Source organism: Gavia stellata, chromosome 1, assembly GCF_030936135.1.
Source record: "Gavia stellata isolate bGavSte3 chromosome 1, bGavSte3.hap2, whole genome shotgun sequence".
NCBI lineage: Eukaryota > Metazoa > Chordata > Aves > Gaviiformes > Gaviidae > Gavia > Gavia stellata.
Window position 1 is genome coordinate 12,056,005 of NC_082594.1, and position 51,189 is coordinate 12,107,193.

The following is a 51,189-nucleotide window of genomic DNA, read 5'->3' on the forward strand; positions in this document are numbered from 1 at the left end:
TGCTGCAATACAACGCAAGTGTCACAGCTTGCAGTTGCATAGCAAGAATTCCAGAGTTGTAAATGTGCTTCATTTTCTAATTCTGCTTTCTTCTTCTTTAATAATCACACAGTCTTCCCTTGTCTTTGCACAGACAACCTGGGGTCCAGCACACAGAGAGTCTGCTGACGTAGGACCCAGTTTACCTGAATGGCGCCTGTTACCTGAATGGCACCTGATTGCCCATCTCCAGCAGGGTTGGGAGAAGTAAGGAACAAAAGACATCCCTGGGGTTTGCCAGTCTGAACTCTGAGCTGGACATCACATACCCTAGGGTTCCCCTGAATGAATTCCTCCTTAAAACAGAGGATAACTTTCAGAAAATCTTCCAGTTTCACTGTAGCATTTTCAGTGATGAAGAATCCACCTCAATCCTTGGCAAATTGTTCTAACGTTTAATGGACCTTACATTTAAAAAGCTGAGCCTCATTTGTATTCTGAATTTGTCTAGTTTTAACTTCCAGACACTGGATATTTTCATAAGCCCTGCCTGTGAGAGAAAAGAGACATTATCAAAGTAGCAGGTACATGCTCTGGGTGTGATTCATCTCATCTAAATTTCAACATTACAGTACATAGCATCACTTGGGGCTTCCTTTCAGGACAACACAGCCAATGTTTGGGTTTAGACTGTGGTCCACCTGATGTGTCTATAGACATCTGCGTTATATTGTCCATTAGCCCATACTGAAGTGAGTCTTGTTTGACCAGCTGAGCACACGATGTGGACTGCCCCTCATTACCTACCAATCACTGATAAGTGCAGTTCAATAGCATCATGCCAAGAATCAACCTCACTAAAGATTTAGATACTGGATGATAATTTCCTACTTGTAATTACATTTCAAGATCTGTCATTTAGCCAGTTGTTAATCCACCTAACGTACATGGCATTGATTTTGTATTGTTCTTGTTTCTTAATCAAATTTATGTCTGATACCATCTCAGATGCTCCACAGGAGATGAAGTCTAAAAATGTCAAGGAAAACAAACACAGTAGAAGCCTCAGGGTATGTCAGTGGACCCTGCCAGCCCAGGCGAGAGTAGAGTGCTAACCAGATGCTGGCGTTTGCTGCTTTAAGTCTGTTTACCACAAATATTTCATTCTTTCAGTTCAGTCCCAGGCCCCAGGCCACTGACTGTCCACTTTGCATGAACGTTAGTGCATTCCCTGGATCTTTTTTGGAGTGAACCAACTGGTTTCTTCGAAACCAAAACTCAGGTGCTATTCTGGAGACAGTTCACTCCAGAACACTCCAGAGGACTGGGATTGGACTCCTCTAACTTCTGCAGCCTTGATGCGTTCTTATCTCACCCATATTCACATAAATGATCTAGAACTTTCTGGCCTTTTTGTCCCAACTTTTGTTAGTTTTCGTAAACAATTGCATGCAGCCAGCTGAGCTGGACTTCTGTTATTGTGGACAATTTTGGGTCCAGACCACTGTATGGCAATAAAAAAGGCATAGTTTTATGATACCTTTAAAATGAAAACTTTCTAGGATTCAACTGCTTGTTATCACCAATGACTAAGGCGAGAACATATCCGAAAGGAGCCGCGGTCCAGCCCACCAAAGGGATGCTACTGCTGAAGGCATTTAGCCTCTAGATCATGGACAAGACTGTCATTGCATTCTTCCAGGGTCACAAAAATCATACAATGGGTGAGGTGGGAAGGCACCTCTGGAAATTGTTTAGCCCAACCTCCTGCTCAGAGTAGGGTCAGTGAAAGTCTGTTGTTCAGAACTGTGTCCAGTTGGCTTTGAATATCTGCAAGGATGGAGACTGCACAGCCTCTCTGGGTGACCTGTTCCAGTGCCTGTCCACACTTAAAGTGAAAAAGACTTTTCTTATGGGTTATCCTGTGTTTCAGTGTGTGCCCTTTGCCTCTTGTCCTCTCACTGGGCATCACTGAGAAGAGTCTGTCTCTCTCTTCCCCTGCCCCCTTCAGGTATTTATATACGTTGATAAGATCTGCCTGAGCCTTCTCTTCCCCAAGCTGAATAGTCCCAGCTCTCTCAGCCTCTTGTTTTATGACAGATGCTCTAAACCTTTAATCATCTCCGTAGTCCTTCACTGGACTGTCTCTCAGCAGGGCTAAGCAGAGGGGAAGGGTCACCTCCCTCAACCTGCTGGCAATGCTCTGCCTGATGCAGCCCAGGAGGCTGTTGGCGTTTTTTCTCACAAGGACACATTGCTGGCTCAGTCCCCAGCCTGTCCTGGTGCCTGGGGTTGTTCTTCCCCAGGTGCAGGACTCTGCACTTCACTTTGCTGAACTTCACGAGGTTCCTGTCAGCCCATTTCTCCAGCCTGCCCAGGTTCCTGTGGATGGCAGCACACCCATCTACTGTATCAGCCACTCCTCTTTGTTTTGTATTATCTGCAAACTCACTGAGTGCGCACGGTGTCCCAACACTGAAGCCGTTAATGAAGATGCTAAACAGTAGTGGCCCCAGCATGGAACCCTGGGGGACACCACTAGTGATTGGCATCCAGCTGGATCTTGTGCACAGTCCTCTGAGCCTGGCAGTTCAGCCGTTTTTCGGTCCACCTCACTGTCCGCTTATCTAACCTGTATTTCATCAGTTTGCCCATGAGGATTTTGTTAGAGGCAGTGTCAAAAGCCTTGCTAAAGTAAAGATAAATAACCTCCACTGGCACATGGTTGTGAATTAAACTGACCAGGGAAACTGCCCTCCAGCTATGAACAGAAGTTCCCAACTCATGCAAAATGCGTTCACCATGTATAACAGAGCATTCTTCCAAAGATCTCAAAATCCTTCTTGGAGTCAATTAAAATGCTGTCCCTCTTCAAGCACGAGTGAGTCAAATGAGTTGCCTAAGGTCGATTTGCAAAGTCTAACTTGTGCAGCAATACCTCCAGGGTCAGATCAGATAGCTGGTGGAGGGAAACTGAGAAGGGGAGGAGGAAAATGGACACCTCTGCCAAGGCAGATCCTATATTATTTCAAGAGACCTGCCAAAAAATTTAACCACCCCACCCCCACCCCCCCCCAACCAACCATTTGGCCATTTGGCCAAAGAACTGAAACAAAATACCCTCTGTTCTTGAGGTTGTTTAATGTTGAAGAAAGACATTTCCCAGCAGACTTAAGGAAAACTTTAGCTATACATCATTTGGGATGTTCATGCTTTTGTGTCTGATAATGGAAACCTTACTCCAGTTCACGTTATTCTCCTCCTTTTTATTATTCCAGAGAGCCAAATTCCAGTCACAAAGATGATCCTGGCCCCTACCTGGGGGACAGAGAAAGCCATGCAGCAGCATTCCCATCCCTGGGGATGATGGATTGCCTCGAAGTTTTAAGGATCAGCAAAGCAAGCTGGCTTTTTTTTTTTTCTTAATTTACAAATGTTCTGCTGTGGGGAATTAAAGCCTTTCAATTCTTCCCTTGCCATAGGAGCACAAAAGTCAGCGGTGGTCTAGAGCAGGAAAAGTTATTAGGAGACCAAGAAAGCTCTGCTAGCTGAGCTGATGTATTCTCCAGCAGAGGTTGTAATAAGTCTGAGAACTGCAAGGGAAGATTGGTGTGTGGCATGCAGGGTAAAGCCAGAGAGCATGGCATTTGTGTGGAAACAATGCGAGGATCATCCTGGCCCCACGCAGCTCATGGCTCACGTGGAAGTATTTCCCTGACAGTGCTAGAAATGTCTAGCAAACCTGCAAGAGTTTCTTTGCTTTCTTGCTGGATGCTAGCTGTTATTCCAGTGAGGACACATTTAGGAAATCCTAAAAATGAGCATAAGTGATAAGGTGAAGAGGTGCAGATTTCCCTTCAGAAGTGTTATGTTCCTATTTTTCTCATCTATGTAAACCAGATGTCCAAAGATGCCTGTTGAGGATCTGATGAGATGCTGAGAACTCACTGCAAACCAAATACTTCCCAAATCGCAGGGGTTTTTTTGTTTGTTTGTTTGTTTTTTTTCCAATTAGACATGACAGATAGGGTATTATTATCCCCAAAAATGCCAGAAACAGGTAGCAGCTGTCTAGGCTGAGAAAAGTTAATGAAAACCAGAACTGTACAGAGTCATTGGCACTGGCATGCTCTAAGGAGCAAAGGAGGTAAATCCACAAGTGGAGAGGTAAACCAGGGCCCTCCAGTGCCCAAGCGAATTTTTTATAAGGAGGGGGCACGGAAAAGAAAGGAATGCTGAACTGGAGGCAGTAACCTGTGAGAGGAATGATTTCATGGGAGCTGGGTCATTATCCCCCATGCTGGCAACACCTCAAGGACTTTGGGTGTGCTGGACTGGAACAACTAGGCATTTTGTCATTAAGTATAGGCTAGAATTGCTTTTATATTTATTTTACTTGCAGCTAATTGCTTTCAAAACTTTGTCTGACCTTGATGAATGTTTTCTTTTTAGGCTTGCTGGGGGATGTTCTGAGGAGGGAGTCATATAAGGATGGAAAGAGGCAAACATTCATGAGAGTTAAAGTAATTGTGTCTTTGCCATTTTTGTCTCTCCACGCAAAGCAGAGCGTGTTTTAGTGGTATGAAATTCAGAGAAGCTTTGTAAGGGCAATGTGTCTCTGCTGAGTATGCCAGATACCCCTTACAGCACTAAGATTTTCCTATTTGAAGCCACTGGGAGTTTTCTGTGGTGACGCTGGGTGGTGACATGATGGGGGTGGTGACATGATGGGGGTGGTGATGCTCTTCAGCAAGGTCCTACCCCAGAGCGCCGTCCTTCAACGCTGTCTTAGGAAGCTGTAGCTCTATTGCCAGCCAGGCCAAGCACATGAGCACGGAAAGGCTTTAACGTCAAACTTTGGGACTCTGCAGGGGAACAGAAAGAGAAGTTGGGCACAGCAGCGTAGAGAAAAGATATCTCCAGATGTAGTCATTTGCCTTTCAAAGCCGCTGGGTGGGATGGTCAGTGAGTGGGATGCTGACCTTGACATGAAGACGTTGGAGTTTCACTCTCATCTGGGCCATGCAGCTTGTCTGTGCCCTTGAGCAACTGCAGTATATCAGCTTTGGTCTGCTCCACACAGAAGACCATACAGGTCCCCAAACTAGGTCATCCCTAAATGTTTCAGGGGAGTATGCTTGAATCAGCATACAGCAACTGCGATTTAACAAGAGCCCATTTCTTCTGGCACTACAGTAATGATAGCTTTGGTGTCTCCCTTAGCTAAGCACGACCTCACATGCTCCCACTCAAATCACTGGGGTGTAGAAGACTTCAGTGGGTGACCACCTAGGGCCATAGTTAATAGTAATGCTTTTAATTTTCAAACCAGTTTTTTTCCCTTTTCTAGACAGATGTTATAATGAATATTTCATGACAGTCTCTAGATACAGGAAGGAATTTCTGGTCTTGGTTTAACAAAGCATGTCAACAGGACTGCCGTGCATGGGAAGTTAAGCATGCCCAGGTGTTATGCTAACACTAGGGCAAAGCATAAACTTGTGTGATATTTTTCTGATGAGGAGCAGAATCTCCACATTGCTGAGGATGGGTATTTTAAAGGAGATGGATGCTCCCCATGGGGAGCAGAGTCATCAAAGCCATATCTAGAGCTTAGGGCTGTCAGTCCTCCTCCCGAGCCACTGCATTTGCCTTGGTACAGTTCAGAGTGACGCGTGGCTCCTCGCTGAGCTTGCTACGGCCATGCATGCTGGCACCAGCAGAGTTTCTCACTTTCTGCATGCACAGCGGGGTGTTCAGCACGTGCTGGAAGCAATTCACCAAGCAGCATATTGTTTTCACCCTCGGCAGCTCAGTTGGTTGAGTCAGGGTTGCTCTGCTGTGGGGTATTTTGGATATGTCAGTAAATACCTTCCCTCCAACAGTGCCAGGTGTTTCCATGCTCAGCAGCTCCCACAGCCACTCTGTAAAGGTTTTGTGGCAAGGGGCTGTGCAGAGTGCAGTTCCTGCTGGCTGTTGTTGGATTGTGACTGATCCCTGGTGAACCACTGCACAGGTAACGAGGGAAGTATGAAGTGAAAGCCATCCATGAACCATCACTGCAGGATCCTTCTGAATCTTTATTTCAGCTCCACTCCTAACGACACATCCCACCGTGGGATGATCTTGGTCCACCAGACTTCAGGCTAGAGGCCAAATTCACTAGTTAGCTGGGTTGCTTTTCTTCTGACCCATTGAGATTTTATGCAAACAAGGTATCAGGTGCTTTTCTGTACAGACCTGGTGGCTTGAATCTTTTGGGATCTTGCCCTCAGGATTTTGTGTCCCTGCAGGTAGGTTCAGGATCAGTTTCCAGCACCTTTCTGTTATCACAGTCCTCTGAGTTCTCACACACCAGTTTGTGTATGTGTCTCACACCATCCCACCGCTGTGCTTGGGTAACACCTTCACACGAGTGGTTTAACCAGGTGTTTTAGAGAAGACTCATTCAAGAGTCTATATCTGGCACCTCCATTTTTCCAGCTGGCCGAGTTTTTGTAAATAGTGGCTACATAAAACTTTCTTATCCAGTAATTAAGGGCTGTTGCTTCATCTTGCTCATCTGCTTCTGCCCTACGAGGTCATATGAGAGCGGGTGTCCTCTCCTCAGCCACGTGGCCACAGAATGGCTGTGTGGCCTGAGACCGCGGCTGGCGAGAGGCATATGCAAAAGTTTTTCTGGTATCAAGGAAAGCTGTGTAAAGCATACAAAGAATGGTGCAGAACTGATACTACTGCTGGACTGCTGTGGTGGCTGCACTGCATTCAGTAATCTGTGTTTTTATAGGTTTGATGTGCTCCCCAGGGATGATTATGCTAACACTCTAGCTGTTGTAATGGGAACAGGTTTGCTCAGCTTTTTATTTTTTTAATCAAGAATACCCCATCTATTAAACATTAATTTATCTTCCTTGTGGTGAGAAAAGTATGTGACTTGAGAATGCCATAAATGTTGGAGCGCAATTTGTAGCCTTGCTTTTGGGTGGGGTAGCAGGGGCACCCCGGAGCAAACACTGCTGGGGCCCGAGGTGCCCCGTGGTCACCACCACAAAATTGTGCTCCATCACCACACGCCTTTAATCACTGCAAACTTCAAGCTCACACATTCTCCTTGGGTGAACAGAGTGCATCTTTATTACTCTGTGAGGACTTTAAATAATTCATTGCTGTAGAAAGCAAAGGGAAGAGCGATGCTGTTTGTGCCATGCTCTAATTGCTGAATGCACCGTGACCTTTCAAACGAGGCCCCACATTTAATCACGATTCTCTTCTAGTGCAACTGTCGGTGAACCCATCTGTTTCTCCATCTGCTGCAGGGGGATGAGGGTGCCAGTCCCCCCCATGATATTGCAAACATCCCACCTGCGCGGAAGGAGGTTTCTCTGAAACAAAACCGCAGCCATGTGCGAAACAGCAACGATTGTCCCCAAAGTGAGAAGCACGGTGAATGTTTTAAAGGGGAAGAGCTGACTGTAGGTCCCGTTCACCAGGGAGCAGGCTGGGTAGCAGATGATGGGGGGGATGCTCAGGGCAGACTCCCCAGCCAGCAGCCTCAGGAGGAGCCCAACCAAGAAGCCGGCAGCTGAGCCATAGGTGTTGGTGCTTGGAGAGAAGAGGGCGCAGCAGAGCTGGGGGAAGAGCAGAGCGTACACCAGCTCCCCGCTGAGGAACCAGAGGTCATAGACAGAGCTGGAGTAAAAAGCCAGACCGGCAGCCGCGGCCCCAAACACCAGCATGGAGATCCTCATGACCCATAAGACCTCCTCCTCCGTAGCCTGTAAGACAGGAGATTGTACCGTTACAATCAGCAGCTGAAGACAGACACCTCTAATTACAGACCACACAGACTGGATTTGAAACGGTCTTTAAATAAAAGCATCTATCCTCAGACCAAAACTACTGAACGCTGTAACCATGTACCTTTTTCCTCAGGATTTTCCTGTAAATATTGTGAGCAAACATGGAGCTGGCGGAGAGAAGAGCTGAGTCCGCAGAAGACATTGCCGCAGCAGCGATGGCTCCCAAACCAGCAGTGGAGATGTACGCCGGGCAGAGATAGTGTAGAACAAGTGGCAGTATCATTGCTGATTCCCCTCTCTCAAGTGGACTTGGAAGACCATAGCTTGTCTGGTTCCAGTCTTTAAAACAGAACAAGGAAAAGTCACAACAAATCCTTCACCGACATTTATGTTGTATTTGAAGCTGCCTTTCCACAGAGGCCAGTCACAGCAGGGCTAAGGACTGAGACCCACTCAGTATTTTAGGACTTGGATTCATTTTGTGGATTCTCTTGATCTCTTGTGCTTCCCCTTAGAGTGCTGCAGCTCTCACTAAATCAAAGATTTTCCTTTCCCCCACTAGCATCTATAGAAATAGCTGTGCTTTATGTGTTTCCAGGAATGGGGCACTTAAAGGTCAACCTTCTAGAGCTCGCCCATGAGGAGAAGGGAGTGTTGCTCTGATGCCCCTAGTGACAGATGAATTAATGAGTTTGGTGATCTGGCTGCTCTTTAACCCTTGCTATAAACCAACACAGGACTGATCTCCTGGGCTGGGGCTGTGCATTTCCAGGACTGAAATTCTTGACTCCTTTGAGCATGTTTTCTCCTGAATGTAATTAACAACCTGTAGTAATATTGGTGGATCTCACATGCATTAACAGAAGCAGGCATAAGATTTCTTGGAAAATAGGATTATACAGCGTTTTACAGGGTCTGCCTTCATCTTTCCTCACCACAAGGTCCATAAAAAGCCATTTCACCACAATGAAATAGCTTTAAACAGGTCTTGGGGCTGCTTAAATGTCTCTAGGCAGTCATACCTGAACCTCAGAGGGCTCCACGATTCTGATACAGGCTTCTAGCTTGGTGGCCAGGTCTCCCATTCAGGGCTTTTAGGTACACAGGACTAGGTAATTTGAAGTCTAAATCAGGACTTCTTTGGGCCCCATTTTAATCACCTTTGACAAAAACATGTTCATTATTCAGGGACAAATGATTTAGTTTTACCTGTTGATGCTGCAACTGCACCAATGAGCACAGAGGGGATGGCCATTAAAAAGCACCCAAGTCCAGAGAGGTAGGAGATGACCCTTGCCTGTCCTGGCGAGGCAGCGGAGAGCACTCTTTGGAAGTAAGTTTGCCACGGGATGCTGCCAAGCACCTGAAACATTCAGATGTTACCAGCGGTACCCACTAGGCTGCTGGCTGCTGTAGGACATCATCCATCCATTCAGATGGATGATAATCTTTACTCCTATAAACATCTCTCTTCAAATGCATTCATTTTGCCCAGCTTTAACTATTGAGGATGATATTTGTCATGGTTGAGGGTGTCCTTTTTCTTTGTTTTCATTGTGATGGATGTGAAATTTTGATCAAAACAGTTTAATGGCTTGGCAGACTGAGAAAGCTAAATAAAACAGGTTAAAAATAGGTTGCTTGGCACAGTAGAACAGGCACAGAGGAAGGAAAATAGGAGAGAAGTATTTCAGGAATGAAACTTTTGTAAAAATCTACCCAAACTTAGCTAGAGTATAATTCAAACTTAAAAATAAAATCACCATTTTCACTTTCTTAGCAGACAAATTTAATCAGATAAAATCTGAAGATTCTGTCCTCACCAAACAAGCTCAAGCTTCTGTGTGTCTCTATTACCAACCTAGCGAGAGCATAATGACCTCCTGTAGTCTTGGCTATATTGGTAGCTCAAAAGTTGAGTTGTGCAGTGGAGCCAATGACACCATGCTTGCTGATGACTTGCAGTTGTGTAATTTTGATTTTTTTTCAAATAGAGGGGATTTTACAAAATTATATTAAAAGCACAGTATTGAGGCTGCAAGGCCAACCTCTCAAAAGGTAGGAGATGCATCATTTAGTGCCAGGAGTGGAACTAGTTGCCTGGATGGTCTTACTCAAGAGGGACATTCCTTCATGTGGGTAAAGGATGGAGTGTCCCTACTGCTTCTTTCCTTCCCACAGCTGAGCCCTGGATCTCCCCAGTCCATTCAGTGTGCTGCAGAGTGGCTGAGAGAAGGTTTTACACATCATCCTGCCCCTGCCAACCATGCAATGTAGGGCTCCTGGCTGGAAGAACCCACAAGTTTTCCAGACAGAAAGGCACTGCACAATCCCTTCTCCCAACCACCTGACAAGAAATACTTCATACCAGGTAGAAGAAGTCATCCAGCCACCTTCCAAGATATGTTTTTTCTATCTTCCCAATCCAAGGGTCTTGGTAAGATTGATGAGTTGCAGTGTAATAAATACTTTCCGTTGCAGAGTTCACCAGGGCAAAGGGGATACAGACCCACTAGGATAGAAACGGAAATATTTAACCATTTCCCCAGGGTCCTTGTTCTTGGAGAATCTATTCAGATATTGAAATTAAGGTAGGCATAGAACTTGAAGTGAATGTGCTGGTTTTGGCTGGGATAGAGTTAATTTTCTTCATAGTAGCTAGTATGGGGCTGTGTTTTGGATTTGTGCTGGAAACAATGTTGATAAAGCAGGAATGTTTTAGTTACTGCTGAGCAGTGCTTACACAGAGTCAAGGTCTTTTCTGCTCCTCACACCACCCCACCAGCGAGTGGGCTGGGGGTGCACAAGGGGTTGGGAGGGGACACAGCCGGGACAGCTGACCCCAACTGACCAAAGGGATATTCCATACCATATAACATCATGCTCAGCATATAAAGCTGGGGGAAGGATGGGGGGGAGACGTTCGTAGTGATGGCATTTGTCTTCCTAAGTAACCATTACATGTGATGGAGCCCTGCTTTCCTGGAGATGGCTGAACACCTGCCTGCTGATGGAAGCACTGAATGAATTCCTTGTTTTGCTTTGCTCATGCACGCAGCTTTTGCTTTGCCTGCTAAACTGTCTTTATCTCAACCGCTGAGTTTTCTCACTTTTACCTGTCCCATTCTCTCCCCCATCCCACCGGGGTGGAGTGAGCGAGCGGCTGTGTGGTGCTTAGTTGCCAGCTGGGGTTAAACCACGACAGTCCTTTTTGGCATCCAACATAGGGCTTGAAGAGTTCAAGATAACGACAGATTTGATTGGAGTTTGCTAGACTGAATTTGTAGCTGTTATTGCTCTTCAGCTTTTAACTGACAGGCTCCTGTGCTTGCAATGGGCTTGCTTGCCTTACTGTATATTAGAGTCCAGTGCTCTTTAGTGGCTACTTTTTGCTTTTGCTGCTTGCTGTACTGATGTACTGCTCATCATCTTATTCTGCTGTGCCTGGGAACGTTTTGATAACAGCAGTGGCCATGCGCCTGGGCTGGCAGATGGACAGGGCATTGCTGCTGTTTCTGTGCTGCTGTACTGGACAGGCTGGAACTCCAGTGTGAACTCGAGGTCAAAGGGACCAGGGGTGGAGATTGTAATGGAAATGCCTTTAAATTGTTGTAACCCATGATTGGAGTTGCATGTTACGGGAATTACTATAGTAGGAACCACCTGAACCAATGGAGGATGAGCCCTACAAGAAACAGTGCAAGTGCAGCGGTGACCTGACCTGAGCTGGCTGTGGTGCCCAATAACTCCATGCAACACATCACCTCTCCTGTCCTGAGGTGACAACTGTAACAGATGGAGCCCAAAGTCATGGACTAAATGAATTCAGTGGACATTTTGTGGACATTTGTGGACATCTATGGACATTTTACAGACATTTCACAGGGGTGGTCCATAGACTAAGGGAATGATAGCTGCGTATTGTATCAAAGGATAGGAAGGGGGGTGGTCGTTTATGAGGATGTATTAGATAGTGTGGGACCTGAGCATGACATAAATGGTATGGAATAAGGAAGGGGTGAAGAATGTGCTGGTTTTGGCTGGGATAGAGTTAATTTTCTTCATAGCAGCCTGTATGAGGGTGTGTTTTGGATTTGTATTATCAACACTGTTTTCAGCACAAATCCAAATCCAATACCATTTATGTCATGCTCAGGACCCACACTATCTAATACATCCTCATTAACCACCAGCCCCCTTCCCAACCTTTGAATATGACACAAAGTGCTCGCCCCTGGCCCGCCCCGCTGGCTGGGGTTAAACCACGACAGTAACATAAGATTAAACCCAAACTAAGAGTCTTCCTTTCTCCCCTTTCCTTACTCTAAATCTACATGTTTCTGGTTCATGGCATTGTCAAGAACATGAGTCTGTAATTCAGGTCAGTTGGTGCCTTAAGTAGACAGATCTCTCTCCTTTCCAGCCAAGATTGTTCTGGACAGGTTCTGCAGACCTTACTTGTGAGCAGCCACGTTCACCAGCAAGGCCATTAGCTTGTGTGAGCAATGTCTGAAATGCATAAGGACTGTAAGATGTTTCAGGAGACCTGTTTTCCTGAAGAGGAACTGTAGGGCAAGGTGCAGTTATTTTTGGTCCAAGACATACCTAAAAGAAGAACAGGATTTTGTCCCTTAGTTAGGAAACTGGTAGCAAAGAAATACACAGGACTTGCCAGGCTGAGGGTGATGAAAACCAGCTGGATGACATCTGTGTATGCAACAGAGTAAAGGCCTCCCAGTAGAGTGTAGAGTATGACAGTGCACGCTGAGACGATGATAGCCAAAGAGCCTCCAATATCCAAGATGACCCTCATTGTTGCTCCTGCAGACAAGGACAGTGGTCAAGTATTTTAAGACAGATTTTATACATGCAGAATACAGAATAAATAAGGATACCTTACTCCCTTGATGCCAGCACACCACGCTGTATGAGAAACGCATGGTCTACAGAAAGTGGGCAGAGAGAGGACTCAGGAGAGCCCATGTTCCCTTTCTGCTCTTGCTGCTACCTTGCTGCGTGGCCTTTGCCAAGACACTTTGCCTCTTTACATCTGCTCTTCCACAGGCAAGATGAAGGTACTAAATCATATTGCCAGACCTCTCTATTATAATATCATGAATATATACTACTGTCATTTGTTTTAAACCTAAAAACATATTTTCCAGAAATGAGAAACACTTGTGTTCCTCTCACAATAGGAGACATGAAGCATAACTTTCCACAGCTTAGTCCAACACAATTCCCAAATGTATATTATACTCTGATAGTTGTGCCACATGGCCTTTAACAAATATAACAGCAAAGAAAGTATTTACCTAGGGATGCCAGGATAGCTGCAAACCAGAATACCTCTCCTAGCAGTGGTGGAATGAAGAGTAGGCTTCCCATCACGTTCCCGTAAGTTTCTTGGAGGGGATCCATCACTGTCACATAATTCTTGGATCTCATTGGATTTACGAAGAAGAAACCACCTATCATCAGAAGTGGTGACATATTGGTAGAATTTTACATGTATTATATCCTAGGAGAAAAATGTAAGAATACTATGGTATTTGTGTATCAGACCTATATAGTGAGTGTGGAATTTGTACATAATGGACCCTAGAGAATGATGTAGCCAACCAGACACAGCGGCCTCAATTCACTTGCCTAAATGTGGGGTTTCATCCATCTGAGAGGTCCCAGGTTTTAAAGGACATCTGCTTACAGCTGACAGATATGACCCTCCACTTTTGGCGGACCTACATCTTTTCAGAGTGGCTACTGGAAGCCAGGTAGGACCTCCTAGGGCACCCCAAATGGCATAAGACACCTGTGTGACTGTAACAGGAACTTCGCTCAGAAGACACCCATGTATAGTCTCGTCTCCATCTCCAATGACCTACCAACTTGAGACACAAAGTTTTCTGAAATGCTTTCCATGGAAAATGTCAGTAGGCAGAGTGAGGCATCGAAGACCCATATTTGGCTAAAAAAGAGACAAACTTTTGTCCTTGACCATGACATGCAACATGTTGATATACGTTCCTTTTCTGGTTACATTTTCATTTTGGTGGCTTCATTGTCTCTTCCCAGAACTATATTGTTTTAATCTGTGCATTGAGCTGAGTCCCATCTGCCTTCATCTAAATATTAGACTTCAGACGTACAGCCGTCTCATTAAAACCAGAGAATACGTATTGTGCCTAACCCTGAAGCCAACAGGACTGCTTGTCTGGGCACTACTGACCTGAGTAAAGATTGCAGGATCAGACCTGCACTCCCCAATTTCATTAGTAAGAATTACTCACATAAGAAATGCTGGCAGTATATTTCCAAGCCTGATTCATATTCACGTCAGTTGGACTCTTTTCTCTGACTTCAGAATAAAGGTTATTGTTCTTTTAGAAATTCCTGTGCAAGGTCTACACAGGTCTCCTTGCTTTAATTATCCTGTGTCCCTAGAGAATTATGATATAACTCAGTGTGGTCTGGAAGAAACTTTGGTCTTGGCAAGACAGATGAACCTCAGCGTGAGTCCAATAATTCTTGGACTTAGAAATGGCAACTTAGGTATAGAACACTGCAAACTTAGCTTAGTTTCAACAAAATTGTGACCAGTTGTAAAGTGGGATAAGCTGGATGCACGACAAATTCATTCTGAGATAAGACTACTCAGAAGAATGCATTTTAGTGGAAAATCAAGATAGTATTATTTCATCACACAGTAATTTTGAAGGAAAAATTAAAATGATACCAATAGTCTGTGAATAAGAGACCATGATAAAAAAGGAATATGCACATAGCCATATGCTTCTAAAGTTCTCAGATAAGATTTTTGTCCTATAAATTGCTCCAAGCAGGCAAAGCTCTACGCTAGCTCCAAGCTACCCCAATTTCTTATGTTTCAATTTAGGGGATAGCATTATAAATGCTTATTCTGGATCTATGGGAGACTGAAGAAACAAAACAAAATCACCTTTAAAATGTACTCTATCCTCTGTTACACATCTTAATATACTCATATGATTTTTTTTAAAGCGTATGTGTCCTGATTCTGTGAATTACATACCAATAACAAGGGACAAGGCAAATCCCACAGGTGCCTGGACCCACAACAGTCCTTTTGAAGGCAGGTAGACAATTTCAGCTGTGCCATTGATATATGCTCCTCCAACCCAGGTGGCTGTAAACATGGAAGATGGAAAGGTAAGAATTGCAATACATATTCTCAACTAGTCTTGTAGAACACTCTGAGAACTTGTAAACCTTTTTCTCATACAAATATTTAATCACACTTCTATTTTCTTTACAAAGTTTTCTCCCATAGTGAGATGTACTGCTGCGTACAGGTTACAGTAGTAGAATCTCACCCTAAATAATTTCCCAGGTTCAAGAATGAATATCTATGTCTGCATGGAAAAGCTCAATGTTTAAACATTTAGAAGCAGTTTGAATATACTACTTTTTAATTTCATTTTTCTCAGTGGAAGACTTCTGCTAGAGCAAATGCAATTACCTTTGTTATTCTGCCGCGACTGATAGACCATCTTTCATGAGCATCACTTACATCACTTAATCTGAGAAAATAGACATTAGGAAAAAAAAATGCAAGCAGACATTGCAGTCAGAATAAAAATCTACAACAAGAGCTTAAGTGTCTTAGCCAAGCAAATACCACTTCAGGAAGCCTTCACAAAAAATGGGTCAGGGAAGCAAATTTCAGATGATGCCAGGTAGCGAGGAGAGAAAAGGGAAGCAGCAGGTAGCAGTCAGTGGGGAAATATTTTCTCTTTAGGAGAGAAGGCCAATGCTCGCCATGAGTAGCAATTTACTGCAGACCGAACTGGATTGTTCCAGGAGTAAAATTCTTCTGTTATGCTGGATAACAGAAACTCGTTCAAGATTAAGACCACAGTCCTCCTTAATGAAAAGTGTCATATTCTTCAGTCACTCTTAAATTAAACTCTTTAGATCTAAACTAAACTCTTAAATGACTCTCTTTAATTTAAAAGAATCTACATAAACATTAGGTTCTGCTCAGTGTGAAGAGGTTTGGAAGAATCCATCCTAAAATGATTCATAAAACCATACTCCTTTAAAGCCACACTTAGGAGAAATCTGCCCTGACGTTAGAATTCACCTGCTTTGAAAGAAAAGTCCCCCAGATCTATGTAATGCATGCACTTTAAGAAGAATTTTTAAAAGTCCTTTAAGAAAACTTACCTGTTGCAGTAAACAATCCAATGAAAACATTTATATTCCTGCCTCCAACTATGGCCATTTCAGTTGGGTTTCTGTTCTGCTGGTCCTTTTTGCTTTTCCAAGAAGCCCAAATTCCAATAGCTAAAGTTAACGTAAAAAACACACTCAAAGATACTAAGCCTGGTATATTTAGAGCCATTTTCTGTTGCTTAATTTAGGTCACAGAGAGGAATAATGGATTGATGATAATATTCTTTGATCGAGTCCACAATCAGAAAAAAATAGAAAAAAGATCAAAAAAGTAGTGCCGCCTTGTAAAGAAACTGCTAAGTATTAGCTTGCTGTACTTTGCAAGGAAAGATACAGTATGAAAAAGGGCCATAAACCCCAAAGTCTTGAGAACTGGATGCAGAGTCTCTGTCTTTGAAGGACTACTGGCAACTCTTCATTCTTCCCCCCTCTTCAGAAGATATCCAATCTTTTTTTCTGGGGAGTAGAGATTAAGAAGGTAGGAATTAGTCTTGATAAGAGCAATGGAGCGCTGATGTGAGGGGTAATACTAGCTTGGCTTAGAGGAGGGGAAATGTTATATTTTGTCTGATATGCAACGGTATGAAAATAATCTGTATTTCTCTAGGTTCTAGGCACAAGGCTAACACAGAAGATAGGGCTAAGAATTTGTCTGTTTAAAGTTGACTGAACTAAACCCACAATAATAATCAAAATAAACCTAGGAAACAGTAAAAGAAGATTTACCAGTGACCAACCGAAGGAGCTGCACGCTGATCTTCAAAGCGAGCACATTACCATTTCACTGCTGGAAACAGGCAGGAGAGCAAGGTGTTGTTAGACTCTGCCATAAAACTACAGGAAAGATACAGACTTTTTTAAACTACTTTGTGAAGCTCCCTTTAAACAGACATAATTCTGAGAAAAACTCATATATGCGTTAAGGAATTAAGTTGGTTACATTTATTATAGAGCTTCCATACCGATATCTTTTTAGTTGCCCTGTGGATCTTTTTCATCTGTCCTGGTATGGTTCTTTATTACCAATTCTTTGTATAAACTTCCCTATTTAGAGCACTTGTTTGGCTTTCCTGGATACTTGCGTTCATCTGTGGCGCGGGTAGGTCCTTTCCACATGGAAATCACAGATTTATTGTTCACAGGTACACTCTGAGCAGGAGTTTGAAAGCCCAAATCTTTAGGAAGGTTTTCTGCGGTGTGCCGTCTCCTGCAGACAGCCAGGAGTAGCTGTGCATGGAAATGACAGTGGCATAGGTTAAGTGTGTCCCATGGGCAGGACATGGTAGGAACACACGGGCATGTGGGTGATGGCTGTGGGAAGAAAGGGGGCGAAGTGCAGGAACCCCATGTTTTCTGTAACACCTCTCTGTACAAGGGAGAATAAGGGTTTCAGTAAGTTAAGTGGTGATCTGGTGGGAAAACTCTATAAGAAGTGTTTAAAAAAAGTGAAAAGTAAAAAAGGTGAAAAAGCCTGACAACCAGATGATTATTTATCCTGCCTTAGGAGAAATATTCCTTTGTATTTATAATCAAATGCTATTTTGACTGAGTAAGGGGTTTTAACTTTGACCCAATTATTTATGTACAAAAAGGGACACTGTGCATTTTAAAGGCACATTATCTGGGTGGTAATTAGAAACACTCCCTTCCACCTTAATTGCATAAGGTCGTAGAAACTGCAGCTGTCGGAGACATTGGTTTCTCTGGGCTGCCTTCCTTGCTCAAAACAGGTTGTTTCAATAGCCTTTAAAACACTATTTACATACAGACACACACTAAGCTTTTTTCTACGAACAAATGTTTTGCAGCATATTTCCGAGGCAGGAAGAGAACAGGGTTGAAGGTGCGTGTGGCTGAAGGCGCACGCAGCCGGGTCTCAGCCCGCTCTGCAGCCAGGCACTCCTGGGAGGAAATACCCGGCGTTGCATCCTTCATGTGGGGGTCAACTAAATTCAACGTGTCCAAAGCAAGATTTGAATTTGTTCTTTGACATTTGCAGAGACCCTCTGGACTGAGTCTGCTTTTTATCATCTCTTGAAAAAAAAACAGTAAAAAGTGGCAGGCATAAAAATCTGCAGGGAAACTTCATTTAAAGACCCAGAGGGATGGAGGGCAGATGTGGCAGGACAAAATGTAAGTGAAAACGTTACACGATGGGATGAAGGAGACTTAGAGAAAACGTATGTACAAGGCACTTCATCTGAAGCTGGAGTGTTTTTGATGCTATACAGTGCAGGGAAGAAGGATTGTAAACGTATGAGGTTATATCAAGAAGACCAATTACTCACTGAATCTGTTGTGCTCTTTTGCCACTAGATGACTCTCAGCTAATGCATCTGTTTTACCAAAAAAAAGAAATCTCACTAGCGGAGAGATGTCTGAGGTGGGCTTCCCGCTGACGACGGAGGACTGCAGCTTCGGGTGCCAGCTGCTGCGCCACTCACTTCAATCTTCCTGCGTCACCCGTGGGGAGAAATACACAATTTTCGGAGGTGATTCACTGACTTATTTTAGGTCCTGTGAGGCAGGACAGGGCGAGGGCAGATCTCAGTCTGCTGGTCTCAGGGCTGCTTTTAAGAGCGATGTCGCTGTACCCAGTAGATGTTTCAGGGCTTGATTCGGATGCTCACATAGAGATGGCTGGTGCCACCTGAGATGCTCTAAAACCTCTGAGATGTCCACATGGGCAAGCAGATGTTACAGAGCCCCTGTGGGAGACACATGCCTTTCTGGAGCAGCAGCCAGGATATTCTGGTGTATCTCCAATGGTTCTGAGTATCTACTTGGGGGATACTCAGCTGAGCTCTTAATCTCTCCTTATCATCTGACCTTGATGGAACAAACTCTGGCATGGGTGGTTGATAAAAGTAGAGGAGTGACTGGAAGCAAGTGAGGAGTGCTGTGTACCAGGGAAGTTTTCTATCTATGGTGGAAATGATCTGCACCATAGTGAGCACTTACAGTTACTCAGCTTTGAAGCTCACCGACAGGAAGAAATAAAGATGGACAAAACAGTGGCCTCTGTGCCTAAGATGAAGCCCTTGCCCTGCCTTTCTGGGTTAAATGTGCGACATTATTGATGACGAGCTTTAGACAGCCCTCTGTGGCCCATGGGCTCAGCAGGAAAGCGGGGGCTGTGGGTGAGAGAGGTCGAGCCGGGACGGGCGTTTCTGAAGGGTGGCTGTCCCGCGTCACTCCTCTGCAAAGGGACAAGCCTGGTGAGCTGGTGCACTGTGGGGAATGAAATAAAGTAGTCTGAGAGTCTGGAAAGGTAATTTTTGGTTGAGTTCTTTTTAATTATTGTTTCCTTTGGGATTTTTTTGAAGTTTCTTTGGAAAGAAGTGTTTGCCTGTGAGGAGCTCCCTGGGAGGAGCTGGGGATGGGGGAGTAGAGCAGACAGGGCACAGGGAGGTCTGCAGGGACCAACCTCTCACTGGTTTGCTTTGCTCTGCTTGCCAAGAAAAACGAGCACTGGGGCCTGAGGCATCTGAGCTATTTGCATCAAAATGATCTGACAGTTTCTCTTGAAATGAGATGTATGAACTAGTCGGTGGTTTCCAACCCAGGTATTTGAATCGTGTCCTTGATCCTGGCACCTGAAACACCGGGCCATTTGTCTCCAAACATTTACAATTTTTCACATGGTGTTCTTGGTCTAAAGTTTTATTCCTATCTCAAGTCAATCCCAGGAACACTTTTTCCTCATGTGTTAGAAGTTTTATCTCTTCCAACCAATGCAGATTTGCAAGTGGCTGATCTGCATGAGTTTCAAATGCAGAAGAGAGAGGGATAATTTGTTTAGAAAGTAACACATTTTTACTCCTTGTATGAGAGCCTGTGTGGTGAGGCTGCACAGTGAGTAAGAAATATAAAAATTAAACAAATACTTTGTCATTATGCCTGTGTGAGTTTTTGACCATTAATTATTTAATATTGGTAGATATAGAGAAGACAGATTGGTAGGTACACAGGTAGATAGATAGATAGATAGAAAATGACTAGAGATAAAAGATAGATATAGAAGAGTATTTTGAGTTCCTTAGTTTTACCAAATTCTTCATATATACAACACATAAAACATTTCAGAGACAAAATGCCTCTTTTCTTTTGTTGCGAGATTTCACTGAAATAAGTCTTCCCATTTTGGAAAAAAAAAATCAAATTAAAATCTGTAGTAATACCAATTCTGAAACATGATATTTTATCTTCAGTCAAGCCAACTCTCTGTCCAAACCAAAATTATTGTTATTAGTATTATGTAGCCATTTTCTTACAGGTCTCTCTGCAGTGCTCGGTGCTCGGAGCTGCCCTGTTGTGATGAGCCAGCCAGCTCCTGGAGAAGGCTCTGGTGACACTTCTGAGACCTCAGGCTTTGACACACATGTAAAAGGTGATTTGGAGGATCCGGAAAGCCATGAGCTGAAATGATTTCACCTAATTTTAGCTGCCTTTAGGTATCTTGGCTAAATGAATTTTCAGCTTTCTTGTGTTTGCAAGAGACAGACGTTTGCTTTAGTGACCCACACCTCCGTGTTGCTAGCTGCAGCTGAGATACTTGGGTCTCTAGAGATCTGCCAGTGGCTCTCAGGTGTGACACAGGACACCTGGGAGACCCTTGCCACCTCGAGTGGCATGTGGAGGCTGAGCAGGATGCTTTGCTGCACTCCAAATGGCACAAGATGCTCCCGTCTAGGGTGGACCACTGAATATTGTCTGGAGAGGTAATTCCTCCTGCCTGCTTTAGACATCTCTTTCAGTATGGGCTGGGGGAAGGCTGCCTCTCTCCATGGACTACATGGCTTGATGCCTACTCCAGAAAAGACTCCTTTTCAGTCGTTCAAGTTAGACAAGATGAATTTGACTCTACTTTCTGTGTTATTCCATGTGTCCTCCTACCAGAGCTAGTTTGAAGTCACAAATCCTTTAGGTCACACAAATGAAGCCATAAAATAACTTCAGAATAACAACATTTAATATTTACATATATCAGTGAGGCCAGTGATTGCACAGGTGATAGGACAGAGGGTGTCCTTGTTAGCACACAGACATGACACCACACATCCCCCGGGCAGGAGGGCTTGGAACAAGCAGATGGCAGCAGTACAGTGCATTTGCTTTCCCCTTCTGGAGGTGGTGTGTGTCAGTGGGTACCTCTCCCTCTCCCGGTGCTGGCACTGCCCAAACTGGCTTTATCATAGAGGTGAGAGTCAGGGAGACAAAACTAATGGGTGAAGGCAGGGATGATATTTAGGGGCTGTGAAGAGCTCATAGAGCCCCTCCGCTGATGAAGGAGTCTCTCGGTCTGGCTACATGCTGAATATCCTTACTTCTAGCTGCCTCCTTGATTCTTTTCTTGGTTGAATAAGTTGGCTTTATTTTGATGTCCACTTTATATGGTAGCACTGTCCAGGCTTCACTGCTGACAATGAACATGAGCTTTTTAAGCCTCCTGGCAGGTTTGGATGCACCTAGTCATGATTGCAAATTTCAACAAGTCTCATGCTTTTTTTACAGAAGGTACTTTTAAATTTCATACTCAAATTTCCTGCTTCTAGGTGTGAAGCTATGCTCCAAGGAAGTGTACATGTGCCTCTCATCTTAGCACAACTGGCATTTTCTTCCCCATTTTGTATAAAGGGGTTCGTGTGCTGCACTAGAGGACAGCACAACCAACCACATGTGTCTGCAATAACACTGTTCAAGTCACTTGCTGTCATGCTACAGTGCAGAAATATGAACAACTTTTGACTCAGAAAACATAAATGTCTCTCTGAAAAATAGACTCCGAGTGTTTCAAATGTATTCAGATTTTCATAACTGCATACATGCCTTCAGGATGGATTAAGATTTTCTTGCAGTTTGACTGACTCTGGGAAGTCAGTGGCATGTCCAAGAACTAACCTTTGAGGAAGTCACTGAAATTATGGGGTTTCTGAAATTTGCCAGTCATGGACTTTAGCATCAAGGGCTTGATCTTGAGTGATGATGGGGAATTACGCAGTTCCTGGTTGGGATTACTGTTGCTGTAACACTAAGACTGATGCAATTTGTTGCCTTTCAGATTATATCTCTTATTTGTTACTAAGCTGCACGTAATTACTACCTTTATCGATTTAATGCTTATCTCTACCGGTTAATTGCTTGTCCATGTGATCTATTCTAGAACAGCCCTACAGACCTGTGTGGAAATTAGTGAGACTCCCATGCAGTCTTCTGAAGGCAAAATTGGTGCTGAAGTTCTCCTCCTTTTAGTTAAACCGGACATTGTTAAACTCTTGCTCCAAACCCTACTGTCTGTAGTGACCCAAATGCTCTTCCAGGGCTACCACATCTCTCAGATGCTCCTGAAGAACTAATGTAGAAGTGCAGTGGACTTCGTCAAACATGATAGCAAGCTATCAAATGAGCACAAGCACAGTCTCCAGGGTTGCTGAGGGAAGCTGAAAACCACGTGCTTCAATTGCCTTTGCAATGTCACAAACGCCACTTGATATATTCTCTGCGCATCCTAATTTAAATCTGGGAGTGCCTGGGTAGCAAGTTAATAGGAACAGGCAGGTGAACTCAAGGTGGGATTTGGAGGGGATGGGAGGTTATTTACATCCAGCCAGAAAGCAGCCTGTTTCGTGCAGCTGATAAATGCATACATTGACAACGGTTCAGTTTCCCATATACACAAGAGGGCAAGTGGTGAGCTTTGATCTGGGGACCTTTGTGTTTTATGCACAAGTACGGCAGTCAGGACCAGACAGATTAGTGTTTTTGCCAATATCTGAGATTTAGCAGTAATATTTAAAGAGATGAAAATTTGAAGCCTCAGATCTAAATGATCTAGTCTTTTTCCACCCTGACTTCTTTATAAAAAATTCATTTTGCCCCATGAAATTCCCAAACATTTTGGGCTTTTTTTGTCACCCCCCATAAATACAGCACAGTGCACTATCCTTATTGTATGTGAATCAGCAGCTCGGGGCTTGTCCTGGCGTTCCCTGTAGGTCATTCACATTCCAGAAATATTTGTCTGAAAGGGAATGAATGAAAGATGATTAATTAGTGCTCCAGAGGGATATCAGACTTACTGCAAGCATCTTGTACAATGAAAATAAACGGTGAAAAGGACGCAGTGGTGGTAAATGAAACTTCCTCCATTTTGTAAAAAGACATTTTTACTACTGTTCACCAACTAAAAACACCTCTGTTTCTTATCTCTCTCACTTACAGATGCTGGGGGGTCATTACACTTTATCAAAAACGCATCTTGAATAGGAACACAACCATGCAACTGAGTATGTCAATACATCACACTGCTCCACTGTTTTGAAATATCTGAGGACAGAGTTATCCCTGACTACAATGTGAGGGAGAGAGAGACAGTGTGCAAATGCATCTGTATTGCCTCAGCTCCCCAGAGGAGCTCATTCAGGGGCTGTACAGATCTCTCTGATCATGTACCATTTCCAGATCCTGAAAAATAAAAGTGGTAAGAACGTAAAGCACTCTGATACTTTTGCTGCATACCAACCTTTCTTTTCCTCATACATGTGCCACATATGAAGCCAGTAAGTCCACTGATGACTTGAATAAAACAAAGAATAGCTTCAATAACACCAATGGCCAGGAGAATAGAGAAAAGGACGATATTCCAAAGGATGATGTTTTCAGGTTCTTTGCAAATGCTCCATGTTGTCTGGTTGAACAAATAATTGTCTCTGTGATAGGGAAAAATAATTGGTGATGTATTAGAAAATAAAAATTTCAGAATGCTTTCTGTGTTTTCTGGCATTGCATTTTCTGAACTTGATTGCACAAAGTGAGTTTCAAATTCTACTATAATTGGTAAAAGCTGGTGATTCTCTTTAGAATTGCCTTTGCAGAGGTGCAATTGATGACTAGGGAAGAGAGCAACATCTGTGATTTGTTGCATGCACAAGAATCTCTCTTTTGTTTTATGGCAGTGTTAATAACAAAAGGCAAAGGTCCCTAATGGTTTTAAAATATGTCTCTGTATTCTCCATCCCTCCTGTGGTGTCTCAGCCCAGCCCATCCATCATCTCTAGCTCTGGCTTGAAGAGCATGGTTGAGAAGGTTAACTTTAAAGAGTTAGAACATATTTTGTTTTGCTTTTCAGAAGTAGGTAGAGTAGACTCAATTCATCATGATTTAACAGATTAATGTGGCATATTTATTGAACATTTCCTTTTGACTCTGGTGGGAGTCACTGCTCAGCAGCCTTTTGAAAGTGTGGTGCAATGTGCACAAGGGGCTGCTGACAAGCACAACAGAAGAAACTCAGGCATTTTGCCCAAAGATGATCCTTGGTCAAAGAGATGACCACCTGGAACATGCTGGCTCAGAGAAAGGTGAATTTATTTGTAGACCAAGTGGACCGTCAGTTCACCTTGGAAAAATTCAGATTTGGTATAAAAATATGTGTGTGGGGGGGAATTAGGGAAAGCAATGTTGGAGGAGCCTGTAAGTCTTACTCACTCCAGAGTGTCGTTCCTGAAAGGGTAGAGGTATTCTCCATCACCCGTGTCACACAGAGGACCCCCAATCAGCCCCAGTGAGGAGATGACCGCACAATACACTCCTCCTGCAAACCCCAGCACAGCCAGGACCACTGACAGCAGCATCTGAAAGCGAAAAGACCTTCAACATTGCATGCACAGAGGCATTGAGTAGCATGAAAGCTTACACTGAATGGGAAGGAAACGATCTTTATCTGTTTCTTACTATATGCTGAAACTCATAATAATAATATGATATTTGCGGGAACAAAAAATAGTTGTCTTTTTCTCACTAGTGCAGCTCTCCTAGATGTGAAAGGATTTCAGACTGCATTTGTTTTGATTTTAAAAGTGGATAAGCCCAGAGCTTTAATTATTCAGAGTTTTATACTTTACCAATCAATTATGAAAAATCTGGTGGTCTTCTTTCAAAAAGCCAATATGAAGCCAGTACTGGCTTGATGTGGTCCACATCATGTGCCTTGGTATTTCCACCTCTTCACCAAGAGCACCTTCCTCAGCCCTTGTACCAACAGAAACTAGCAAGCAACTACTGAACCAGGTATGAAAGCAACAGAAGATGCATTAGTTGTTTTTGCTAATAGATGAGGAATGCAAAAGAGCCTTTCTTGTTGCTGCCTTCCTTCATTTTGCAACAGCATGACATGTGGTTACCACTGCTCGTGTTGAGAAATCTAAATGTGCTGCGTGTGGCAACGAAACAGAGCTGACTTTGAATTATATGTAATGCATCTGTACGTTTTACATTGACCAGTCCCACAGAAATGTTGCTTCTGCTCTGTTTTGGGGTAGTTTTCTATTAACGGATGGAATATATCCGGTTGCTGTTTGTATATAGAAACTAGAATCTCAGGCGGGTGCTACTGGTGGTGTATCTGGGACAGGCTTCCCAGTAGTCTTGTTAAGAGTCCCTGCCAGTGGTTGTTCACAACTCTGCCACGAAGAAGAAGAGAAAAGGAAACTCTTGAGCAGACTGACAGAGCCAGGGGAAGACCTGGTCTAGGGACAAGGCAAGACTGCCTCGGAGTCAGGGCAGAGGCACGGCTGAGGAAGCACATGGGAAACACTCCCATCGGTGACTTGGGTTTGAAGCCAAATACTTCTGGCAATATTTCCCCATTGCCAGCAAATACCAGTGAAATGTAACAGCCCACAAGGAAGGTAGAAACCTTCTCCTAATGCCAGCTGCTCCACAGAGCGCTGCATTACAGAGTCAAATGGAAATATCCACCATCCATGTGGCAGATTTGTGACGTAGTCTTGAAAACTATTCACTATCCAAACGTGTTCAAGCTGGTGAACGCAGCTTGGTGAATGGTGAATTTCCAACTTGCCAGCTGATAACATTACTGCTTTCTGTACAACTTTGCCTGCTGCCAGTGTGTGAATTGACTCATTTTGTGTGGCCTTTTGCCTCTAAAGCAATCCTTGAGTTAGAAGTTGCTGGGATTTCTCATGGGATTTATTTAATCATAACTGATTAATAACGCTGTCTTTTTTTGCAAAGCTGGACACTCTTTTTGTCTTTATCTGCATGTTGGCTGAGTTGCCTCTTAGCAGAGCTTCATTGTCAGCAAAACGTAGGTAATTTAGTATATTGTCCCAGACCAAAGCAGTGCTGGGTTGTAGGTGATGCACTATCACAAGATCACCAGCCATGCCTCACAGTGAAGGTGAGTGACTGATACTCTGTCTGAAACTCCTACCTACACTGAACCACTTCTCCACACCTATTTTCTCATTTCCTTCAACTGTGCATTCTGCATCTTGGTTGAAGGCTCTTAATTATGCTAATGATTAGTTTTAGCACAGCATAACAGTACGGGCATAACAAAATTACGATAGAAAAAGTCAAGTCGTCTTTTGCTACTACTACGTTTTATGATAGTGGTTAGTATAGTAGTACTCATCAGTGCTATCTTTGATGACTATTCTTTGACACATGATTTTCTCATTTGAAATCTGTTGGCTGTATGACTAGCTTCATCTCACCTATTTTCTTTACTGTGCACATGTTTATATAGACAAAGACTACTTGCCACTGAAAGGGGAGTCTGAAGTTGCTGCAGCTGTTAAATTGGCTCTCCTGGGCATTTTCTAGACACACAGTGGCATGTCCCCATTATATCTACTCTTCTGGAGTCTTTTCTGGAGGCTTGTTCCATATGCTATGGAAATCCAACAATTTTATTAACTTTTGCATCAACTCAGCCTTTTGGCATTTTCCCTACTGTACCATCTTAATCTATCCCTTTTTTTTTGAAAATTTTTATTTCCTCATTTGTGTCTTCAGTTGCAACATGAGATCTAAGCTGGAATGCTTGAGTTTGTTGAAATTAGTTTCCCAGGGTGTTGGCCTGTTCTCTACCTCTTGCAAAGGTTTAACTGATCATTTTTGCTGATTTTCTTTTAATGTTTTCCCTGCTTTATTCTTCACACAATTGGATGGTCTCTGGTGAACTGATGAAGACTTTTAGCATTCATTCTTTTAGCATTTGCATCAGCTGCTTTGGTGAAGTTACCAAGTTCCTCCTGTCCCAGCTTGTGCTGCTCTTTATCGCCCTGGTTCTTGTTTCATGCACGTTTCCTTTTTCTCTGTTTCTTTCTCTGGAGGTGTTTATTTGTGCAATTAATATCCTGTCTGGTTATGCAGATATCTTTGCTTATCTAGGTTTGTTTGTCTGGAAAGCTGCTATGGCTATTCTTGTTCTACTAGTAATTCTTAAGGAAGACTCAGAGAGAAATACTGGGGTATGTTTGCTGATGCAACGTCAGAAGCTGTATTTTGGGGGGCCTTTTTTCCTCATTGTGCCAGTGCAGTGGATGCTTTCAGATGTGAACATGCTAAGCTGCAAGACACAGGAGCTTTCTGAATCTGTTAATTTCCAAAATCATTAATCCATAATGCAAGGACAAGAAGCCATCTAGGTATGTTTACAGGCAACAATTTAAAATGGATTAATGAAAGAACTTACTCAATGCAGCGCATCATAATCACTGTGAACTGGAGAACTCAATAATGAATAAAAGGATGAGAAATTTAGTAATTATTATTACTGTTGTTGATACTTCAGCAACGTGTAAAGGCTGTGATGAAGTCTGAAACAATTAAACCAGGGATTGCACAAAATACAATAGGATAGAGTCCCTACCCTGAGGAGAATGCTTGTCTTCTCATTGAATAATAATTCTGATCAGTATTATTTCTTCAGCCCTTTTTTTTTTTCCCTATGAAAAGCAATGCTGAGTATTCAGTGTAAATTATAATTTTATACCTAAGGTCCCCAAAGCAGAAAGGTGGACGAACTAACCTTTGGATTGCAGAGGCTCCTGAGTAGCTCCAGTGTGGGCTATTTCTCTGCCAGTAGGTAGAAGCTGGTGGAAAAGCCACCAAGAGCTGGGGATCCCGTATCAGGTCCACCCAGACCCATCTCACAAGGAGCTCCAGCACCTTGGGAAGTTGCTGCTATCATGCATGTTTGAACCAGACCCAGGGCTCCTCTGCTCTCCAGTGCCTGGTGATTCACACCATACCCGCCTTGGCTATACAGCCCATATAGTCAGGGCATCTGAGCAACCCTGCTGTGGGTGTTCGTGCATTCCCTCCCGCTATCCCCAAAGCAAAGTTTCCCTGAGGTTTCTTCTCCTGAAGAAGCACATCATTAGCCTTCAGATCTCCCTGCAATACTCACTTCTTTTTGCATGCTTGGAAATCACTCCTCCCCAGGAGTTGTGCAGGGGAAACAGTTGTGTTTAATGTCATTCATAGCCACTTGCTCTTTGCTCATGTCCCCATCTCATCACTACATCGAGCCACATTCTGTTTAAACCGTAGAGTGACTTGTAGAGCTTCACCCCTTTCCACCTCAAAGAGGTGGGCAATTCCCAAAGTCCCAGAAGACAACATTTTCAAAGATATATTGTCCTCATCGAGCCTATTCTTCAGTTTGGTTTGAGTAGCTTAATCAACTGGCCATCAGCTAGCTCTCTTTATACAAATATCGTAGCACATAATCAAACTACTTTCTCAACAATGTCTGTTGTATTCCTTTATAACAGCAAATAAGGAGGAGGAGGAACAGCTTGTAGGTAACCGATCAGTGATGGGAAGGTGCAGACAGGATCCCTGACATCCATGTGCTGCTGCTAGGAATGGCTCAGACAGTGAAAGGATGGTGGAGGGGAGTGGAGGAGCATGGTGGGTCTGCAGATGTGGGCTGCTGGACGACACTGTGCTACCACCTGCATCGGTGTGCTGGGGGAGTGAACCCAGCCAATCTGGGGAAGTTTGACTCTTGGCTCTTTAATATTTAGTGCTGGGCTGAAGGACGGAGAAGGGACCCCTGAGATGCTGTGTGAACTGAGCCTGGTAGAGCTGAATTTCCCCTCGTGACTTACCATGTTCAGCAGAGCATGGGAACACCCACAGTACGGCTGTTTTTCACCACCGCTTTCTACATCACTCAAAACCAGGAGAAGCAGCTGGCTCAGGCACCGGGTTCAGGGTGCCTAGGCTCACATCCCAGCTCTGCAACTGGCCTACTTGGCCATCATTAGCATCCTCCCTGTGCATGTGACACTTGGTAAAATCAATGTAACAACATGTCCCTTGGGATTTACTTGCTGACATCTTAATGAAGAATGTTATTTTGGTATGAATCATGAATTAAATTAAGTAAAACATCTTGAAGAGGTAAAGGTCTTCTCATGGAGAGACATGCTTTATTGTATGAAATCTCTTGTTCCAGGCTGCTTCTGAGAAGGATGCAAACTAAAAAAAACATTTCTAAGTCAGTTTATTCTTGCTAATACTGATAGCCACATAGAAGTCTCTGCCCAGGGCTTGAAGATTAATGGAGATGCCTGTATAACATGATGCTTTACAATATTCTTAATTATCAAGGGGAAAAGTCTCTCTGGCCTTTCTCTGGATGACAGAGAGCCCAAATTGCATTTGCACCATTCATGTGCATAACGCTTGGGCAAATGGGTGCTACGGGTCAAAGCCTTCCACATGGATCAGCCTCCAGGAAGCAGTGCCGGCCTCTTAGTGCCACCAGCAGCAGCTCCGGCTTTTAGCATGGGCCTGCAAAGTAAGGGACTTATCTGCCCCTACGGAGGTAAGCAGGGATGAACCTGTGGAAAAGCAAATTGCCATGGAAGAGTATGGAGAAAACAGGACCAGGTGAAAGCAGAAGGAACAGGCAGCTGTCTCAATCTTTAGGATCACCTCGAGCAGGAGGAAGCTGGAGCCGTCCTTTACTTTATGTGGAGTGAAGTAAAGTATCTTTGTCCCCCCCCTGCCCTCAGCAATGTGGCTAAATGCTCGAGTACCTGCCCTGGCTGAGTATGATTTCCCTCATATCAGTGGCTGCAATATCATAACATTCTTGTTGGCTAACTGAGCTCTCAACCCCAGCCCAGGGACGCTGTAGATCAAGCTGTTCTTCTGCATTTCCCTGACATGGCTGTTGATGGTGGTGTGATGGTTTGTCATTGTACGTTTCCACCTGCTGAGCAGCCATTTAAGAGCTATTGTGCAAACCCTATAGTGCCATTTCAACACATAAATATCCACTTACCCCACATCTGTTAGCGCAACATCCTGCTCCGCCTGCTCCCAGCATCATGCATGCCGGCAAAATAACCTGTGAGAAAAGCACAAGCTGAATTGGTGTGCAGTACTTCTGCTGAGATGGTTTTTAAAGTCTAGGAGCCGGGGCATCAAGTTCCTCAAATGCAAACCACCTTCTGCCTCTTCTCTGCGGGTTACATCTGCTTAGATGTTCGTGCTTGCCGAAGAGTAACTCAGGAAGAAGCGTGGGATTACAGCTAGAGCTGGCTGGCAAGTTTCTGGTACAGTAATTCTGGCTGCTGAAGCTATACTGCTTCTTTTCAGCAGGGGTTTGGGGTTTTTTTCAGGAACAAACATGTCAGTTTTGAGAAAATGGAATTTCTGCTCAGAAAAGGTGCATCACTGGAGTAAGAATTCTGCCAGTTTAAATCTTCTGAGCATTCTGCTCTGGATTATAATTGGGAAATCAGTCTTAAACTTCCTGAAACACATCTGACTTTGGTTCTTTGTGCTAAGCTTCTGGAAAACCTACAAAATGGAACTCACTCAACAGGGAACTCCCAGTCCACATCAGCTTTCTCCATGGTAATTACCAGGTGGAGCTGGGCTGATGCAATGGAGTCAGCAACCAGCTGTGTCTCAGGATATGATGCCACCTTACAGAGGCACTCTGGAGATAGGAAAAGCTGCATCTAGTTTGGTAGCTAGAGGGCAAGAAAGCTTTCGTGGGTCTAGCTGTGCAGCCAGAGCATTCCTGCTGCCCTGCCTCTGCCCACCGCTCCTTGTGTAGGCATCCCAAAGAGCAGTGCAAGAAAATGAGTGTTTGAGAAAGTAGGAAATGGTCCCTATAAAGTTAATGAAAGAAGGAGAACCCCCCAAACAAAAAAACAAAAAAGGTAAAAGCTGTACAAAAAGCCTCATTAGATGTTGGAGAGATATTGTCTCATGTAGGGCAGGAAGAGCAGAATGTCCATGGTGAATGAAGCCCAGGGAATTTATGTGGGTAGTGTGAATCTCTCTGTTAGACTGTGTAGGACAGTGTTATGAAATCTCCTTAGATTTACAGGTCCCTAAATATTTTTCAAAGGATTTTCTCTCTGTTGCCTTTTATGCATAACTTCCCAGAGGCAGCCTCCAGCACCTGCAGTGGTTGCTGGACCGCAGCTGGAGGCCTGCGGATGTAGGGCATTGAGGTTAAAAAGACGTTCCTCCTCCTGGAAAGAAGTCAGCTCTTAAATAATCACAGGTGGTCCCCAAGGCAGCTTCAGCCCCAGCGTGCCACTATTGGCACTCAGAAGGAGAGCTGATACCTCTGCCCATCAAACCAACACTCCCTTTCCTCCAGGGCTGTCTTTCTTCTTTGGAGGTTTCCCATCTAAGCTGTGAACACCTTTATGTTGTTTATTAGCCTGGCTCAGGATGAAGGGTTTGCTTGGCAGCTTTCTTTTTTTGCAGTCCCTGATTATAAACACCTGCCTTTGACATGGGAATGAGAATTTGCTAGACTTGGCTGTTGTCAGTAAAAGGAGGGCTGCGCGTGAGCCATGGCTCAGTCAGGCATTTCCCAGTGTTGCACATAGGCTTTCCATCAGGAAAGATGTTACTATGACACATGGAGCCAGTCTTCCTCTTTTCACACCTGAAACTTTTGAAATAAGGAAATGGAGAGGTTTTCACGTCACATAAATTTCCATTAGAGAAGCAGCAGAGGAGGAGGAAAGTGGGGTGCTGGCTGCTCAGCCAAAGAGTGCACTGATGATCTAGGTATCAGTCTGTGGATTAAGTTCCCAGGTGGAGGCAGGTTTTCTGGCCCACAGAGCTGGGCCAGGCTGTTTTGAAGTTTCCCCCACAGTCCCAGCTCTGGAGGCTCTGGTCTGTCCTCACTGTGGAGTCAGGATACAGCCCAGGCTCTGGTCACGGGGCACTCTCGCCCCTTGCTTAGCTCCCTAGGAGGCCCAGAAGCCAGTCTTAATTTTTCCATGCTTCCAGCACCTGGAAAATGGAGCTGACAATAATGCTTTCTTTCTCCTTCTCTTCCCCTGTGGGCATTTGTCGTCCTGTTTTCTGGAAAACACGTACACTCAACAGCATTGTTTGTGGATCAATAATTACTCCTAATGCTGTGTTTTGAAGGTCAATGCAAACTTCTCCCTCCCCTCTCACTTGCTGTTCTCATTTTTGATGTATACGGTGCTGGCCACAGGCAAGCCTGTGTGGAAGCCTTAAAAGAAGGCACGTTTTTGGTAAGCCTGTGACGCTCTCATGCCTAACATCTGCCTTTCCTTTCATTGGACGCCAATGACTCCTGGGCTTGCAGTGATACGAATTTTCCACAGGTCTCTCATGTAGTTCCACTTCTTCCTTTAGGCTTCCTTCCACAAACTCATGCTTACATTCAAGCTCAGCATGAGTAATAGGCCCAAGTGGTAGCTGGGAGAAGAAGCAGGTAAGCTGCTGGTGGAGAACAATTTATTGAATGACCTTATACCATGTTTCTGCTTTGGGAAATATGAGTGTGAACCACATCCATTGTAGCTTTTCCATAGACGTAAGTGGTAGCTGCATCATAGCCTGACTGTGAATGAGATTTACTTTTTTCTAAGTTAATTATTCTTAAACATTATTTTTTTTTGACGTGCAGGTAGCCAGCTCTGTGCCAGTTTACCATCTACCTAGGCTGGGTAACAGCCAGTACTTGCCATATGCATGTTACTCACTTGGCTTTTTATCTGCACTTGGGTGGATAATTGGAGGAACGTAGAGGGAGTAGGCTTTCTAATGAACTGGAAAGATCACTATTCCCAAACATGTTCCCTTCTAGTTACAGATATTCACATAGAAGTGATCTTTCCTGAGTGGTGGAATGGAGAACTGGTTGTAGAAGAGCACATACAAACCAGATCAAACCCAAAAGGAGGTAGGTTGGTGTGTGGGAAGACAGGAGGCATTTGGGGTTTAAGCCATTTGCAGCTCCACATTCGTTGTGTTGGCTGGGTCTCTAACAAACACCTACTGAAATATGTTTCAGTTCTGCCCTTAATGTTTTTTGTGAATTATGTGGGCATAAAATCAGATAGAGGAGTAACGAGGGGGTGCAGCCAACAGTGAAAACTCACCACCTCCAGCTGAGCTTAGGACCTCAGCTTTGCTTTGACATGAAGACATGGAGACATGAACACCCATGTCACCCTTCTCCACAGTGAGAAGTCAGTCCTATTGCTTCCTACTGACTAGCAGTCCTGACATTCATTTCAGGAATACCTTGTATTCCTGTGATTAGGGACGTTTTCAGTCTAGAATGTACTTTCTTAGTCCTGAACCCCAGTTTCCTAGTTAAGTTGCTCACGTGTTTATGCAAAAGACATTTCTATGACTTTTTTTTTGTTTTCTTAGCCCTGAATTTAAAACAAAACAAAACAAAACCCCACCCCATAAGAAACAGTAACAACACTTCTCTCTTACCAGTACCCCAGCTCCCAGAATGCCATGGAAAAACCAGACCAGATCAGTTATCTTGCTGAGCTGCAGAACTTGTCCATTGGGGAAGTACAGGAGGATGTTGGAGACTATGGCACATGCCGCCAGTGGGAACAGGGTGATCCCAATGCACTTCGAACACTTCCTCATGCACATAGTAGCTCTCTGCTGAGGAAAGATGCAGTGAGTTTTGGGTTACTGCAGCGCAGGGAGCACAGGATTTCAGCAGTTTTCTTCTTTAATTAAAGAAGAATCAGTTTTGAATCAAGAAATGTTCCAGTTAAGACTTACACAGATAATCCTGTTCTACAGAGCCTGTTCCCTTCAAAAACTTTATTTAAAATGGAATTATTAAAAATTGGAATGTTTAACTGGATTTATTTAAAATTGCCAGGAATAAACACGTCGGTATGAAACGAGAGTTTCATTTTAGTTGTTAATGGACAATTCTCTGTCCATTTGGAACATCAGTAACACAACCATGGCTGCACAAACTGATACCTTGGCTGGCAAACTTCATGGTGGGGCTAAGGCCCTGGGTGGAAGGGGAGGTGGCTGCACGGCGTTGTCTGGGTCTAGAAGAGCAGGAAAGACTGAAGGTCTAGAAGAGCAGGAAATGACTGCCAGGAATGCCACAGAAACGTTCAACCCTGCTTTGGCACTGGGGCAGACTGAGGACCCTCACCAGGGCCCCTACCAGCTGCATTTTCTCTATTTCAGTCAAAACTACACTGTCAGCAAGAATTGGAGAAATTTTCATTACTGTTTCCTGTGATGTGCTTATTCTGCAGATAAGGGTAGAGAAGACTGTGGGTTATGGGGCTGTTTGGCACCCATGCTAAAATATCTGAAAAACTGGAAGCATGTCTAATCCTGTGGCTCTTTCCTAAGGGCAGGTCACAAAGCCATCCCACCTCATTTTCAGAGATCTGCCATAATGTGCAAAACAGCAGCTTAATATCTTACAGTGGTTAGGTTCTTCTTTTAAAATCCAAGAATCAACATAAATGAAGCACTGGTTGAAAGGGATCTCTGCAGGTCTCCAGCACAGCCTCCTGCCGAAAGCAGGACTACCACCAACACTAGGTTGCTGTGTCAGCCATGGCTTTGCATAGCTGAGCCTTGAAAGCCCCCAAGGATGAAGCTACCACCATCTCTGTGGGTGACCTGTTGCAACGCTGTCCCAGCCTCTTGGTGAAAAGGTCTTTCCTCGTGTCCAATCTGAATCCCTCAAGATGTAAACGTGGATGTTACTCCTTGTTATATCCTCTTCCATCACTCCACCACCTCTGTCACTCCCTTACAAATTTGATGTAGGCTGCTATTAGATCCCCCTTCACCAAAGTGAGCAACCCCAGCTCATACTGCACCCATGCTGTGATCTATTGCCAAAGAGAAAAGGCTGATCAATACAAAAGTGGACCCACAAATATTTCTCCATGTCAGGTTGGAAATTTCAGACTATTGTAACCGAGGTGATTGTTGAACTTTCACACTGCCATTAACTTTATAGCATAAACTGATCACAACTTCTTCATGATGTGTTATCATAGCTTCACTCCACCTGAAGGCTTTCAAATGCATAAAAATACAAAATGTCAATCTGCAGGTTTCTGTCCCCAGAGAAAGCTGACAGTTCATGACAAGATGTCTTTGCTCTACCATGAGCAAGTTATAAAACGTAAGAGAAGGAAGATAATCTGCATACACACCATTTCAGTACAGACACCCATGTTACACATGCACACACGCACCCATGCACACGTGCATGCCTACACTTGCTACATGCAAATAGTTTTTGTAATAACCAAGGCAGTAAACAGTGAAATGTCCCTCAATTTAGTCATGTGTGTTGGCTAATCCTGAAAGTTTTGTGGCAGAAGTTGGTGTTGAGAAGGTATTAAGCAGGCTACAAGTACGGAAATCAATCCAGGTTGGGTTCCCAAGCAAAAAAGCCCAGGTGAAAGACAGTATGAAGATATTTGAGAAAGCCAGAGACAGTCTGAAACCAGCTTCATTGACAGAATGAAGACAGCGAAGAGGTGAGGTAAGGCATGAAGACAGACCAATGTCCTCAGACCTCTGTAACTGAGAGGGAAACAAGAAAGACTTTATGGGATGCCGTATATTGCTGTGAGGTAGCTGAGAGTGCCAGACACTTCTTCTGAGTGTGCATTTCTGTAGCACAAAATTTGCATTGTTCTCTGCTGCTACGAGTTTAATAAGAGCACTATGCTTATATGCCTTATCTTCTGCTCACTTTACAATCACGTTATGCTTTTTAATCCAGCTTTAAAACAAGTTAACTGGCATTAAACTATTCCAGAAGTGAACATTTTTAACAGAGATGCTCCTTGGTTTACAGTCATTACCTATTGTTTATATAGTGCTCAAAACTGGGCAGGGCATTCTGCAAGCTCCAGCTCAAAGAGATAAAAATCTAAGCAGACCGACAATGTGCAAATGAAAGATGAAGTGGGGAGGGAGTGGAGGGAAATGGAAAGAATACTGGATATTTCACCTGTCTTTCTCTCAAATGCCCAATGCATTTGCTAGTTTTTTGCATGGACTTTTTCCTGTCTGCTTTTCTGTCTCATTCCAACTTCTGCTTTTCCATGCATTTGCCCAACCTCACCTACTTTCCCCCCTCCCAGAGAGAAGCAAACAAGCACAGGCACAGCCTGGCCTCCTTCTATAAAAGCTAAGTCTTGTAGGCGAGTTATAAATTCTCTTCTGCATCTTTCACACATAGCCGGAGGGCCCAGTTCTCGCCCAATGCAAAGGAACACGATGCTTCTTTGGCTGGAAGAGCGGGGCTTTACAGCCCATTCTCTCTGACCTATCTCAATACCACTTCAAACTGCAAGGAGAACTTTTACCCAAATATCAATCACCAGACCTAGCAAGAGCCTCTACCACCAAAATCAATGCCGCTTTATTACCTGTATACATCAGAGGATCTGACCATGTTATTAACAGCTTAGGAAAACACTCTGGATTGCCAGAAGCACTCAAAACACTTTATTAATTCAGCAAACAAAAGCACTTTCTACAGCTTTGTTAGGCAAGGTGGTTAGAGCAAGCTTCTAATTTTTAACTAGGGTTTCAGAAAGTTTTGCTTTTTAATGCTGAGGGAAGCAGGTAAATACCTTTGCTTACCTTCTACACGGGGCTAAGATGGCCTCCAGGCTCCAGAGTTCCCCACAGCCAGCTTCAGGCTCTCCGGCTCCTCTCTCCTGGAGCGTGGCGGTCTGAGGGAGGCACAGCGATGTTTTCGGGTGACGGCCTCTATTAGACAAATAGCTGTTTCTCTCCGGAGAATGAGGAAATACCCCAAGTTATCCCTGGTTGGCCAGCACGAGGTTGGCGTGCCACCCAGTGTTATTGATTATTTTAAGGCAGTGTTCCAGTGGTCAATGCCTCAGTCCCCCGGGACACGCAGATCGGAGCGGCAGAGACCTTTCTATTGCCGCAACCATTTCAGCCATGCACAATTGGGCAGAAGAGGAGAGGCAGGAGATGGCAGGAGTGCAAGCGCATGAAGAGGAACAATGGGCGCGTGGCAGAAAATGTGGTTGAAGCTCGAGGTGGTGCCACACAAAGTATGGCCATCAGTGTGGAGTCATCTTTTGCTCAAAATCTGGCACTGGCTTTGCTCCAAAGCATGCTGCTGGGAGAGCTGGGTGAGGAGAGTGGGTAATGGAAGTGGGTAATGGAAGGTAAGGAAAGAAAATTCTCAAAAAGACGGGAAAAAAAAGAGGGAGAAGGGCAGAAAGACTGGAGAGAAGGGAGAGGTGTGACCAAGTGAGGAAACAAAGAAAGAAAAACACAATTCCAAGGAGGAGAGAGTGGGAATATGGAAGGGAAACAAGATTCACTTTGGCAAAGGAGAAGGGAAAGGTAGAAGAGACACTAGGGATGGGCCAAGAAATGAAAAACACAGCAAAGGGTATGAAGAAAAGTTAAAATTAAACTGGGAGAAGACTCATACTGAGGAAAGAGGGATGTAGCCATTTTCTGTTGTAGAAAATGTGATAGTAGTAACTGTTAAAATATGTCAAAATGCTAAAACATATAAATACATAAGTTAGTAGGCTAGATTTGGCCCCAGTCATGCTGGGCATATGCTCAGCTCTCTCTTCGACTGAAAACATGTCCCCTCTGGCAGGCACCTGCTGTTGCCTTGTTCTCAACATCCAGATGGAAGGGTGACTTGATCACAAAAACATCAACAAAAGACACATGTGAGTGAAAGCAAAGATGCAAAATGTTTCACTCTTCACCACGCCGTCTCTCATCTTCATTCTCATCTTTGAAGAAAATGTCTTACTATGAAAGATGGGTTGTGTAGGGTGGAATTCATCTCACATGACTTTAGATGTCCATGAGGCAGATGTCACCCTAGACTGCCTTTATTCCTAGTGAGAGAAACAGACACTTTTAAGGAAAAATCACCAGACCTATTTTAGGAGCTACTGTAGGGTTACAATAAATCATTAATGGTGAAAGAATTTCAACACTTGTTCAGACCTGAATGTTGGCATCTGTGGTCAGATGAATCCCATTCATGAGGACTACCAGTGTGGCAGGGTGGCTGCAAAAGCATGGGGGCAAAGCCTGGAACTTCATTCCCTAGGTTGCATATTTAATACCACCAACATCAGAGGATGTAGGGAAGGTTGTCTCTTCATCACTGACTCACAGCTAGTGAAAATCTTAAAAAAGCCCATAGAGTGGTCTCAAGCAAATAAACTTCATTACAGCACAAACAGCAAAAAGGAGGGAAACTGAGCCGAACCCACTGAACGCAATGCCCCAAACTTCAACTGACATCAGTGGCAGCAACATTTCACCATGTTTGATGTGGTGCTTCAACCCCATGGAAAAGGAACAAAGTCTCAGACAATCTTCAGACAGGGCACAAGGTCTAATAGCATTTAAAGCATTTAGAACAATTTGAAGACCATCAGCAATTTGCACTGACAGCTGGGGCACCTTTGGGGGGACCTGCAAGCTTCTGCAGCGAGTAAGAAGCAAATAAGGAAACTTCCTAATGATACTTAAGATGAACCTCCCTATAAGTCTCATACCCTGGTTAGTTGTAGTTTTCATAGACTCTGACTCTATAATATCTCTAAGGTACCACCTTTCTCATCCTCACATAGCTAACACTCTCATTTGCGCTCAGCATCCTCGATTTTGATTCTGCTTTTCTCTGATTTTGCCCAGCTCATAGCCCTCCAGGGCAATGTGCAAGGCTCACCTCTGTAGTTTCTCATCTGTACTGTGTTCCCAGCACTACACATTCTTTTACTGACCTTTTTAAGTTTCTTCTCTTCACCTTCCAAAGCCTATCCCATAGGCCTACCATGCTTCATCTATCACTTATGTGGTGTCTAGACTGGATACCTAGACTTGGTTGTGTCTATTAGTCTCAAATACCTCTCAGTGCCCTTCTCCACTGAATGCTTGATAGTTTTTCAACCAAGTGCACAATGAGCAATTAGTTTTATGTTTTTCCATTTGCCTACAGCAATCTGTTGTCTTTTACTCTACCACATAGATTTTAAACTGTTTGGGACAAGTTCAGTGTTTTCATCTCTGTTTGTGGAACACTTTGCACTCAGGGCCTTAACTAATGACTAGTGCTTCTTACAGAAAAATAAAAATACTGGTAAGCTATATTAAACACAACTCTCTTACGTTTAGATTTGCTGTTGCGGAATAGGATCTATATTCAGTTTTTGATGAGAACTGAACTAAATTCTTTTGAAGAGTGCAGAAGGCTTCAATACTTGTGAGATTTAATGAGATTTCACAGTACTGTAAAATTAGGACCAAGGGAAGACCTTATTTCTCACTCCTGCACAGGATCTTCTGGGTTCATTCTGAAATGCAGACTTCTGAGTGCAAACAATGCCACTCAGTCTCTGGGATTTTGAACAAATGCTCGGGCCTGAAATACGGTTCATTGTGGGGTACAGAAGGAATGACAAAAAGAAGAGCACAATAAAAGTCTGTATTAACTCCAGAGGGCCTGACTCCTACCTGTTTTTTCTGGAGTAAAGTCCTAAAGAAATGGAAAAAAACCCCAAAAAACCCAGAAGCCATAAAATACTTAGAAAAAATGAATTTTGACTCTGAAGTGTTTAGTGGCTAAGCTGAGTGTGTACAATTGTGCACATCTATTTTTCCCCTGCAATATTGATTTTGAAGGCAATGAAAGCATTTTGTGTTCCACTGATCAATGCCTCCTGATTATATTGACTTACTGTACATCAGCTCTGGTCCTCCTTTTATTTCTATCTTTTTAGCCATGAACTATTTATTAATTTTCCATTTACATGTAGTAGCATGGGTACTGAGAGAGGAAATGTAAATATGTGAAAAGTCCTGTTCATCACGCTAGAAATGAAAAGCATTCCAGCCCTACAATTTCTCAGGGTGGTGCAATGTGTGAGTTAGTTAGAAACTGAAGAATTACAGCCCCGTGCAGGTTTTTGAAGGGCACATCTGACTGCCCACTTACTCTATTAATAGATCTGCCCCATTTGGAGTGCGGCTGCAGTGCACTGATGAGAAAATGCCCTTTTTGCTGTTGATACCCTGTGTAAAAAGGAGCCAGGCAGCTCTGTTCTCATTTATTCTAGTACAAATCTTAAGCGGTTCCTCTGAAGTCAAAGCTTTATTCCAAGTACACAGTGACACTCCACTCAATTTCATTTATTCCACTTTGGCACCATGACACAAATTATCTCTTGCTGCTGTTTCCTATGACACCTTGTTGTTAATGTTTTCTTCAACTGAGTGAAAGGGAGGTTGATTTTCCTGAGGAAGAATCAGGAAGCAAACTGCTTTTAAGAGGCTTTTTTGAGATGAGCTGGCTCTGAGAAGGTTCACAAGCTTGGGCGTTGCAGGTAACCTGCCCCGGAGCCCCAGCTGGCGCTCCCTGCTCTCGCAGCAGGTACCCAGGTTAACATGCCTGCCAGTATCCAGGAGTGTGCAGATGTCCTGTTAAGGTAGAAACAGCAAGGTGGAAACAGCAGTACCAGCGTTATTCAGGTTTTCCTTTATCCAGAGTATCCCAGACCCACATAACCCCAGCCAACACAGCTGATCGTATGGCAAGAGCACTGAGGAAGACGAGGAGCAGCTCAATGAAAAAAGGTTCGAGTCTTGAATCAGATTAGAGATAGCCATAAAATATAATATTGAATAATTGAGTGGTGCAGGTTATGGTGCTTATATTAAGAATATATATGACTCTGAAGAGGTGGAATGGAAGTTGTTCTGGACCAAGTTTGAAATAGGCTCTCTGCACTCTTTGGGGTTATATTCACTGCACGGTGCCATCACACATGTGTGGTCCTAACACACAGCTTGTTCTGGATGTGCACTTCGCAGAGACAACAGCTTAAATATCACATGAACGGATCTTCTATTATTTTGCCTATTTTTCTGATTTTTTTTCCTTCTTCCTTTTCCCTTGTTTCTCCTTTTTATGCACAGCTGCTTCTTCTACATACTTAGGCTGTCTCTTCTCCCTGAGACAACATCCAGAGTCTTTGCTGAGCAGTTTTCCCCCTCTGATGGTGGTGCACGTATCATTGACTCTGGGACCATAGTGCCACCAGAAAGAGACAGTCCTTTAGGAATAAACCCTGTGGTTATCAGTGACTCTGTGAGCCCAGGCCACCCCAGGGTTGCACAGCCAACGTTCTGCAGAAGCACCTCCTGGGATGAAGGGGAATGGTGTCGTAACAACACCCAGAAAGCTCTGCCCATCCAGCAAAGTATTACCCGCTGCCTGCTTGAGTGTGTGTGTGTTCATCTGATTTATCACAAAGCTCATTTTATTTAATTACCTGAGTGTTTTGTCCAGGGACAGCACTGTGCCAACCCCACTGTTTTCTAAAATGGCAATGAACTATGACCTGTGGCCAAGGGTTGTTTGTGCTCCTAACACAGAACAACACTGTCACTGTCCAATATTAAAATAATTAGAGGTTTGTGCTTTCATTTTGCTGGTTTCATGCAACACTTCTTTCTGGTTTTGGCTGAAAGGCATTTCTCATCCTTGTGTTTTGTCACTGGGGTTTGTCCAAGTATGTGCCCAGGGTGCAGGTGAATTAGGAGCTAAAAGCAGTACCCACTGGAACACGCCCCTATTTACCTGACCAAATGGGAGAAATGTTACTTCTTCTGGTGATCCTTCTCCTTCCTTCCTACCTTGCCCTGAACTGCGCTGGGTCTCTCAGGAAGCCTTCAGTAATGAAGAACAAATATTGGGAATATACTGAAGAAACATGGGATTCGTCAAAAAAAGCTCATTGTATTTTTAGAGCGGTTTGACATTGTCAGGAGGGAAGGTTTCTGGTGGTTTTGGTCGGACTGAGAGACACGTGGCTCAGTCAGTTACCCTGTGAGAGATTAAAAACTCCCATGTGAGGCTGAGGCACCCTGAGCAGTCACTCCCACCAGAATGAAAGAGGAGGGCAACAGCCGAGAGGTTAGAAGCGATCATTAAGTGTTTTGTTATTGCAAGGGGGACCGTTCTCTTGTTAACCATCGCCATCTGGTTTTGTGCCAAAAGAAAAAAAAAAAGGAAAATCAATACTAGTTGTGTGTGTGTAGCTGTAACGTTTCAAACATGTACATGAGGCCAGGTTTGTAGCCCGAATTACTGCTTGCTAGTAAAAGTACTTACTACTTACTTTACTTGTGTCGGAGAAATCGTTATAACGGAAAAACTGGATAAGCCTTTGGAAATAGAGCTGGTCTTCAGGTTCTAAGGTCTGTCTGGTTTTTGCAGCTGGTACTGGCTGGTTGAAGAAAGGACAATCCATCCCCTTGCTGACCCTGAAGTTGTTAGTTTGGGCCCACTGTGGGATAGAATAGTATTTTATATCTCCACACACCTTATGCAGCAGAAGGGCCCAAGGCCATTAGGGCAATATTTCCTGAAGTGGGAAGTGCCTTTGGACATTTCTTAGCACTGCTTGGGTTTCTGAAAGTGATTCACTGCTTGCACAGACAACCAAATCACAAAATTTTCCCAGGAATGAAGTAATCTCCATCTTCAAACTATTTATACTTTTCTGCTCCTATGTCCACTGGAAGGCAGTTTCAAGGCTTTTTTGAGGGTGAGGGGATGTTGAGGAAGGTGGACTGCAGACATTTTTTTTGTTGTCTAAAATTAGGTACCAAAAGGAGACATAATTAAAGGTCCTTTTTGAAAAGGTGTGAACTGTCTGTCTCTGTCCTTGGAGATCTATCATCTCCATCCTTGGAAATATTCAAAAGCCATCTGGACATGGTCCTGGGCAGCCTTCTCCAGGTGGCCCTGCTTGAGCAGGGGGGTTGGATCAGATGACCTCCGGAGGTCCCTGCCAAGCCCAGCCACTCTCCGATTGTGTGGCTGTGTGAAGGACTGTGATATATCAGGGAGGGACAGCAGCACAGTGCTGTTGTGGCTCAGGGACAGCTGCACTGCCCTTTACACTGTCGTCACATTAGCAGCAGTGGCATTGTGCTGCCATGGGGTTTGGTCCCTGGTCCCTGTAGCAGAGCTGGCTTGAGTCCGCAGTGCCTCCACAGCTGGCATGAGGAAGACATCAAAAACTGGGCTTAAAAAGATGTACAAACTGTCTGGCATATGCTGCCATCATTCCTCGGTGGTGTAATCCATTCTTTATATTAGGGTGTGTGCCCAGACTGAGCTAAGGGCAGGACGTGCATCAACTCTGCGATGACAGCACATCTCCAGAGGCCGGGAAGAAAGGTAAGAACCCGGGGAAGTGCTAAGAGGGAAGATACTGGGTGGAGACAGGATCATAAAAGAGCTAGGTGAGAGATGAACCCACACACATTAAAAAAATAAAAACCTGGAGGGCCTTCTCTGGTAGGCACATCTCGCCCTGTGCAACAGCGGGGCTTCGTGCCTGTGTCTTGCCTGGCCGGCGGCTCAGGGAGGCAATGAAACACGATGTCTGTGGCCATTAGAGGGAGCTTGGTGAGAGCCCAAGGGTGAAATGCAGACCTGAAAAGCTGAAGCAGTGCATGGAAGACAGTTGGTTCAGCTTTTTCAACCTTTTTTTGATATTCTTATGATGCATATGGTTGTTACGAGAAAAGAATGCACTTCCCTATGACCTGCCAGAAACATTGCTGACTTTTCCTTGCAAGAATTGCTTTTTGAAAGAGGCTGAGATTCTTTTGAGAATAGTTTAATAGTTTTATAACAGCTTATGTCTGGTGGTAGCTTGCATCAGGCACCCTCATCCCACCACAAGCTTACCAAAAAATGCAGCTGATGTTGTCCTAAGCCTGTTCACCAGCTGATATTAAATTAACTGAATGCTTTTACTTGGGAAAAAGCAAGTAAAAAAAGCATATGGATTCATACAGCAGTCAGAGGAAGGTTCAGCGGTTGCTGGATTCACCCAGGACATTGCAGATCCAGCTACAACCTCCTTCCACAGGTGGGCTGAAATGGTCTCTGAAGGAGGTGAGGGATGCAGATGCCTGACTCCTGGGCTTGCCTGGCAGAGTGCCTGGCACTCCCTGGCACTCCCTGGCCCTCTGCGACTCTTCATGCTCTGAAGGAAAGGTGCGATGGCTCAGATCTGTGCGTCTCACCCCAGCGCATCCCAGTCCCGCTACACCACTGGCCTTCGTCACGCTCCCCGCTCCCTGTGCTGAGCCAGCGCCAGCCCTTTCGCAGCCACGCGTGAGAGGTTTCAGCATCTGGCTGGGAGCCACTTGGTTTTTTTGCTCCTCTCTCCATCTGCCTGTCTAGTCAGGCACTAGATAAAGGAACAAATTACTGCAGAGCATCTCATCACTGCATGTAAACTCCTCTGTGGTGTGCACCCAGCCCCTGGCACCCTGGGGAGAATGAAAACTAATTGTGAGAGACTCACTGGGTGCCTGGGAGGGAAGAGGGATGAGCTGCCACCAAGCCCACGCTCATCTCCTTCCTGCTGAGCAGGTGATTGACAGCAACCTGTTACCGCCAGGTATTTGTCTTACATATCCAAATACTTCAACTTGTTCTTTGAGAATTTTGACTTTTTTTTAATGAATGAAATATTTCCAGTCGTCATGGCTGCAGAGAAAAACTTCAAAGCTTGATCTGCTCAAAAATCAGAGGCCAAATAAGCAGAATTAGTATTTACTAACTTTTGTAAAAAACTCCTCCTTTCTTGAAAGCCTGACTTGTGATTTTTAAATATTGTGGGTTTTAGCTAATAGGTCACTTTTTAAAAGCAGCTGTTGCAAAAAAAAACCTCGTGTGTGGTAAGTCACTATCTGCATTGCTTTTCTCTGGGTTTGTGCTCCTTTCCTTGCTCTTTGTCTGGTTTATCTGGCTGGTAAGATTAGGAGCACTGCAAGGCAGGGAGGGTCCCTGTCTGTGTATTTGCACTGTGTCTTGCCACTTGTAAAGGAAGCGAGTAATCATCACCCTTGCTGCTTTCATGTCTACTTGCACAATAGAAATAATTAATAGTAATAGTAATGCTTTGCCTATCTGCGGCTCCTTTCATCTGGAAACCTTAAAGTGCTCGACAAGCATTAACTAAATTAGCTTCCAAATACCTGGAGAGGGAGTCAGATATAATGATCCCCACTTTGCAGATGAGCACACATGAGAAGCAAAGGCTAACTGAGTGCTTACAGTTAGTCAGTCAGCTGAAACCATGTTTCCTCCATTGAGGGAAGTTGCTCAGCACTTCTTGAGGCTCAAGCTGTTTTCTCAGGTGCCCAAAGGTGGGTTTTGATGTCCACTTTTTTACTTCCAAAACATACAGACTGTGGACCTGTGTGATCTTCCCCAAGCCCTGCAGGAGCTGGAGGAGGCATTTCAGGCCCCGTGATTCATAGTTTCCCATTCGAACTACTAGCCTGGCCTGAGAAAGGAGGAAGCTCTGCTTACACCCTGTTGGCATCACTGTGAGAAGGCAAAGCCAGGGTGACTCAGTCTGAGTTAGTCCTGGTTTCAGAAATGTAAGTGGTCTCCTGTGCAGAAACACTCCAGATTGGACCCAGGGGTGGTGCAGACACATTTGCATCATGCTGCCTCTCCCTTCATAACCCTTTCGGAGAGGGATCTGCAACTGAGTTGGCAAATTTGCTTAGTCTTGTATGCACGGTGTGGGCTTGCCAGGCTGCATCCCTGCCACAGTGTTCACAAGCCCTTACTTGCAAAGAAAGATGCCAGGGTCTTAATCCACAGTCATCATGTCTCCTGCATGTCTCTGTTAAACCAAGGGTGCTTTGCACCTCCCAGGATTGTACCTAGCAGGGGAAAGGAGAAACTAAACAAGAGCTGGGCAGAGGACAGAAGAAATCCTCACTAGGGACTGTGTAAGATTCAATTCTAACTCAGAATGATAGAACAAAGACAAATGATGTTTCGGAAGACCACAGCAAGGTCTTAAAGGTGACAACTGGGATGATGGAAGGGAGACAGGTTTTTTCATAGACTGTGGAATTTCTAGCTCTGTAGAAATTATTTTCCTTTTTAATACCAGACCTGAAAGGTTTCCACTCCATCCAATGGCACTCTGGCTGTAACATAGGCTTCTTCAAACAGGAAGCAACAGAGTCACTGAAGAGCGGCAGGGCTGCTCTTTATTGTAAAGCTTTGTAGACACAGATGGAAGACACTAAAGGTGTTGGCAGCCATCTGCAGATCCCATAAATCACATCGTTTCACTGTGGGCAGCCATCCAGGCTTCCACAAGGTCATCACATTTTCCCCACCTGCTCCTTTTCAGGCAGAGAAACTGCACAGAAGAAGTTGTTTGGACAGCAGGCAACTTCTGTTAGCTCCTCCACAGCACACAACACCCTCCTGTTTAATCAGCAGATCCTAAGCAAAGCGTCACAAGCCTGCTGGGAATTTGGAGGTTTATAGCACTCTTGGAGATGGCTTGCCTGGCAGAGGTGAGTTTGCCACAGTTTGGAAGCTACTTGTGCAAATGCAATCACATCACTTCTTTCTTTCCTTCCCGCAATGCTCGATACCTTCCTTTCTGCTACCTGCTCTAAATAGTCCTGGTTAGTTTTCCAGTGCTGGGGTTTCTTACCACAACTCCCCTATTTACCCAGAGAGAAAATGGGGCAATGATCTCATAGGAGGAAAGCAAAAGGGCCACATTTCCTCTAGAGTTAGTAAGTAGGTCAGTGCCATGAGACGTGATGGAAGAGGATCTCATGATGCCCACGGGGCAGCTGGAGGAGGCTGGGCAGGCAGCGGAGCTGCTCGGGAGAGAGCCGAAGTGGTCCTTGGTGCTGGCAGTCCTGCAAGCAGGCAGCGAAGGTGGGTGTGAAAGGGTTTCACCATGCAACCGGGTCACAGCATCACTCCCACAAAGAGTGAAAGTCCAACAAGACACCGGTCTCCAGCACCCTCATGCAGAGAGGGAAGGTGGTGGGGCAGGAGAGCTGTCGCCTTGCTTTCACTGCTGGACGGGAAGCCAGGAGACTGTATTGCCTTCCTGCGTGAGTGCCTGGAAGTTACCTAGCCTTCCTCTTTCCTCATTTTTATAATAGGGTTAATAAACATGCTCTGCCCCACAGTGATGACGTAAAGTTAAGCTCTTTCATGTTTGTTAGGTGCTACAATGGGCAGCACTATAGAAACCCATAAATAATGTACCTTGAAGTTCTGTCAAGGTATTAGCCTTGTTTTAACAGTGCAGATATTACATGAGTTACCACACGCAAGAAGCTTCTCTTAATTAGGATCAAAACTTTCTTTTTTTAGCCTTGTTGTAATGGCTTTTGAGGCTGAAGACATTACACTTGCCCAGTCTGTTTGGCAATTTATTATAATCTCTTGAAACTTGCAGCTCCTTTCAGTACACTGTTAAACGCCTTCCTTCTCATTGTTGCATCCCTTTACAATCTTTGAATTTAAGTATATTTTTCCAATATATAATTAATTTCTCTAAAGTCTAAATTCAGCTACGGTATCATCCTTTGTCATCAGGGTGGCAGATACAGGATTTGGCTCAAACCTGTGATGGAAAAGAAAGGATCTGTGGACTGCTTCTGATATAATGGGAGCCCTCTTTCCCATTTCACACCTTGGCTCAAGATTTTTCCACAGCTGATAATGTACCAAGGCAGCTGTTCTGCAAGGAGTGCATCTGCACAGAGATGTACAGAGAAAATTATTCTGCCCTAATGATCTCCAGACAACCATTGTGGTAAATGTCAAGTGTGACCCTGAGCTGGGTGCATGGACTGAGCCCAAATGGCTGGAGGGCAACACTGGGGAGCCGTGCGGACTCTGACGTGGGAATCTGGAGGGCTGGGTTCAGTCTCCGTCCTGCCACAAGGACTTCTGGGCAGACATGAGTCAGGTCCACACTGGGTCACCTGTAATATGGGCTACAGCTGCCTTTCTAATACCCTCATTGATCACAGATCCTTGTAACTATTCTTGGCGTTTCAGCAGCTTTTTTGTTCTTCTGTGTCTAACTGTTTCAGTGTTCAGACTTGGAGTGCTCCTGGGAAGTGCCGTATATGACAAGGAATCCTTTCTCACCAAGGTCTTATCTAGAATTGCAAATAGAAGTGGTGGAAGCCTTTAGGGCAGACACTTTTTGAGATTTCCAATCTACCGGCGTGAACTCAAAAGATTCCACTAATTCAGATACACCTGGTGTGACTATCCAAGACTATAACACGAGGTTTACCTTGTGCTCACTACTGCTGGAACTCAGAAAATGATTAGTAAGTGCAAGTTAAATTGTTTTTCACAGATGTACTATGAGGCTTTTGTATTTAATATGTGTTGGTGGCTGCAGGGTGTGGGAAAACCGAGGAGGGGGGAGGATGGCTTAGTTAAAAGAGTGGTGTGAAACTTGGGAGGGTGTAACTCAGTTCCCAGCTTTACCACAGGCACTCTTTGTCACCTTGGGATGGTCACTACAGGCACAGCTCCAGGTTTGGCAGCTGAGGTAGTCTTATGCTGGATACAGGCAGGCTAATTCCCCAACCTGGATTGCAATGCAGACACAAACCAACATAGCAGAGGGACGGGAACAAGTGTGTACGAATGGGAACTCTGCTGCTCTCAGGAAGAAGCAGAGGGAACAGGGTAGTCAATCTGCTTGAACATCAGCTCATCATCTGCTCAATGGGGAATGCAAGCTGGGTTTCAGTAGTAGGCAGTCTGAATAAAGTACTAATCTCTGAACTCACGTCACCTAATTTCAAGGAACAAAGGTATAGTCAATGCAGAAGATCAGCACATCCAACATCTCTCTTCATTGACCTTATGGCCATTGCCAGGTTAATTTCGGTATTCTAGTTAGTTCACTAACATTAGTTGGCACAAGTCTGGGCTTTAGTGGATTAACTTAAGCTAATTATTGCAATCATTCCTGATGTACTTAAAAAGAAAGCTCCATTGGTGATGTTTCAGGGCTCATTCAGACCTACGAACATTGCTCCTCATTACAAAACTTCCAAACCCAGCCATGCACTAATTTTAACCTTCAGAGGGACAGAAAGTCTGAGAGGAACCAGTATCCAACCCTTTTTTTGCTGAAAGGATCCTGAACAAAGGGACAAACTTAATCCCATTACCTCACTGCCGGAGGGGAGCTTCCCAGAAATTTTCCTGATGCAAGGGCAAAACAGGTATTCTTTCATCTTTTTCTGAGTCATGCCCACAGCACCTCTCCGGAATGTAAATGTGCCTGGGTTTAATGATGTGACAAGGTAATTAAGTGTTAATGCATGGATGCAAAGGGTATACAAGTTGCCAGATCTAGTAAATGCTGAAGCCAAGCTAAGGCGTTTACCAGACTGACAACACATTGCTGATATAGGGTGCTAATGCCCACACATTATTCCTGTTACACAAATAATTTTTATGGTAATAGACAAAGGAATTAACTTTGTATTTGAATTTTGAATAGTTATTCTAGAAAGAAAGCAACCAGGACCCAATCCTGGGCACATGAGAAGCAATAGAAAAACTAGGACATAGCACTATTATTATTTAAATTACTATAGTGCAGTCAGGTGCCAGCTCAGAATTGGACACTCCCCCTTCCTATTCCCCATTAGCTCAATGCACTTGAGTTATATAAGTCCACATATATATAGATTTGTGTGAAACATATAACACAATTCTTTAGTTACAAAAAAGCAAACAGATAGAAGGTCATAGCAAAACTGTACCTGGTCTTTAAATATGTCTAATGCCATGCAAATGGCTGATTTAAGCAATTGAGCTCTACATAATCTCATTCAAAGTGCATGTTGCCCTCTAAATAAACATATTTCCTATTCAAATGCAAATGTCCATGTGTTATAACAATGAACATTTGCATAACAGGCACCCAGTTCTGTAAACTCAGGTGCTTGAGTGACAGGAGGTGAAGCTCGTAGTTTGCCTTGGCTCAGGTCAGCTACTCTGAGCAAGGGAAGTATTCACTGCAGGAGGCTGCAGGGTCCCAGGCCCTGTGCAAAGATCACAGTGGGAGTCTGCTAAACAGTTAAAAAGCCACCTTGGCCTTTTCACAGCTTCATAGCCCACCAGTTGGCCCGTCGGTCCCAGCACAGTTGCATGTTTGATAGCTGTGCTGCCGTCTGGCAAAGCCTCTGCCCGTCCTGCAGTCATTGTCTTTTCTTTTGCTTTCTAATTATGCCGTTTAGAATCACAGTACTATTAGTTGACATCATTTGAGCAACTGAGTGACACAACAAAGCAGTGGAAAAGGAAGATGATTTTTAACTATTGGTATTTTGGAAGAGAGGCCATAGGTTGACGTGAGATGCCAAGAGGTTGGGCAGCGTGTGGTTTGCAGCAGAGGAATGAAGAGATGCGCAAGGTCTTCAGGGTTATCAGGACATCTGCGGGTGCCGCTGCTGAGGATCAGGTTCTCTGTACAACATCTGTATTGTCCTATCACTTCTCCTCCTTCTCATTGTTCATCAATTAACTGACTTGAGAAAATGAACATCAGCATGTATCAGAGAGCAGCTTACAGCTGAGAGACTCTTGCTTTTACAGCTATGTTAAGCTGACTATTTGCAACTCTCTGACTGTATCCTTACCCATGTATACTGGGCTTTAAGTCCTCGCAGCTAAAGAGGTGCAACGAATAGCCTGAAGAAACCGAAAGCTTCTTTAGTAAGATACTCCGCGTGTGTGCATGCCTTGTGTCTGAATTTAGATGGGACTCACAATGGTCCAGGTGGCTGGAGGCTGGGATGCTGTGAACCCCACCTGCTTTTGGAATTCTGTGTGTGACTTCAAAGCCACCTGCACACCAGTGATGGTGAGAGGTGTTCAGCACAGCTGACCATACGTGTACCTGTGGCTGTGGCATGCCAGAGGGTGAACCTCATGCAGCTGCCACATAAAAACATTCATATCACTGAGCTTGGTTTTGACTGACAAAGTTAAACCTGTGGCTCCCAAATTCATCTGAGAAGCCTCTTACACCCCTAGCCATGAGTAACCATTAGCTTCAACGGGAAGAGGCCAGATGGTTCTGGAGCTGAAAGGGGAATTTCACAACTGTTAAATCTGGCAATGAGTCTCAAGTGTAATGCTGTATTCCAAAACTGCAACTTCTTAATGTCTTTA

At 44.2% G+C, this 51,189-nt stretch overlaps 2 protein-coding genes across 2 annotated transcripts; both read right to left on the minus strand.

Moving 5' to 3' along the window:
• Positions 1-7,232: 7,232 nt before the first annotated feature.
• On the minus strand, positions 7,233-16,161 carry LOC104264469 (high affinity choline transporter 1). The gene is made up of 8 exons (XM_009821571.2): positions 15,984-16,161; positions 14,830-14,943; positions 13,094-13,249; positions 12,451-12,599; positions 10,147-10,290; positions 8,988-9,141; positions 7,900-8,117; positions 7,233-7,754 (listed from the first exon to the last, which is right to left on the minus strand). The coding sequence occupies exons 1-8, from the start codon at positions 16,159-16,161 to the stop codon at positions 7,233-7,235; spliced, it is 1,635 nt and encodes a 544-aa protein (XP_009819873.2).
• A 6,831-nt stretch (positions 16,162-22,992) lies between these two features.
• LOC104264468 (transmembrane 4 L6 family member 1) lies at positions 22,993-33,728 on the minus strand. The gene is made up of 5 exons (XM_009821570.2): positions 33,558-33,728; positions 30,103-30,168; positions 24,480-24,625; positions 23,515-23,701; positions 22,993-23,013 (listed from the first exon to the last, which is right to left on the minus strand). Exons 1-5 carry the CDS (start codon positions 33,726-33,728, stop codon positions 22,993-22,995), a joined length of 591 nt encoding a protein of 196 aa, XP_009819872.1.
• Between the last annotated feature and the right edge of the window lie 17,461 nt (positions 33,729-51,189).

Excerpts from the sequence above, each read along its gene's own strand:
- LOC104264469 (XM_009821571.2), bottom strand. The coding sequence starts at position 16,161 with ATGGCTCTAAATATACCAGGCTTAGTATCTTTGAGTGTGTTTTTTACG. Across the intron at positions 14,944-15,983 it reads TGGATTGTTTACTGCAACAG|CCACCTGGGTTGGAGGAGCA; the intron begins GTAAGTTTTCTT and ends CCATGTTTACAG. Across the intron at positions 8,118-8,987 it reads TGCAGTTGCAGCATCAACAG|ACTGGAACCAGACAAGCTAT; the intron begins GTAAAACTAAAT and ends TCTGTTTTAAAG.
- LOC104264468 (XM_009821570.2), bottom strand. The coding sequence starts at position 33,728 with ATGTGCATGAGGAAGTGTTCGAAGTGCATTGGGATCACCCTGTTCCCA. Across the intron at positions 24,626-30,102 it reads GTTGCGCTAACAGATGTGGG|ATGCTGCTGTCAGTGGTCCT; the intron begins GTAAGTGGATAT and ends TTTCGCTTTCAG. Across the intron at positions 23,014-23,514 it reads CATGTATGAGGAAAAGAAAG|ACAAATATTTCTGGAATGTG; the intron begins GTTGGTATGCAG and ends ATTCCCTTTCAG.